The following is a 60410-nucleotide window of genomic DNA, read 5'->3' as shown; positions in this document are numbered from 1 at the left end:
TGGAGGGTCAGTGGTCTTAACCAGTCTTAACTGGTTCTATCTTGAACTGGACACAGACAACTCCAAATCTCAAAAAAACAACTTGGGCAAACATTGTTTAGGCTATGTGATGCTCAGAGGACATGCAAGTTTTTTTGTAAAAACGAAGTGAGCTTGATCAGTGAAGGCAGGTTACAGTTTATTATTTATTAATGGCTAACTGCTGATTACCTTGGTTTCAGCATCTTGTGAATGAATATCCAGTCTCCATCAACCTTAACCTAATGATTTTGGCATCCACTGATGATCTTTGCCTGTGTAGGGGAGCAAATAGTTTTCCTTGACCCTCTTAGGGTCCCTGGCTGGGTTTGAAAAATCAACCTGACAAAGACAGATTAACAGGAGAAAAGCATACACATTTATTTAAGTTTTACATGACATGAGACTTCATAAAGAAATGAAAACCCAAAGACATGGCATACTTGCTTTTACGTAAGGTTGAACAAAAGAGACAATTGTGGAAAAGTGTCTAAACTATGGGGGGAGGCTAAAGAAGGTAAGAATTAGTTTTAACAAGTTCTGCTTTTTTTTTTTTTTTTTTTTGGTGGGATCTTAGTTTCCCAACCAGGGATTGAACCTGGGCCCATGGCAGTGAAAGTGCTGAGTCCTAACCACTGGACCACCAGGGAATTCCCAACAAGTTCTGTTTGTATAGAATTCTCTTGGTCGCCGACTTCTTGTCCTCCTGGTTCAGGGAGGGCACCTTTCAAATGGGAATTTTCACTCAAGTTTGCAAAATGATGATTTTCCAATTTGATTATTCTTTCTACACTTATTTGCTGACATTCTTCTGTAAAACAAGTAATAAGTCATCTCTTCGACTCGTACTTTGTCTAAACTGAATTACTTTTTCCTACTGCAAACGTAGGAGAAATGATTCATTCTTTTCCTGTATTTACAGTATTGTGTGTGTAAGGGGTTGGTGTAAAATTGTCCTCCAGTGGTGGCAAATGAATTCCCCCTCCTTTTTGTATACATGGGTCCAGGAAATTTCCCTGTGGTACCCTTGACCTTATCAAGTGCCTTGCTGAGACTCAGATGTGCAGACACTGGCCTTCCCCTGACCTCTCCTTTTAGAATCTTGGCCAAGGAACATGTGAGTTGCTCTCTACCAGGCTCCCACCTCCAATGGCAAGGGCACTTCAACAGCTTCAGGGATTCCAAAATACAAAAACCAAGCTTAGTGAAGGTTAAACAACACACCTCCCTTAAATTGGTTGATAGGAACATCACAAAGTTAGCTGGACTTAAGATACTGAAGCATAAAGCTGATTATGCATCTTCACTCTTCCCTCCAACCTCATCCTCTCTTGATGCACGTTGGCATTCCCTCTGGACATCACCTTTGTGGTTGTATTTTTTTTAATATATATATATTGGCTGTGTTGAGCCTTAGTTGTGGCACGTGGGATTTTTCGTTACAGTGTACGGGCTCTCTAGTTGTGGTGCATGGGCACTCTAGTTGTGGTGCGTGGGCACTCTAGTTGTGGAGCGTGGGCTTAGTTGCCCTGCAGCATGTGGGATCTTAGTTCCCCGATCAGGGATCAAACCCATGTCCCCTGCATTGGAAGGCGGATTCTTAACCACTGGACCACAGGGAAGTCCCTTTGTGGTTGTATTTTTGCCAAGTTACCCAGAGGTCTCCATTTATCTTTTCCCTTCTATTTATTTATTTGTTCCTTTTATTTCCTTCTATTTCATTTTATTTTATTTTTAATTTTCCTTCTAATTATTATACACAAAAGTGTACATAATAATTATGTACAATTTAAAGAAGACTAATAAACAACATGTACTCACCACTGACCTTAAGACCAGGTACTGCTAAATGTGTGGCTGGCAGATTTGGAGGCCACAGGAAATGTGACTTCTGGTGTTAATCCCACGGGAGTATGAACTTTTTGTTAGGAATTTTCCAGATACTTTTATTTATTTTCCTTTTCTTTTTCCCCCCTCTATCCAAAGCAAAGATGGAGGCCAGTTCCCACACTGAAGATGTGGCCTTTTGATACTTTATTTACAAAGAGTAGTCAGCCTGTGAGCTGTAGTTTGCCAATTTGACTTTTTTTAAATTGCACTAAAACATGATTTATCTTGATTCCTGAGTTTTTTGGTGTTCTCTTAAATTTTGCACCCAAGGCAGTACTGCTTTCCCACCCTGGGGCGGGGGTGGGACCAATGCTCTTTTTTAACTTTGTCAACTAAAAAAAAAAAAATAGTGCAGGAGGCTGCAAATAAGAAAAGAGTTTATCTGGAGTCTTAAGAATTGCAGTTAGGGAGACACAGATTCGGGTAACCCCGAAAATGTGTTCCAAGGAAAAGAAAGAGTCAGAGGCTTATAAAGACACAAAGCCACAAGGTTGTTAAAGTTGAGTGAGAATTATGATTGACTAAGTCAGAAAATATTTGTCCACAGGGAATCACAGGTTGTTTTAGGGTAGGGGTCTGATAAGTAGACTGTCACGAGTTACTTTATATGTATTTTAAGTTTCTAGCAGATGTTCTGGATGACTTCATAAGGTCAAAAGGTCAGATTCCATCCAGGCTGAGATGTGTATAAGTCACATTTCCTTAATGGCCTCCCAGCTCCATTTTAGAGAGCTCTCTTAGCAATACCAACTCCATTTGATTTTCCTTTCACAATTTCCAGAACTTCTCAGGACCTTGGCTTTACATCCTGACTGCAAATCTGTGATCCACTGTAATTCTGATTTGGTCACTCAGCATTGATTGATGTCCTCAGGGCAAATACCAGCTCCAGGGCTCATTTGTTTTTCTGGGTTCTTGCTGTCCATTATTTTTGGTTTTTGAAGATTTCCCTTACTTTCTCACCAACGAATCCCTACACTAAAAATGTGTTTGTTTGTTTGTTTTTTTGGCCGAGCCATGCACCTTGTGCTATTTCACTTCCTGGACCAGGGATTGAACCTGGGCTCTCGGCAGTGAAAGTGCAGAGTCCTAACCACTGGAGCACCAGGGAATTCCCTAAAAATGTGTTTTAAAAAATATTCTATCCAGGGCCTCCCTGGTGGCGCAGTGGTTGAGAGTCCGCCTGCCGATGCAGGGGATACGGGTTCGTGCCCCGGTCTGGGAGGATCCCATATGCCGCGGAGCGGCTGGGCCCGTGAGCCATGGCTGCTGAGCCTGCGCATCCGGAGCCTGTGCTCCGCAACGGGAGAGGCCACAACAGTGAGAGGCCCGCATACCACAAAAAAAAAAAAAAAAAAAAAAAAAAAAAAAAAATATTCTATCCAGAATATTAGGAAAGGGAAGACCTACCCTTTCCTTGTAGTAAATTTAAGTCCGTTTTGTGTGTGTGTGTGTGTGTGTGTTTTTGTTTTTTGTCAAAAAGAAATGCAAGCCTTTGTCTTAGATCTTCTTTCCTAATCCTTTTTTTTGGGCAAAAATGATGGACCTCGTCCTGCTCCTTCCTGATAATGACTTCTGGTTGTGAGGACTGAATTAGTGAGAAACTGTACCTGGTGCCTGGTCCCTGGTCTTTGCTGCTCAATATTACTTGTTAGGCTCCTTCTATTGTTCAAGGGCAGCCTGATAAACAGTGAGAGCCCAGAGTCTTTGCAATGCTGAGCCAAGGGGCTGGGGGGAGGGGGGAGAGGCTTCGAAGGAGGCAGAAGGGCCTGTGTTAGGGGGTTAGGGCTCCATGCTAGAATTTGGCTGCTGATCCAGGTGGCACTCACCAGGCTGTAGTTTTCAAAGTCCACTTTGTCCTATTTGTACAAATAAGCACATACCTTCCCCTTTCAGTCTCCTGCCACTCCTTCTAATTCCCCCTTTATATTAAAAGAAAAAAGGCCAACCAACCAACAATTCTTCAACCCTTTCTGCACCCCTGACTTGTGTTCTAACCCTGGTTTTCAAACTTGAATGTGCATTAGAATCCCCTGGAGGGTTTGCTAACACACTGAGTGCTGGGGCCCACCCCAGAGCTTCTGATTCTGCAGGTCTGGTGGGGAGAGGGGTGGTCAGTATAGGGGGAAGGTCAAGCGTTTCTAACATGTTCCCAGGGAGTGGCTGCCACCTACCTGGAACCACACTTAGAAACACTGGCCCAGCTCCTTACCCATCCTGGACTTGCCTTTCCTCCTGTATTAAGCATCCACCATGTGCTAGGTGTTGTGGCGGGGTTTAAGATGCCCACGTAAAGAGGCAGGTTTGGTCCCTGCCATCTTTTATGGTTATTGGTGTTTTTTTTTTTGTTTTTTTTTTTGTGGTACACGGGCCTCTTACTGTTGTGGCCTCTCCCGTTGCGGGAGCACAGGCTCCGGACGCGCAGGCTCAGCGGCCATGGCTCACGGGCCCAGCCGCTCCACGGCACGTGGGATCTTCCCGGTCCGGGGCACGAACCCACGTCTCCTGCATCAGCAGGCGGACTCTCAACCACTGCGCCATCAGGGAAGCCCTATTGGTGTTTTTTAAACACAAATTCTTCCTGTTGAAACAGTTTCTCTTTTGAGATCTTTTCTTCAGTGTTTTGAAATCTAGTCTTCCTAAGTCTAGGCTAAAACGTCTAAGAGATAGTTTCTCAAAGTGCAGCCCAAAGACCCCAGTGTTAGACTCTCCTGTGGTTCCTTTTAAAAATGCAAGGCCCGGACTTCCCTGGTGGCGCAGTGATTAAGAATCTGCCTGCCAACGCAGGGGACACGGGTTCGAGCCCTAGTCCGGGAAGATCCCACATACCGTGGAGCAACTAAGCCCATGTGCCACAACTACCAAGCCTGGGCTCTAGAGCCCGTGAGCCACAACTGCTGAAGCCTGCACACCTAGAGCCTGTGCTCCGCAGCAAGAGAAGCCACTGCAATGAGAGGGCCATGGGCCGCAACCAAAGAGTAGCCCCCGCTCGCTGCAACTAGAGAAAGCCTGCGTGTAGCCACAAAGACCCAACGCAGCCATAAATAAATAAATAAATAAATACATAAATAAATACATAAATAAATAAATGTATTTAAAAAAAAGATTGAGCTACAGCCATGGTGAAGATGGTCACGTGAACGTTTCTTAATTCCTGGCATGGAAATCACTTTCCAGTCCTCGCACTCTTGAGCCCCACAGCCTCCCTTCACAGGGGTGACAGTGATTTGATAAGACCCCTACCCCAAAGCACACTGAATCTTCTTCACCCCCAGGAGCACTTTCAGAAGTAACCAGTCCTCCCAACCCACTAGGCAGATCTCATAGTTCTCTAAAATTAATCTATGCAGAGCCTGGCCTGCCATCTCAGCTACTGAAGACCGTGAGCCTCCCAGGCCTGTTTCCCCAGGCCTCTCATCCCTGGAATCCATAGCAACTGGCTAGTGTGCAAGCCCCTCCAGAATGATACCTCTACCTGCCTGTTGCTTGTGCCCGAACCCTTGGAGTCTGCTTAAGTCCTGTTTGCATATTCTATATCCAATTTGTCAGCAAATCATGCTGGCGATACCTTAACACCAAAATTTGGCCGCACCTCACAACTCTACTGCTCTTTGACTCTGGTGGGATCCACCATCGGCTCACTTAGCTCCTCTGCGTGATGCAACAGCCTCCAACAAAGCTTCTGGATATAATTTGGTTTGTGAGGAAATCCTAGAGCCAAGAAATAAAAACTGTTTTGGACATTGTTTGCAGGAATAGAACTTTATAGAATGCCTTTGGAAAACAGTTTAGCAGTACCTGCTACAAATGAGGCACGCTCTCTTCAACCCAGTGTTTCCACTTCTGGTGATGCACCCTAAACAGTCACATACAGATACAAGGATTAATATACACATCCTGGATGGCACTGTTGGTTGAGGGGGAGAAAAAAAGGAACCCAAGTGTTCTCCAATAGGGAAATGGGGGTATATTCATAAAATACACCATGTGCTACATGCAGCAGTAGGATGACTAACATACCAGTGTGGATTAATCTCACAATGTGAAGAAAAAAAGTGGATCACAGAAAAATAGTATGTAATGCTTAAAACATTTACCACTAAACAATATATTGTTTAAAGTTCCTACCGTATAGCACAGTATATTCAATATCCTGTGATAAACTGGATAGAAAAGAATATGAAAAGGAATATATATATATATATATATATGTATAACAATCACTTTGCTGTAGAGCAGACATTAACACAACATTGTAAATCAACCATACTTCAATAAAATAAATTTTAAAAATATATATATTGTTTGGAGTTAAGTATCATAGTAAAAAGAAAAAGAAATGCATAGCACCAGGGCTTCCATGGTGGCGCAGTGGTTGAGAATCCACCTGACAATGCAGGGGACACGGGTTCCATTCCTGGTCCGGGAAGATCCCACATGCCGCGGAGCAACGAAGCCCATGCGCCACAACTACTGAGCCTGTGCTCTAGAGCCCGTGAGCCACAACTACTGAAGCCCACGTGCCTACACCCCATGCTCCACAATGAGAGAAGCCACCACAATGAGAAGCCTGCGCACTGCAATGAAGACCCAACACAGCCAAAAATAAATAAATAAAATAAATAAATTTATATATATATAAAAAGAAGGCTTCCCTGATGGCGCAGCGGTTGACAGTCCACCTGCCGATGCAGGGGACACGGGTTCGTGCCCCGGTCCGGGAAGATCCCACATTCCGTGGAGCTGCTGGGCCCGTGAGCCATGGCCGCTGAGCCTGTGCTCCACAATGGGAGTGACCACAACAGTGAGATGCCCGCGTACCACAAAAAAAAAAAAAAAAAAAAAGTAAAAAAAGAAATGCATAGGATTGCTAAATGCTAAATTCAAGATGGGGTGGGCAGGGACAGTGATATAGTCAAGGAGGTGTATAGTCAAGCAGGCTGTATGGGAGCTTGTTGTGTAATTCATATTTTCGTATGTCAAACTACTTCTTAATAACTTAGAAAACAATGTTTGGGACCTGTGAATCCCAGAGGGCTGAGCACAGGCAAAAGCTTAAGTCAGCCCCAGGGACACCTCCAGAAACAGGGAGCTCCCTTGGAAGACAACCATTCTCAAGATGAGCCAGAACATCCCCAGGAGAACAAGTCAGGAGTCACAATAACAGGTGACTTTACAACTAAGAAACTCAGATGACAGCACGCTTGGAGACTGAAGATGTTCAAAGAGATAAAGCGGCTCATTCAATCCATTGTGCAGAAGAGGGCATTATAAAGTAGCAGATGGGTTTGAAAAGGAAACAAGTAGCAATTCTAGAATTGAAATGAACAGGTAAATTCATAAGAAGCACAACAAACAGGTTAAATAACAGACCAACTGGATAGAGAATTAGTGAATTGGAAGAAGAAATCATCCATAATGTGGAGCAGAGAAAACAGAGATGAATACGAAAAGGAGTTGATAGGAAGGATGAAGTGAGATGCTCCAACATTTGGTATCGTTTGCTTAGAGCTGCCTTCACCTTGCTGGTTTGTTAGAATGCTGCAGCCAGAACAGGCGCAGGCACCATGGTTAGCTCTGCGCAGTGGCATCTATGGGCATCTGGCTTTGAGAAGCTCAGGGCCAGCTATTACTTTGTTAATTGTAGTACTTTCTCGACCATTAACATCCTACTTGCCCAAGATAGTCTTTCAATTGTGTTATTTCCCAAAGAGTAAGGACAGAGAGATTATCCTAAGGGTTAAAGTACCTGCTGATGCTTAAAATGTTAAACTGTATTGCTCCCGGTCAGGTGAATCTCAGGTGGAAATGGGTCACATTCCAGGCTGGCTATTGCCTGTCATTAAACCATTAAATTCTAAACATAGTGAAGATAGAGATGTCAGCCAATAATCAAACCCAGTTATGTGCTGATGGGTAACAACATGGGAGAGGGAGCTGTCTTTAAAGGGCCTTGCATCAATGGCGGGCACCACCCTGGATTGGGAGCCTCCCGTTCCCCAGCACGCAGGGAGAGGCCTTGCTCCACAGTGGGTTGATTTCTTCTACAGGAGGCTGAGCAACCATTACAAAAGACTGCTTTTTAAACTTTTTATCGGGAAACTTTTCAAACAATAGGAAGAATATAAACACCCATATACCCACCACCTAATCCAACAATTGTCAACATTTTTCCCATATTTGAAAATATGGCAAATGGCAAAAATATATATTAAATTATATATGTGTGTATATACATATACACACATATAAATATAAAAAATATATATTTAGGGCTTCCCTGGTGGCGCAGTGGTTGAGAGTCCGCCTGCCGATGCAGGGGACATGGGTTTGTGCCCCGGTCCGGGAGGATCCCACATGCTGCGGAGCGGCTGGGCCCGTGAGCCATGGCTGCTGAGCCTGCACATCCGGAGCCTGTGCTCCACAACGGGAGAGGCCACAACAGTGAGAGGGCCGCGTACCGCAAAATAAATAAATAAATAAATAAATAAATAAAATATATATATATATTTAGCAGGCTCATTTCAATGTGAATTATAGAGATCATGACATTTTATGCTTAAATATTTCAGCATGCATATCCACAATCTAACGACATTTACCTGCATATATACAATACTATATTTTTTTTCCTGCGAGCTTGCAGGATCTTTTTTTTTTTTTAATATATAAATTTATTTATTTATTTTATTTTTGACTGCGTTGGGTCTTGTTGCTGCGCACAGGCTTTCTCTGGTTGCGGCGAACGGGGGCTACTCTTTGTTGCGGTGCTCGGGCTTCTCACTGTGGTGGCTTCTCTTGTTGCGGAGCACGGGCCCTAGGCTCGCAGGCTTCAGTAGTTGCAGCATGCTGGCTCAGTAGTTGTGGCTCGCAGACTCTAGAGCGCAGGCTCAGTAGTTGTGGCGCACAGGCTTAGTTGCTCTGTGGCATGTGGGATCTTCCTGGACCAGGGCTCGAACCCGTGTCCCCTGCACTGGCAGGCGGATTCTTAACCACTGTGCCACCAGGGAAGTCCTACAATACTATTATACCTGAGAAAATTAATAATTCCTAATATTACTTAATAGTTAAATCAATACTCAAATTTTTTCAACTGTTCCCAAAATATCTTTTATGGTAATTGTTCTTTTAAAGAGGCAGTATTCATTGATTCAAGGATCAAGCACTTTCTTTTACTGTTGTATCTTGTTAGTCTCTCTTTTTTAAAAATCTTTACTTATTTACTTTCTTTTTTTTGGTTGCGTTGGGTCTTTGTTGCGGCAGGTGGGGTCTCCGTTGCGGCACGCGGGCTCTTCGTTGTGGCGCATGGGCTTTTCTCTAGTTGTGGCGTGCGGGTTTTCTCTCTCTAGTTGTGGCGCGTGGGCTTAGTTGCCCCGTGGCATGTGGGATCCTAGTTCCCCGACCAGGTATCGAACCTGTGTCCCCTGCATTGGAAGGTGGATTCTTTACCACTGGACCACCAGGGAAGTCCTTTGTTAGTCTCTTGATTCTAGAACAGTCCCCTTCTTTCTGTGATAATGATCCTTTGAAGAGACTAGGCCAGTTGTCTTGTAGAATGTTCCACATGTTGGCTTCATCTAACTGTGTTCTGGTGTTTTTAACTTGTTCCTCAACTTTCTGCATTTTCTTTAACCTGGAAGTTATACTTAAAGGACTAATTAGATTTTTTTTTTTTTTTTTTTTTTGGCTGCACCATGCAGCCTGCAGGATCTTAGCTCCCCAACCAGGGATCAAACCACTGGGGCACCAGGGAATTCCCTTAAAGACCTAATTAGATTCTGATTACATGGTTTGGGCAAGAATACTTCATGAATGACACCATGTATGGCTGCTGTAACAAATTACCACAAACTTGGTGGTTTAAAGCAACACATATTTATTCCTTCACAACGCTGGAGGCCAGAAGTTCAAAACAGTTTCACTGGGCAAAAATCAAGGTGTCCACAGGGCCCTGCCCCCTCCAGAGACACTATGGGAGAATCTGTTCCTTGTCTCTTCCAGCGTCTGGTGGCTCCTGGCATAACTTGGCTCGTGGCCACATCACTCCAATCTCTGCCTCTGTGTCACGGTGCCTCCTCCTCTTCACTTGTGTGTATTGCATCCTCTTCTGCCTCCCTCTTATAACGATATATGCAATTTCATTTAGAGCCCTCCCAGATAATCCAGAATTATCTCCCCATCCCAAGACCCTTGATTTAATCAATCTGCAAAGACCCTCTTTAACCCCGTATAAGATAGCCTTCACAGGTTCCAGGTGTTAGAGCATGGATATCTTTTAGGGGATCATTTTTTCAGTCTACCACGTGCTATATACTACACAGGGCCTTGTGTCAGGGGGATTATAAAGTCTACTTGTTCCATTATTCTTTTTTATTTTTAATTTTTAACATCTTTATTGGAGTATAATTGCTTTACAATGGTGTGTTAGTTTCTGCTTTATAACAAAGTGAATCAGCTATACATATGCATATATTCCCATATCTCCGCCCTCTTGCATCTCCCTCCCACCCCCCCATCCCACCCTCCCTATCCCACCCGTTCCATTATTCTTTTTTTTTTTTTTTTTTTTGCAGTACGCGGGCCTCTCACTGCTGTGGCCTCTCCCGTTGTGGGGCACAGGCTCCGGACGCGCAGGCTCAGCGGCCATGGCTCACGGGCCCAGCCGCTCCGCGGCATGTGGGATCTTCCCGGACCGGGGCACGAACCCGTGTCCCCTGCATTGGCAGGCAGACTCTCAACCACTGCGCCACCAGGGAAGCCCCCTGTTCCATTATTCTTGACCTTAGTTTGATCACCCGGTTAAAGTAGTGACCCCCAGGATCTCTTCATTGTAGAGGTGCTTTTCGCCCTTGTGAGTGGCAAGATGGGTTAATCCTTTGGCACTGTTACCAAACCAGGTTTGTTTGCCTGACGCGCAGCAAGCCAAACGCTAGGTTTGCAGCAGAGAGTTTATCCACAAGGCAGCCAACTGAGGGGATGAGAGAACAAGTCTCAAATTTTCCTCCCAAAAAGGCAAGGGGCTTGGGGTATTCACAGGATAAAGCTGAGGTGTGGAGAAAGGTAATTAGAGATAAGAGAAAGGTGCTGAATCAACGTTCTGCACAGACACAACTAAGCTACAGGCTTCTTCTTGGGACCTATGTTCAGAAAATGGCTGTGTTAGTATGCGCTGAGGGTGAACTTTTTTTCCTTCTGATGTCAAAATGTCATGGAGCAGACACTCTGTGCCCAGACACTCTGCATGCCCAGATGGAGGGTCAGTGGTCTTAACCAGTCTTAACTGGTTCTATCTTGAACTGGACACAGACAACTCCAAATCTCAAAAAAACAACTTGGGCAAACATTGTTTAGGCTATGTGATGCTCAGAGGACATGCAAGTTTTTTTGTAAAAACGAAGTGAGCTTGATCAGTGAAGGCAGGTTACAGTTTATTATTTATTAATGGCTAACTGCTGATTACCTTGGTTTCAGCATCTTGTGAATGAATATCCAGTCTCCATCAACCTTAACCTAATGATTTTGGCATCCACTGATGATCTTTGCCTGTGTAGGGGAGCAAATAGTTTTCCTTGACCCTCTTAGGGTCCCTGGCTGGGTTTGAAAAATCAACCTGACAAAGACAGATTAACAGGAGAAAAGCATACACATTTATTTAAGTTTTACATGACATGAGACTTCATAAAGAAATGAAAACCCAAAGACATGGCATACTTGCTTTTACGTAAGGTTGAACAAAAGAGACAATTGTGGAAAAGTGTCTAAACTATGGGGGGAGGCTAAAGAAGGTAAGAATTAGTTTTAACAAGTTCTGCTTTTTTTTTTTTTTTTTTTTGGTGGGATCTTAGTTTCCCAACCAGGGATTGAACCTGGGCCCATGGCAGTGAAAGTGCTGAGTCCTAACCACTGGACCACCAGGGAATTCCCAACAAGTTCTGTTTGTATAGAATTCTCTTGGTCGCCGACTTCTTGTCCTCCTGGTTCAGGGAGGGCACCTTTCAAATGGGAATTTTCACTCAAGTTTGCAAAATGATGATTTTCCAATTTGATTATTCTTTCTACACTTATTTGCTGACATTCTTCTGTAAAACAAGTAATAAGTCATCTCTTCGACTCGTACTTTGTCTAAACTGAATTACTTTTTCCTACTGCAAACGTAGGAGAAATGATTCATTCTTTTCCTGTATTTACAGTATTGTGTGTGTAAGGGGTTGGTGTAAAATTGTCCTCCAGTGGTGGCAAATGAATTCCCCCTCCTTTTTGTATACATGGGTCCAGGAAATTTCCCTGTGGTACCCTTGACCTTATCAAGTGCCTTGCTGAGACTCAGATGTGCAGACACTGGCCTTCCCCTGACCTCTCCTTTTAGAATCTTGGCCAAGGAACATGTGAGTTGCTCTCTACCAGGCTCCCACCTCCAATGGCAAGGGCACTTCAACAGCTTCAGGGATTCCAAAATACAAAAACCAAGCTTAGTGAAGGTTAAACAACACACCTCCCTTAAATTGGTTGATAGGAACATCACAAAGTTAGCTGGACTTAAGATACTGAAGCATAAAGCTGATTATGCATCTTCACTCTTCCCTCCAACCTCATCCTCTCTTGATGCACGTTGGCATTCCCTCTGGACATCACCTTTGTGGTTGTATTTTTTTTAATATATATATATTGGCTGTGTTGAGCCTTAGTTGTGGCACGTGGGATTTTTCGTTACAGTGTACGGGCTCTCTAGTTGTGGTGCATGGGCACTCTAGTTGTGGTGCGTGGGCACTCTAGTTGTGGAGCGTGGGCTTAGTTGCCCTGCAGCATGTGGGATCTTAGTTCCCCGATCAGGGATCAAACCCATGTCCCCTGCATTGGAAGGCGGATTCTTAACCACTGGACCACAGGGAAGTCCCTTTGTGGTTGTATTTTTGCCAAGTTACCCAGAGGTCTCCATTTATCTTTTCCCTTCTATTTATTTATTTGTTCCTTTTATTTCCTTCTATTTCATTTTATTTTATTTTTAATTTTCCTTCTAATTATTATACACAAAAGTGTACATAATAATTATGTACAATTTAAAGAAGACTAATAAACAACATGTACTCACCACTGACCTTAAGACCAGGTACTGCTAAATGTGTGGCTGGCAGATTTGGAGGCCACAGGAAATGTGACTTCTGGTGTTAATCCCACGGGAGTATGAACTTTTTGTTAGGAATTTTCCAGATACTTTTATTTATTTTCCTTTTCTTTTTCCCCCCTCTATCCAAAGCAAAGATGGAGGCCAGTTCCCACACTGAAGATGTGGCCTTTTGATACTTTATTTACAAAGAGTAGTCAGCCTGTGAGCTGTAGTTTGCCAATTTGACTTTTTTTAAATTGCACTAAAACATGATTTATCTTGATTCCTGAGTTTTTTGGTGTTCTCTTAAATTTTGCACCCAAGGCAGTACTGCTTTCCCACCCTGGGGCGGGGGTGGGACCAATGCTCTTTTTTAACTTTGTCAACTAAAAAAAAAAAAATAGTGCAGGAGGCTGCAAATAAGAAAAGAGTTTATCTGGAGTCTTAAGAATTGCAGTTAGGGAGACACAGATTCGGGTAACCCCGAAAATGTGTTCCAAGGAAAAGAAAGAGTCAGAGGCTTATAAAGACACAAAGCCACAAGGTTGTTAAAGTTGAGTGAGAATTATGATTGACTAAGTCAGAAAATATTTGTCCACAGGGAATCACAGGTTGTTTTAGGGTAGGGGTCTGATAAGTAGACTGTCACGAGTTACTTTATATGTATTTTAAGTTTCTAGCAGATGTTCTGGATGACTTCATAAGGTCAAAAGGTCAGATTCCATCCAGGCTGAGATGTGTATAAGTCACATTTCCTTAATGGCCTCCCAGCTCCATTTTAGAGAGCTCTCTTAGCAATACCAACTCCATTTGATTTTCCTTTCACAATTTCCAGAACTTCTCAGGACCTTGGCTTTACATCCTGACTGCAAATCTGTGATCCACTGTAATTCTGATTTGGTCACTCAGCATTGATTGATGTCCTCAGGGCAAATACCAGCTCCAGGGCTCATTTGTTTTTCTGGGTTCTTGCTGTCCATTATTTTTGGTTTTTGAAGATTTCCCTTACTTTCTCACCAACGAATCCCTACACTAAAAATGTGTTTGTTTGTTTGTTTTTTTGGCCGAGCCATGCACCTTGTGCTATTTCACTTCCTGGACCAGGGATTGAACCTGGGCTCTCGGCAGTGAAAGTGCAGAGTCCTAACCACTGGAGCACCAGGGAATTCCCTAAAAATGTGTTTTAAAAAATATTCTATCCAGGGCCTCCCTGGTGGCGCAGTGGTTGAGAGTCCGCCTGCCGATGCAGGGGATACGGGTTCGTGCCCCGGTCTGGGAGGATCCCATATGCTGCGGAGCGGCTGGGCCCGTGAGCCATGGCTGCTGAGCCTGCGCATCCGGAGCCTGTGCTCCGCAACGGGAGAGGCCACAACAGTGAGAGGCCCGCATACCACAAAAAAAAAAAAAAAAAAAAAAAAAAAAAAAAATATTCTATCCAGAATATTAGGAAAGGGAAGACCTACCCTTTCCTTGTAGTAAATTTAAGTCCGTTTTGTGTGTGTGTGTGTGTGTGTGTTTTTGTTTTTTGTCAAAAAGAAATGCAAGCCTTTGTCTTAGATCTTCTTTCCTAATCCTTTTTTTTGGGCAAAAATGATGGACCTCGTCCTGCTCCTTCCTGATAATGACTTCTGGTTGTGAGGACTGAATTAGTGAGAAACTGTACCTGGTGCCTGGTCCCTGGTCTTTGCTGCTCAATATTACTTGTTAGGCTCCTTCTATTGTTCAAGGGCAGCCTGATAAACAGTGAGAGCCCAGAGTCTTTGCAATGCTGAGCCAAGGGGCTGGGGGGAGGGGGGAGAGGCTTCGAAGGAGGCAGAAGGGCCTGTGTTAGGGGGTTAGGGCTCCATGCTAGAATTTGGCTGCTGATCCAGGTGGCACTCACCAGGCTGTAGTTTTCAAAGTCCACTTTGTCCTATTTGTACAAATAAGCACATACCTTCCCCTTTCAGTCTCCTGCCACTCCTTCTAATTCCCCCTTTATATTAAAAGAAAAAAGGCCAACCAACCAACAATTCTTCAACCCTTTCTGCACCCCTGACTTGTGTTCTAACCCTGGTTTTCAAACTTGAATGTGCATTAGAATCCCCTGGAGGGTTTGCTAACACACTGAGTGCTGGGGCCCACCCCAGAGCTTCTGATTCTGCAGGTCTGGTGGGGAGAGGGGTGGTCAGTATAGGGGGAAGGTCAAGCGTTTCTAACATGTTCCCAGGGAGTGGCTGCCACCTACCTGGAACCACACTTAGAAACACTGGCCCAGCTCCTTACCCATCCTGGACTTGCCTTTCCTCCTGTATTAAGCATCCACCATGTGCTAGGTGTTGTGGCGGGGTTTAAGATGCCCACGTAAAGAGGCAGGTTTGGTCCCTGCCATCTTTTATGGTTATTGGTGTTTTTTTTTTTGTTTTTTTTTTTGTGGTACACGGGCCTCTTACTGTTGTGGCCTCTCCCGTTGCGGGAGCACAGGCTCCGGACGCGCAGGCTCAGCGGCCATGGCTCACGGGCCCAGCCGCTCCACGGCACGTGGGATCTTCCCGGTCCGGGGCACGAACCCACGTCTCCTGCATCAGCAGGCGGACTCTCAACCACTGCGCCATCAGGGAAGCCCTATTGGTGTTTTTTAAACACAAATTCTTCCTGTTGAAACAGTTTCTCTTTTGAGATCTTTTCTTCAGTGTTTTGAAATCTAGTCTTCCTAAGTCTAGGCTAAAACGTCTAAGAGATAGTTTCTCAAAGTGCAGCCCAAAGACCCCAGTGTTAGACTCTCCTGTGGTTCCTTTTAAAAATGCAAGGCCCGGACTTCCCTGGTGGCGCAGTGATTAAGAATCTGCCTGCCAACGCAGGGGACACGGGTTCGAGCCCTAGTCCGGGAAGATCCCACATACCGTGGAGCAACTAAGCCCATGTGCCACAACTACCAAGCCTGGGCTCTAGAGCCTGTGAGCCACAACTGCTGAGCCTGTGAGCCACAACTACCGAAGCTCGCACGCCTAGAGCCCCTACTCCGCAACAAGAGAAGCCACCACAATGAGAACCCCACGCACTGCAATGAAGAGTAGCCCCTGCTCGCTGCAACTAGAGAAAGCCCGTGTGCAGCAATGAAGACCCAACACAGCCAAAAATAAATAAATAATAAATAAATAAATTTATTAAAAAACAAAAAAGCAAGGTCCTGCAAAGGAGGCAAGAATATACAATGGAGAAAAGACAGTCTCTTCAGCAAGTGGTGTTTGGAAAGCTGACAGCCGCATGTAAATCAATGAAGTTAGAACACACCCTCACAACATACAGAAAAATAAACTCAAAATGGCTTAAAGACTTAAATATAAGACATGACACCATAAAACTCCTACAAGAAAACATAGGCAAAACATTCTCTGACATGAATCATACCCATGTTTTCTTAGGTCAGTCTCCCAAGGCAATAGAAATAAAAGCAAAAATAAACAAATGGGACCTAGTCAAACTACAAGCTTTTGTACAGCAAAGGAAACCATAAACAAAATGAAAAGACAACCTACAAACTGGGAGAAAATATTTGCAAATGATGTGACCGAGAAAAGCTTAATTTCCAAAATATACAAACAGCTCATGTATCTCAATAACAACAAAATAAACAAAACAAAAACAACCCAATCGAAAAATGGGCTGAAAACCTACATAGATACTTTTCCAGAGAAGATGTACAGATGGCCAACAGGGACATAAAAAGATGCTCGACATCACCAATTATTAGAGGAATTATATGTGGAATCTAAAATATGACACAAATGAACTTATCCACAAAAGAGAAAAAGACTCCCAGACACAGAGAACAGACTGGCAGTTGCCAACGGGGAGTGGAGGCGGAGAAGGGATGGATTGGGAGTTTGGGATTAGCAGATGCAAATTATTACATATAGGATGGATAAACAACAAGGTCCTACTGTATAGCACAAGGAACTATATTCAGTATCCCGGGATAAACCATAATGGAAAGGAATATGAAAAAGAATATACAAACGTATAACTGAATCACTTTGCTGTACAGCAGAAATTAACAACATTGCAAATCAACTACACTTCAATAAAATACATTAAAATAAAAAAAATCAAGGTCCTGGACTGATTCTAGAGACACCGAACCTACAGGCAGGTTTGGGGTAGGGCCAGGACTCTGGTTTATAATGACTCCACTCCGCCCCCTCCAGGGGAGGAGATCCTTCCTTGAGGAGCCTCTCTCTTAGCTGAGGGTTCTTGGCTATGAAGAAGGAACATGATCACTTCCTTACAAGCCCCCTGCCATGTCTACTTCACGAGGCAGTAGCTCATGTGGCAGACATTCATGGTACCATTTCCTCTCTCTCCTCCATTATTTCTGATAAAGAAAGTTGTTAGCGAGACTTTCTCAGATGTGCATTTTTAGTGGCAGTGGATAGCAGATGTCCCAGTTGCTGCAGATGCCACCCCCCCACCGCGCTTCCTGCGTCATATCTATTCCTCCACCTGTGTTAGAAGAGCAGAGCCCGCCCTCCCCGGCCATGCTGCCTGTGTTCGTCTCCGCATATTTCTTCCCTCAGATGTCCCCCTGCAGGCCCATAGATTCTGCCTCTGTATGTGTGTCCTGTGTGGGAACAAGGTGGTTTACTGGCCAAGGTAAAATATTACATCAGGTTACTCTGAGACCTGGTAAGTTAAGGGGAGAAATGAAGCATTTATCCTGACTTTCCCATACAAATCATGCTTCAGGGTAACCCAACAGCCTTGATGAGGGACAGTTCCCTTTTACTAAAGAATTCCAGCTAATAAATGAGGACAAAATAATAGAATTCAAAAACCAACATTTCACAACCCCTCATGAAATAATTGATTCAGGCAAAACTCATCTGTGGATGAAACTGTCAGTTGGAAGGTTGATGGGGAAACCTTACAAAGGAGGGGTCAGGCTCTGGCCATCTGAACCCATCACTCAGTTCAGCTTTACTCAGAGAGGGACAAGCGGGCAGCACTTGCTTCCTGAGGGAGCACAATAGGAAACACAGAGCACCTGGGAAGGAATCTTGTCCCCCACCCCCACCCCGCCTCCCTCACCCAGTGGAATCTGAATCTAATTAAACCTTCAGGTTTGATAACTGGAAATACAAGGGATGGAGGAAAAAAGTTAAATGACACTCTGAGGAAGAAACAGATGAATCCAGAGAGTGGAACGTTCTACAGGACAAATGAACATATTTCTGTGTAGACGGTATCAAAAAGAAAAAAAAAAAGAGAGAGAGAGAAAGAAGAGAGGATAGGAGGTGTAACTACTGTAGACTGAGATTTAAGAAACATCAAAACGCAATGTGCAGGGACTTCCCTGGTGGCGCAGTGGATAAGACTCTGTGCTCCCAATGCAGGGGGCCTGGGTTCGATCCCTGGTCAGGGAACTAGATCCCACATGCATGCCGCAACTAAGAGTTTGCATGCTACAACTAAGGAGCCCAGGTGCTGCAACGAAGATCCCACACCAACAACGAAGATCCTGCATGCCGGAACTGGAACTAAGACCCGGCGCAGCCAAATAAATAAATAAGCAAACAAATAAATAAATAAATATTTTTTTAAAAAAGAAAAGAACGTCTTGAACATTCCTACCGTCTCATCCAGGCATTGCATTTTCTTTCCATATGGAGAAAAGCTGTGGCTGTCCCACTCAGCTGTTTTCACAGCATCTCCTTTAGGATGAGATGTTGTTTTCTCACATAATTGCCACAGTGCTTATTTCTCTGCCAGGCTGGCCTGGGAGAGGCTTCTCATCTGCATTTTACACACCTGCTCCCTGTTTCATGGAGGACAGTATCTCACCCCACCTTAGAAATACAAAACAGCCAGTTTTTAATTATCTTATGAGGCTCCTCCTCCTCCTCATTACACTTGTTAAGAGCAAGCTGTATTTCTGTGATAAGAAGGAATGTGAAAAAGAAAGGATTTGATTTGCCAAAGTCACAGATTTTAACAGGCAATAAGCACACCAGCTTCCTCCCCAAAACACACTCCCAGTCCCACACGTGTGCACGAGGAAAACAGACGTGAAGATGTGCACTGACAGAACCACAGAGACTGCAAATATTCATTCTCCTTCATTAAGAACGTTAAGTTATAAACATTTTGATTCATACATAGTCAAAGTGGGTGGTGCACCTCGTTCCTTACCTTGAAACCAAACATCCTGCCCCTCTGGAACTTTCACCAACCCTCTCCAAAGCCAGTATCTTACTCCAAAGAGGTAAGCCTTCCCCAATTCCCTGAGTTCACATTTATTTAATGCTACAGGCCCACCTAGCCCTGTCCAAGAAAAGGACCAATCATTGCCCTGAGAGGGCAGAAAGGGCAGGGGGCAGACCCAGCAATGTGGAAGAGAAGTGCTCCCACGTGTGGGCGGCTCTTCCTATGTGGGAGAAGCCAGGTTTTTAGTCCTAAGGAATGATTTCCCTGTCAAAGAGAAGTTGATTTTGCAAAACGCTAGACTCTAAAGGAAGGTGGGACCGTCTTCTAGGCTCCTCCAGTAGACCCTCTACAGACCCATGGTCCTGAGGCTGAGTCCAGGGCCTTCTACCCCCGTGGCAGGTGTACAGCTCAGAGTGTCCCATAGACGCTGACTTTGGCCAGGGAGATGCTCTCTATGTACTCTTTCCGGCCTTTCTCATACAGGACATAGAGTTGCGGGGCCTCGTCCTCCCCGCCCACACTGCCCTCCAGGGTTGCCAGTGAGGAGTAGCCACTGGGCCCCGGCCACAGCTGGACCGTCTCCTTCTGCCATGAGGTGCCATTGCTGAAGCTCCAGCGCAGGGTCAGGTTCACTCCTGGGAACAGCACCAGAGTCAGGGGAAGGAAGGTCTCCCCCTAGAGAAGGCCTCCTTCTCTAGGTCACGGGGGCTCCTCGCCGACCCCACCTGGCAGATACTCACGGAACTCTGGATGGGCTGGGTTGGAGAAGAAGACAATGCCGGAGTTGGTGGCTACAGCCCCTGCGGCTACCACAGGGTCCACAAGCTCAGGGTCAAAGGTCACATCACGGGGCCTCAGAGTATCACAGGCATCGTAGCTGCGGAGGATGATTCGGCAGTGGCAGTGGTAGTTGTTCTGGTTCCGGGCATTGATGACCACTGAGCCATCGGGGAGCTCAAAGGGCTGAGCGGAGAGAAGAGGGCTTCAGGAAGACGCAGGGTGGGGGCGGGGCAAAGGGCCCTGTCCCTGAGGGAGCAAGACTGGGTGGCACGGAGCTGGGGAGCCAGGCCCGGGGTCCATGAGTGAAATGGTGCTCTGGAGGACAGAGCAGGTTGAGCGGGTGGGGGACAGCCCATGGACTCCTGACCTGGCACTCGTCGGGGCTGAAATCATTTTCCCGCTTGGGCTGGCCATAGGGGATGCCGCTGATCCCACTCCCATAGCGCCAGGAGGCGCCATGGTCATCGCTGAGAAGGCAGAAGACCCCGTCCCGCTCCAGCGTCCCGTGGCCGCACACAATGAGCCTGCCCTTCCGAGGCTCCCGCTGTTTCTGTGGGAAAAGGATAGGGGTGCCACAGACGGAGACACTGAGGGGGCTCAGAGGCAGGGGAGGGGAACCCACCACCTCCTAAGTGTGAGGACACACCTTGTCCTCTTCCGTTCTGTCCTTGCTTGCTGAGGGTTCCACAAGCATTACAAACACCCACTGTCTGAATTAAGAAGCTCTTTGGCACGATAAGCTCCTTCGGGACATCCAGGGTGTACTCTGGACAGGCTGTGCACAGGACAAGGGGGCCCAGCCACAGGGGGAGATGGGAGCTTAAACCCAACCTGTGTTCACAGGCCAAGCTGTGGACCATGGCACAGGCTTGTGTCTGCCCAAAGGAGGGCTTTTTTCTAATCTGCACAGAACTTTCTAATGTTTTTTCTAATCTGCACATGGACTAGTGCAGCCCTGTTGACAACCCCCAGATGGGAAGCCAATGGCAAAATTCCACCTTCCCTTGGTAGGGTGTTCCTCCCAGGATGTCCCTTTCTTCCAAGGAATGCCACCTAAGACAGAAAAATCTGACTTCACAGGATCTTCTCTTTGCAAAGGAGTCCATAACGGGGCAGACTCTCTACGAGGCACCCCCCTCCACCCATCTCAGGACAGAGACCTGAATGCCAGAGCCCGGTCCGGGGGCAAACATCTCAGTGCCTATGTCCAAGGAGAGGTTCCGAGGCGAACTCCAGGAAACGCCGTCATCCTTGCTGCACACCAGCATGGTGGAGGCCACCTGGCAGCCAGCCTTGTGAGCACAGAGGGAGTAGAAAAGGAAGACCACTCCTGTTGTTGTATCGCTCACCACTGCCCCCAAGTTCAGCCCATCTGGGCTCTCCCCATCGTCCACAATGAAAGCTGTTGGAGACCATGTGCTGCCTAAAGAAAAAAGGGAAGAAACCCAGGGTGAGCACTCTGGAGGTTCCCTTTGCACCACTCGCTGCAATTTTCACCTCCTGCTAGGGACCCAAGGCCTTATGATGGCCCCACGAGACCTGCCGCTCCTTACCTCTCAGACCTTATCTATTCTACCCTTGCTCACTACATCCAGCCGCACAAACTCCTTCTCATTCCTCAAATACTCCCCTCCTTGTGTGTGTGGGGGAACTCTGTCTAAGCTTGTTACACCTGCCTGGCTCTTCTTCCAGGCTCACTTACCTCCTCTGAGTCTGCTCAAATGTCATCTACTTAAAATTACAGTCAAATTCTGGCACTCTCCATACCTCTTGCCATGTTTCATTTTTCTCCACTGCACTTATCAGCTCCCAGTACAAAAAATACATTTACTTATTTATTATGTTTATTGTCTGTCTCCCCCCACCCCAGTAGAATATAAGCCCTGTGAAGGTAAGGATTTTTGCTTTGTTTTGTTCATAACTGTATTCACAGAACCTAGAACAATGTCAGGTATATAGTAAGTGCTCAGTAAATGTCTGAATGAATGTTCAACTCCTTGGTGAGCCCAATTTCCAGATCACTGCCCTGGACACCTTCCCACCTTAGGTTCCCTCTACTCTTCAGGGATCCAGCAGCCTCAGGGCCCTAAGGCAGGTCAAGCTCCCCACCCATCCAGCCTCTTGTGACCCAGGCATCTTTATACCCTGGTCCGTGGACCTCCGCAGAGCAATGAACTTAGCTCCTTTATCCGATGCTGACATTTTCCTGGCCTCAGCAAAGGCAAGGAGAGTGCCCCGAGGAGTGGTGGTGATGAGCGGGATGCGGAAGGTGTCCACGGAGCCGATCTGCTTCCCGCTCACCCACAGCAGCTGCTCCATGGTTACAAGCGGATGAACCTACGAAGCGAGGAGGAAGGGTCAACAGAACAAACGTGACTTGGGGTTTTAGGGTGAATGAAGAGCGGCTCGGAGTCAGGTTTCCCTGGGAGAGGCAGGGTGATGGGGATCCCGAGTGGGAGAAGGGGTCCCAGAACAAGGAAGGGGAACCCTGAGGAGAGTTCGGAGCGAAACTGGGGGCTCGGAGAGGGGGAGGGACTACGAGGGGACAAGAAGCCCTCAGGGACAGGGAGACCTCAAAAGGGTAAGGAGCTCGAAAGAGGAGACTCAGAGGGAAAGAGGACAAGGGCCCCGAGAGGGAAACGGACTGGGAAAGGAGGGAACGGGGTCGGAGAGTCCCTCGGAGGAGAGGGGGCTCAGCAGCCTAGGTCCCGGAGTACAGCTGGGCACAGACCGCCTGCGTGAGTCGGGGATGGGGCTATGCGAGGGGTGACTCACCAGACTGAAGTCGTCCTTTGCCCTGGCCCCGACTCCTGCTGAAGACAACAGCAGCAGGAAGATCGCGGCAAACACCTGAACCCTACAGACTCCCCATGATCCCAGCATTCGCGGTCTCCCGGGTCTGCCCAGGGGCACCGTGCCGGACCGCTCCGCAGTCATCTCTCCCTCGCGGCAGCAGCGACCCTGGCCCCCCCAGGACTAGACGCGGGCTGGATTCGTCAACTGACCCCGGCCCTTTAAACGCTCAGATGTCACCCTCAAACCCGCCCCAATCCCAGCCGGCCCGCCACGCTTCCGCGACTCTCTATGGCCCTCGCACGACTCCCCACGTGACCCTTCGGCGCCTCAGAGCTACCTCTTTCCAATTGGCCCTCTTTGAAGCCCCAGAGCGCGTGACCCCGGCCGGAAGCGTATTGGCTGGGGTGAAGAAGGGGGCGTGCATTACTCCTCAGGAGCCTTTTGATTGGCCGAGGCACCTGGGTCACGTCATAGGGGCGGTATCTATTTTAAAGAGCCAGGCGAGGTTAAAAAGGGCAGCATGTAGGAGGAAATAAAAGTCCCAGAGTTTTTGAGAAAACAAAATATCAGTCTTTTAATAAAATCTTTTTACTACAAAATCGAGATCTGGAAGGCGGGTTGAGGCTGGGAGGCTGTACAGGCGGGGTGCAGTCCTGGATCAGAGCTGCGCCTCTCACTTCTTCCTCTTGTCTCCTGGGGGCACCTCGTTCTTCTTGCCCAGAATCTTCAGAAGGGCCTTGGACATGTAGTAGGGCCGGTCCACGGAACCGTCGTTCCGCTCCAAGTCTTCCACTGAGGCACGACATAGACTCATAAGAGCGCACCGCTGGGAGCCAACCCCACTCCCTGGGAAAATCAGGGACTAAGAGACAGCTCCCTGGTTTCCAGGCTGCGCCACCACGGGCTGATTTTGGGGGGCAGTTTTTGCAACCTACTGGGTAGGTTATGTAATAGTTTCCTCGTCTGTAAAGGGGGGGGTGTCAAAAATATTTCATAGCGTGATAAGGATTAACGGAAAAAATACATGTCAATTGCTTAGCGCAGAGCCCGGTACACACGAAACCCTGAATGAATGCATACAGTAGGGTGAGAAAATCCCCACTCACTACAGCCACCTGCTGGGAAGTCTCCTGTGGCTAACTTCTTTCCTAGATTTTCTAGGGGAAGATACCAGAGGCCTCTCCCCTGGAATGCTCCTTCTTGGGAGAGCCCAGGAGCCTGGGCGCTCACTCCCTCCTTTCTTCCCAAACACCTGCCCTGAGGATGTTAGTAGAGGCTCTGGCTCCTGTAACTCACAAGGTCGCTGTTTCTAGAAGCACCAAGTCTCCAAAAAAGCCTGAATGATCTGGTACCTTTAAGTTGAGGAGAGGAGGTGGAGGTGTGACTCACAGAAACAGAGGAAGAGAGTGTCCACACACATGCCGAAAACGCTGAAGAAGCCGCTGGCGATGACATAGGCCCCCAGGATGGAGGTCTGCAAGATGCAAGGTTTCCCTTAGGGTTCCTTTGGAGAGTTGGAGGGTGAAGCGGGCGTCGGGGATGGGTTGGGGTGGAGGGTGGGGCTGGGAAGGTATGGGGGTGGGGGGTTGGGGGGGTGTCACTCACCATGATGGGCAGCCAGTAGTAGTTGAGTTGGGGACTCTCAATGTCTTTACCCAGTCCCTGGATGCGACCGGTGAAAAAAAAGAAGGACAGGACCCCTGTGAGAGAGATCTGGAGGTCAGCATCACTCCTCTGAGGTCACCTCTTAAACTGCCCAGCACCCCTGTCCTCTGTAACTCCCTGCCCTGGTCCTTACCGACACCTCCAACCACCAGCAGCTTCCCAAAGAACAGTAGCAGGTCTGTGACTTTGTCCAGGACGACCACCCTGTACAAGGAGTTGGGGTAGGTTGGGGGTAAGAGGCCTGGCAGGGCTGGGAGTAGAACTGGCTATATAACTTGCCATGACAGATGCAAAACAAACACTGTTCACGTTTCAAGATGGAGGCAGCAGAGATTAAACCAAGCTCAAGGCCCTTCTGAGCACAGCATGCTTATGGGTGGGAGGTCATGGAGGTGGGGGGTGACAGCCTGACCTGACAATATTCCTCATGAGCAGCATGAAGGCGTTTTTGGCCGAGACGCAGAAATTCTTCCCATAGATGGCAATCTGGGGGAGGTGGAAAGTTCAGAGTTACCTGTGGTGAGCTTACCTAGGCCAGGGTAGGAAGCCCACATCCAGGGCCCCCAGAGCAAGGGGTTGCTCATGGAGTGGGCTCACCATGATGTATGCATTGCGGTTCAGGAACTTGATAAACTTTTCCAAACACCAGAGGCAGCACTTGAAGCAGCACATGATACAGCGGGCCACAGGGTTCTGGGTTCCTGGGGGTAAAGAGGGCTCATGTTTGGTCACTGGCCCCTGATAGCACACCGCCCCCACTCCAGCCCCCAAGGATCCAGCTGATCAGCCTAGCCTTGCCCAGCCCCCAACCTCGACTCACCTCTCAGTTTGTGGTCAATGTATTCCAGGATGACCCTGGCTATCTGCACCAGGGTCAAGATGAGGGCTCCGAAGGCTAGTGACCCAGTGTGGTAACTGCACAGGGGTTAGTGAGGTAGTCAGAGGCAGGTAGTCAGAGGACTCCCGGGTTCATAATTCCCAGCCCCCTGCCCCAGGCTTACCGGAGTGTGCGGATGAAGGCAGAGCTCAGGGGAAAGGTAGGGATGTCCCGGGGCTTGTGGAAGGCCCAGTAGAAGGAGGCAAAGGCCCCAGCCAGGACACACTGGCCCAGGGCTAGTACCCAGTTGATGGTCCAGAACAGCCCCAGGACCCCGTAGATTTGCAAGTTGAAGAGAGAACGTTGTACTAGGCCTGTGGACAAGTAGCCCTGGAAGACGCACATCAGCCCTGGGCAGGAGGAGTTCACCGGCTGGTCCTGGGGAGGCAGGCAGAGGAGGCTCATTCCCAACCAGCTCCTGCCCTCCCAGAGCAGAGAGCAGCCTCCTGAGAATTGGGGAAGCCCATTCCTTCCAGGAGATCCATCTCTGGGTTCAGACAGGGTTCAACTTGCCTACTGTGTGAGTGTAATTAGTTTCCTTCAGTCTCCAGTCTCTGGATGGCACAAGAGCGCCCAGGCTGTGTGGACTAAGCCTTAATGGTATGAAGGCAGTGTGACCAATGCCTAGCTCTCCTTTGCACTTGAACAGCTTGTCCCCTCCCAGAAGAGCCTCTGCAACTTCAACCAAAGCACTTTCTAGCAAAATTGAACAGACTGGGTATCAGATGATGCTAAGGAGCCATTAATTTTGTTCAGTGTGATAATGGTGTAGTTTTTCTTTCCCATGTTAGGGTTATGATTTTTAAAAGTCCTTAACTGTTGAGATCCATCCTAATATATTTAAAGGTGAAATGGCACAATGTTCAGAATTTGCCTTTAAAAACTCGAGAGCTTCCCTGGTGGTGCAGTGGTTGAGAGTCCGCCTGCCGATGCAGGGGACACGGGTTCGTGCCCTGGTCCGGGAAGATCCCACATGCCACGGAGCGGCTGGGCCTGTGAGCCATGGCCGCTGAGCCTGCGCTTCCGGAGCCTGTGCTCCGCAACGGGAGAGGCCACAACAGTGAGAGGCCCGCGTACCGCAAAAAAAAAAAAAGAAAAGGGCAGAACGGGGCTTCCCTGGTGGTGCAGTGGTTAAGAATCCACCTGGCAATGCACGGGACATGGGTTCAAACCCTGGTCCGGGAAGATCCCACATGCCGCGGAGCAACTAAGTCCGTGCGCCACAACTACCGAGCCTGCGCTCAAAAGCCCGTGCGCCACAACTACTGAGCCTGCACTCAAAAGCCCGTGAGCCACAACTACTGAAGCCCGCGCCTAGAGCCTGTGCTCTGCAACAAGAGAAGCCGCCGCAATGAGAAGCCCGTGTACCGCAACGAAGAGTAACCCCCACTCGCTGCAACTAGAGAAAGCCTGCACACAACAACAAAGACCCAACTCACCCATAAATAAATAAATAAATAAATTTATATTTTTTTAAAAAAAGGGCAGAAGAACTGAATAGACATTTTTCCAAAGAGGAAATGCAGACGACCAACAGGCACATGGAAAGATGCTCAACATCGCTAATCATCAGGGAAATGCAAATCAAAACCACAATGAGATATCACCTCACACCTGTCAGAATGGCCATCATCAAAAGGAACACAACAAATGTTGGCAAGGATGTGAGGAAGAGGCAACACTTGTACACTGCTGATGGGAAAGTAAATTGGCGCAGTCACTGTGGAAAGCAGTGTGAGAAGTGTCTCAAAAAGCTAAAAATAGAACTACCATACGACCCAGCAATTCCACTTCTGGCTGTACACCTGGAAAAAAAGACCCAAAAACCACTAACTGGAAGAGACACATGCACGCAATGTTCATAGCAGCATTATTTCCAATTGCTACGGTATGGAAGCAATCTAAGTGTCCATCAACAGATAAATGGATAAAGAATATGTGGTACAAAAATACAATGGAATACTACTCAGCCATAAAACGGAATGAAATGTTGCCATTTACAGCAACATGGATGGACTTGGAGGGCTTCCTGGACTTGGGTGGCTATTTCCTTTCCCATGTTAGGGAAGTTTTAACTATAATCTCTTCAAATATTTTCTTGGGTCCTTTCTCTCTCTCTTCTCCTTCTGGGACCCCTATAATGCGAATGTTGTTGCATTTAATGTTGTCCCAGAGGTCTCTTAGGCTGTCTTCATTTCTTTTCATTCTTTTTCCTTTGTTCTGTGGCAGTGAATTCCACCATTCTGTCTGCCAGGTCACTTATCTGTTCCTTCTGCCTTAGTTATTCTGCTATTGATTCCTTCTAGTGTATTTTTCATTTCAGTTTTTGTATTGTTCATCTCTGTTTGTTTGTTCTTTAATTCTTCTAGGTGTTTTTCTTTCTTTCTTTTTTTTTTTTAGGTGTTTGTTCTTTAATTCTTCTAGGTCTTTGTTAAACATTCTTCACTATCATTATTCTGAATTCTTTTTCTGGAAGGTTGCCTATCTCCACTTCATTTAGTTGTTTTTCTGGGGTTTTATCTTGTTCCTTCATCTGGTATAAAGTCCTCTGCCTTTTCATTTTGTCTATCTTTCTGTGAATGTGGTTTTCCTTCCACAGGCTGCAGAATTATAGTTCTTGCTTCTGCTGTCTGCCCTCTGGTGGATGAGGCCATCTAAGAGGCTTGTGCAAGCTTCCTAAGGGAGGGACTGGTCTGTTTGAAATTTTATAACAAGAATTTATAACCACCTTCCACTTTGTATGTAATTGTGGGTTTGTGTCAGTCCCCACCACTAGGTCATAAGCAAGTTGAAAGCAAAAGTACTTCATTTGGGGCTTTGTATAGCCAGTGCCTGGCACATAATGGGTCCTCCTTAAGTGTAAACGACCTCCCTCTCCTTTTTTAGAGTGGGGCTAATGCTTGTGGGCACAGCCCATGGTCCCAGTTCTGATGTGGTGGCCACATGAAAGCTTTGACAGTAAATACCCAGCAGTGCAGCCTCACTCCCTGGGAACTTCAGAGGGGAGAGTTTGGGGTAGCAGCTACTCTCCCAGGCCCCCAGGGAGCCCACCTGCCTATTGCCTAGAACAGTGTGTTCTGAGGAAGCCTAACTAAAGATAACTTAAACAAAACCGATCTACAGTTATCAGCTCTTATCAGGTGCCAGCCATTATACTTTCATGTGCCCAATGTCCTTTAATTTTCTCAGCAACGTTGAGGCACAGATATTAAGATTATCTCCATTTTACAGGTGAGCGGACTGAGACTGAAAGGGTGAAGTGGTTAATGGTCCTCTAGGCAGAGAAATATCCTGGGGAGGGATGGAGAAGTTCTGAGATCCACCTGCCCCAGGGCCTGGCCCTGCCCTTGGGCACAGCATGCCTCCTCTTGCAGCACAATGGGTGGCTCAGCGGGAGATCTGGAGTCTGCAGACAGACTCCCTTTCTGGCTCTGCTAGGGGCCTGCTGTGTGACCCGTGAGTGAGCCCCTTGCCGTCTCTGGTCCTCAGTCTCCTCTGCACAATGAGGGATTTGAACCAGTTGTTCTCTAAGGTCCCCTCAGCCCTACTGGTGCCCCTCCACGTCCACCCCAAATCCTCACCATGGGGTTGCATGATGTATTCATTGGCACATTCTCACAGCCGGACAAGCTGACGTTGGGCGCCCAGAACACGTACTGGGGTTGCCCCGATGTGGCCAGGTACCCAGAGGGGAGTCAAGGAAAGCATGGTGACGTGGGGGCCTCCACAGTTCCCCTCCTCAGCAACCCCTTCCCAGGTGCTTGAGCAGGTTGTTCACTGCACAGAGGGGCTGAAATTCAGACTGTGCTTGCTCTTTCAAGGCAGGGCTGTGTCTGCTGGGAGGAAGGGGTGCCTTCTTCCAATCACACTAAGGCACACTGTCTACAAAAGTATTGCCCTGCCCCCCACCCCCAAGGGCTCCAGGAGGGCCCAGTCATGTGGGCAAAGGATACAGAGCGGTCATGACCCAGTAGGCAATGCAGACGAGCAGCAGGACAAAGGTGAACAACGGGTAGAACATGGCAGACATCATCTGCCCTACAGCCCTGCAGGGAGATGAGAGCAGTACACCAGTGAGCCTAGCCCCCCAAGTCCCCACCCATCCTCTCACAGTGCTGACCCTGGCACAGGCCACACCTCTGCCCTCTCCAGGGTCTGCTCCTTCCCCCTAAGGCTGGGCACATAGTAGGAGCTCCCTAAAAGAACTGAACTGAATAAATCAGGCTCAAGGGAACTTTAGAGGAAACTAGAGCGACAAAGAAGCCACCAGGGGCGGCTTCAGGGAGAGTAAGGGCTTGTTTCACGTTTTAGGCACTTGACAAGACACTAATTAATTTAATCGTTATGACAACCCTACAAGGTAGGAACTATTGTTACCCCCATTTTACAGACGGGTAAACTGAGGCACAGAAAGGCTGAGCCACACAGCAATGTTAATCACTGTGCTGTGCTGCCTTTCTCCTCCAGTGCTCTGCCACCTTTCCAGCACTCCCATCCTGGGCACCCCCCCTGCCCTCCGCCCCTTCTCCTTCCCACATGGGCCCTGACCTGCTGGCTTCCTCCAGGAGGGCGATGGCGATGCAAATCCGCTGCCGCAGGAAGATGAGCATCAGTAGCAGGATGCCTTCAAGCACAGCCAGCACGATCACTGAGGGTGGACAGGGGGCAGAGTGGCCTGGGTCATGGCCAGGGCAGCCCTTGGGTGGCTGGTGGTTCATGGGTGGGCAGGGCACTCACGGGCTGCTAGCCAGGTCTCCTGAACGCTGCTGTAGGCGCTGAGGTTGGTGGTGAAGCCCAGCTGGGAGATGGAGGCACCCTTGTCCCGCAGTACGCGGTATTCCTCCCAGGAGTGGTAGATGCCGTATGCCAGCACGCCCAGCACCCCTATGATCAGCACAAACACCAGGGGCCTGGCCACCAGGCGCAGAAGCAGGATAAACAGCAGGCTCAGGACCAGAGCCACACCTAGGGCACTGAGGGCAGGGAAACATAGGTGAGGGTCACCCCACATCCCCCATATCTTTCCCCTTTCAGAGGTCCCCAAATACCTTTCCTCAAACCCCCAATGTCCCCAGATCAGCACCCCCACCCCACGCTTTCTTTTATAAATCCTGTTGGACTTGGGATCCATTCTGAGCTCTGGCTCCTCCTCCCCTGCCCAAAGGCTCTGTTTCAGACGGTGGGCTAAGGGATAGAGGGTCAGAGTGGGGAGAAGCAAAGGACAAGAGAGCAGGGGAATGTGGTGACTCACATAAGAATCCAATACCAGGACTGGGCAAAGTCTTCAAAGATCTTGACACTGATGTCACGGGCGTTGAGGCTGTCGAGAAGACCACTGGTGGGGAAAGACAGAGTCAGATGGGGCTGTGAGTGGGAAGGGGGAGCGGGACCGAGATGTAGGGGCAAGGGAATGCCCACCTGACGCCCTGGGCGATGGACGTGCTGGAGATCCCTGGGAGCTCAGGCACAGTACTATTGGACCATGGAAAACAACGCCCCAGAGCTGGAGGGAGAGAACCGGGCGACTGGGTGGGAGGGCCCAGAGTTTGTCTTGAAAGTCTCTGGCCCCCACCCCAGCCCGTCGTGCCCTTAGGGACAGAGTTGAGAAGGGCTCTGCCCCACTCAGAGGGCTGCTCTTGATTCCACAGCCGAAAGGGAGCTCCTGCCCCAGGAGCCCATGCTTCCTTCACTGTCTCTTAATGCTCCTTCCTCCCCACCCTGCCACTGCCTGGGTTCAGACCCTCCTGCCCTCTGGCCTGCCTCTTACAGCACCTCCACGCCCACCCCTGCCACCCTTCAATCCAGCCCCTGCCAGAGTGCCCGGGAGACACGGCACAGCCCGGACCTTGGCATTCCAGGGCTCTAGGTCACTCTGCTGCCCAGACACCTCCAGATGCCTTGCCCTGGAGAGTGCCCAGGCTCACGGCCAGGCTTTAAGTCCCCATCATCTGAGCCCAGCCACTTTCCCCTCCCCTCTGTACCTTTGTGCTTCCTCCTCCAGAAATCCCATCCATGATGCCCTGTTCAGCTCCATCTCCATCTCACCCCCTCCAGGAAGCCTTCTGGCCCCACCCCTATCTCCTGTGGCACCTATTATGTGCCTACAGAGCCATTTATCTTGACCCTCACAACAGCTTTGCCAGGCAGGCTTGCTTTGCATTTACATTCTAAAGATGAGAAAACAAGGCTCAGAGAGGTTGAGTCATTTTCCTAAGACCACACAGCTGGAAAGTGCTGGAATTTAAATCCAGATCTATCTGACCTTGGAGCACTCATTGGAGATACTTCCTATTGTACCTATTGAGAGCTGGATATCTTTTCTCATGCTATAGTTAATTTTTTTTCTATTAAAAATAACATTTAATATTGGGAAAAAGAGCAACAACAAAAAAAGTCAACTATAAAAAAAAAAGCCAACTGTGATCCCACCACCCAGCCGCAGTCACTTTAACATTTGGGTGAACATCCTTCCAGTCTGTTTCCTGTGCCTGCACATAAATGCATGTGTGTACATTCACCCACGTATGTTCTCATGGCAATCTCATGCAGTCGCTTCGTGAACAGCTCTGATCTCACCACCTAGGATGTAGTCCAAAAGGGGAGCAGTTTTCATCTTCGCTTCACCTGTCCCCGGTACCTGGCACACAGCAGGTACATAATAAGCACTGGTGATCTGACTGTAGGATGATCACGCGGCAGAGAAAAAAAACGAAGACCTGGTGCTCATTCCGATTTTGTCACAGACAAGCTGTGTGACTTGGCTCTCTCTGAGCCTGGTTCCCTTGTTTGAGGGAAAAAAATCTAGGACTGGATGATGTCTGAGGAAGGAATGTGGCTTCTCACCTGGAGTGGAAGGGAGGAGGAAACTGGGGCAGAGCTCCTGTCTCAGGCTTTGGAGCACTTGCTGGAGGGTGGGGGGAGGACAGACAGACACAGAGCAAGATGAAGGAGTGAGTCCCCTTTCTACCACCACGATCATCTACCCAGCTCCCCCTCCCACCCTCCCTCATCATGGACCCTCCTTAGCAATGACATTGGGAACAGCGCTCACCATGTCCCCAGGCACCCCTGGCAGACAAAAGTTCCTATTTGCTGCGTAGAAGACCTGCCCGACCGACTGTGAGAGCTGGTGCGTTTCCACAGTCCATGGGACCTCTGGGCAGGAGGACACACACACCTGGGGGCAGAGAGCGTGCTGAGCGGCTGGTATCCAGACCCTGGGGGAGATCTGGGGACAGAGGTAGGTTCCAGACTCTGACCTGGGGTGTGGGGCATGCCAGGCCATTCTGGGTGATTGTGATGATGTTGGTGGTTAGGACGCAGCTGAAGATGTTGAAGTACAGGAGATACGGTTTATCTCTGTAGGAGAGAAGGAAGTGTATGCATCAGGGCTTGGTCAAGCCTCGGGGAAAGAGAGGGACCGCCAGGGCTGTGCCTCAAGAGTGCAATGGGGGGCTTCCCTGGTGGCGCAGTGGTTGAGAGTCCGTCTGCCAATGTGGGGGACGCGGGTTCGTGCCCTGGTCTGGGAGGATCCCACATGCCGCGGAGCGGCTGGGCCCGTGAGCCATGGCCGCTGAGCCTGCGCGTCCGGAGCCTGTGCTCCGCGACGGGAGAGGCCACAACAGTGAGAGGCCCTCGTACCACAAAAAAAAAAAAAAAAAAAAAAAAAGAGTGCAATGGGCCCAGTTCCTGGCCTCTGGAAGCTCAGCTCAGCTGGGGAGGTATGGGAGACACCTGAAAGATTGCCCAGAGGAATTCAGCATCGTCACTGCTAACAAAATGGTTAAGAGCTTGAACTCTGGAGCCAGCTTTATGACCTTGAATAAGTCATCTAACCACTCACTGCCTCAGTTCCATCACATGTAAAATTATAGTACCTACCTCACAAGGTTTAAATGAGTTTGTGTGTGTAAAGTACACTGCCTGCCTGGAATGCCATATAAATGTTAGTGGTTTTATTATTTATTGAAGGCTTCCTGCATGCTGGGACTGATAGCCTTGCTTCTGGAATCATCCTTATGTTTCAGAAGAAGAAATCAAAGTTCAGAGATGTTGAGTACCTTGCCGGAGGTCACAAACCAGAACTTACTTAGCCCAGCTGGGGATTCAAATGACCATCTCTGAACCCTAAAACCCATGCATTTAACCATGACTCTTTGCTGCCTCCTGATTCTAGGGGGACTCAGAAGCCACTGGCCAGCAGTGGAGGCTGTTCTACGTGGCCTGGAGTGGTGAGATTCAGGGAGGCTGAGGTGGAGTGGTCGCCTACCCATCCCCCATCTCACCTCCCTCCTGCCCCCTCTTCTTGCCTTCATACTCACTTGTTTTCCCCGATCCCGCAATAGGCCCCAGTAGAGTTCCTGGGGTAGAGGACTTGCTGGGGGTCTCCATACACCCAGGCTGGAGACAGAGACACACAGATGAATCACCGGAGTGCGGCAGGGACTTAAGAGGGAAAGGCTGTGGGTGTGGTCCCTCCTTGGGACAATAATGTCCCCCAGCCACTGCCCAGCTCTGCACTGCCAGAAACTCACCCACAAGCCCCACGGCGATGTAACCCAGAATGAAGAGGAAGAAGAGGACACAGCAGATGATATCTGTGCAGCTCCTTGGAGAGAAATGGGGGAAACCTTTGGAGAGGGGATGCTGGGGAGTGGGGGTAGCGTGGTCTGGAGGAGTCGTGCTTTGGAGAGTTGGGGGATGCTGGAAAGTAGGCATAGGTAGCTTTCATTTTATTCTCTTTAAGAAAACCTTTTTCTGGGTGGGTAAACTTTCTTCTGAAGTTTAAAACAGGAAAGGGCCCAGTTCAGAAGTGCTCAGCTGGATGAATTTTCCCAAAGGACACATGCCTGTGAAGCCAGCTCCCAGGCCAAGACACAGAACATCACCAGCTGCCGGGAAGCCCCCTTGTGCCCCCTCCACACACAACAGTCTCCCCAGGGCCACCACTCTCCTGGGGCAGGAGGTTTTTTCCTCACAAGTTTCTTACCAATATTTCAGCAAATACGAAGCAAAACCCAGACACCGCCCCCCTCCGCCCCACCCTGACCCCAGCAGCGCAGTGCCCAGAACTCACCTGTTCTTGATGGGGCCTCGAAAGGAGGGGTCATATTTGGCTGGTTTCCCTGAAGGGCATGGGGAGGAGTGTGGAGGGTGAGGCATGGAGAGGGGTCTCTCCCCCCATTTCCAGTCCCTCCAAACCCTCCCCCACAGCAGGAGCTACCCTGCACCAGGGTCCTACCTGGCCCCCAGGAGTTTGGGGGTAGATAGACAGGGGCAGGGCTGGCAGGAGGGGAAATTAGAGAACAGGAAAGGTAGTATCAGGGCTTGGTCAGCAGCTTCACTGATCACTGTGAACTCCAACCAGGCGGCCTTGGAGGGAGGGGAAAGGGCAGCTTTTTATGGGTCATTTACGGGTCACACCTCAAGGCCCTCAGCCAAAGTCATGAATTCCCGCAGGGACTGGGGATGGGGGGTGCCCTGTAGACCTCCACCCGGAAGGGAGCTTAGTCCCCAGGCTACTGCCAGTCTCTGGGAGAGCAGTCAGGGTGACACGTGAGCCGGGCAGTTTGTGGCCCGTCCTGTTCCTGGTCCTCCCTGAGTACACACAGGGCGGAGGTGAGGCCAGGCAGCCAGGGTCCCGTATGGGCACCGAGGAGGGAGGACAGCGGGCTGAGCAAGAGTGTGGGAAGGGGTGCGGTCCATTCTCCCAGGTGCTCTGGACTCTTGTCCCTCCGTGGTTCTCAGACGCGATGTCGATGATTGACCCAAAGCTGTTCCAGGAAGTCTGTGGGGTGTCCCCACTGCTCCCTCCCCTAACTCCCTTCGGACCAAGCCTCGCCTCTGGAAGGTCCCTCCCTTGGGGTTCCTTCCTTTCCAGACCAGAATTTCAGACCCCCGAAACCCCAAGGCACCTCTGCAGGCAGGGCCCTAGCCCTCACTGCTCACAGGGATCCCAGAGGCTGGTCCCAGGTCCCCCTCCCAGCAGGCGCCTCCACCCCGCCCCCTGCCCTTGTCCTCAGGACCCCTTGGGGCAGCCTCCCAGCCTTTGCCCCTCACAGAGATGCTGGAGACAGGCTGCCTACTCCTTCTCCTCAGGCCTTACCCTTCACAGGAGCCCCAGAAGTCTGCTGCCCCTATTCCTAGTGTACTCTGAGATAGACTCCCTCCTAGCAGAGAACCCAGAGGCTGGTCCCCAGCGCTCTCTCTCCACCAAGATCTGCAGCCCCTACTCCTCTCAGGGACCCCCAGCAGAACCCACTCCCCCGCCACTCCTCACAGACCCCGGCAGGGAGATCCCCAGCGCCTTTTCCCCTCAGAGACCCAGCGTCCAGGCTGAAACTCCGCCTCCTTCTCAGGGACCCCAAGCTGTTCCTCCTGACAGCGGCCCAGAGCCCAGCTCACTCCTCCCAGCCCGTGAGCCCCTTCCTCTGCTCAGGACCCTGACCCTGCCTCCTTCAGGCTCTGCTTCCAGGGCCCTGTCCTGAGGGGCCCAGAGTCGAGGCATGGCATCACCCCCTCGTCGCAGGGACTCCAGCCCCCCTCCTCATGCAGACCCCAGCTTCACACCCCAAAGGCTCCTCAGCAATGGCTCCCAGCCCCTGCACCCCATCCTCCTCCGAGGACCCTGTTTCCTTCCATCAGCTGTTCCCTGGGCCCTCCCCTCGGGGACCACGACTCCCCTCAGCTCCTCTCCCTGGTGCCGGCCCAGCCCCCGTTCCCCCGAGCAGGCCATCCCTCCCTCGCCGGGTCCTGGGCCCCCACCCCAGCCTCACCCTCAGCCTCACCGTAGACCTCGTTCTGGTCCTGTTTTCCCCCCATGTCTCAGTCTCCAGAGTGATTGGAGCCTGGGAGACCTGGCAGCTCACCTGCCACCAGCCCCGCCCTCCCGCCCTCACGTCACAGCCCCACCCCTGCCTGTGGTCCCAGACACACTCTAGTTCCTCCTTCTAGACTCTGAGCTGGAGGGCTGGAAGCTGGAAGGCAAGCCTGGTACGTGGGTCAGGTCAGGGCTGCTTGCTCGGGCCTCGTGGACCATGGCCTGAAGGACTCCCACGCTCTAAGAAAACCCTTCAGAATTTTGCAAACTACTTCAAGCGTAGTACAGTCACGCCTACGCCCTCCTGCCAAAGATTAAGTGTGGAGATGAGATTTGCCCTTGACTAGACCCTGCCCCACCGCAATCCCCTCACAACCCTCCCCCTCCCCCTCCCCTGGAGGGTAATCCACACCAGCCACACCTGTCCAGCCTGCTTCTCATCCTCCTTCTGCCCCTTGGACCCACATTCCCTCTGGCTGTGTGCGCTTTTCCGCCAACAATCACCCAGTTTATTATAAACCCAACATTTATTGAGAACAAAGGAAACTGGTTAGCACAGAGGCCCAATTTCAATTCATTAGACTTCAGCTGAGGGTGGGGAACAGGGGTGTGGCCAGCCCTGAAGTCACCCTCCCAGGGAGGAACCAGCTCTGGGAGACAGGGGCTGTCAGACCTCCAGGGCCTGGCTGGGATCTAACTGAGGAATGTGCGAAGGGGTGGGGGAGAGGAGACGGTAGCACCCCCAGGTGTGGGCAGCAAGTGGCGGAGGTGGCTGTCCAGGGCTTGGGGTGGGGGTCGTGGTCCTCTCTCAGGGGTTGACGGGAGGCAGGGAGCCGAGCTCAGGCAGCAGCTCGGGGTGGGGATCCAGGCGGGCCAGGCGGCTCTGTTCCAGGGCAATGGCCTCAGCTGAGTGCTTGCACTTCTCAGAGCCACACTGGCAGGTGAAATATTTGCTTTTGATGTCCCAGAAGCGGTCACCATAGTCAAACCTGTCAGGGAAGCACAAGAGGTCTGTGGGACTCAGACCCACTCCAAAGCACCCACCCCCATCTTTGGATGGGCTCTAAGCCCTCCTCTGTTCTAATGCACCTGCAGCACCAGCACTGCCTGGTAGCTTGTTAGAAGTGAAGATTCTTCAGGCCCCATCCCAAACCTACTGACTCAGAATCTGTGAGGCTCAGGACTCTGTTTACAGAGACATCGGACAAGCTCTGCTCTAATCCATGCCTGGAAACCAGGCACTCGCCAGCCGCCTGCTGTTGGTCCTGGGCTTGCTGCATCTCCCACACCCTGGCCGAGCCGCAGGACGCCTCACCCCAGTTCCTCCCCGGTCCGGATGTCTCGGGAGCTGAAGAAGGCAATGCGTGGAAATCGCAGGTCTTGGTGCAGCATAAAGACCCGGACGGGGATGATGTTGGGGTCACACAAGTGGTTGATGAAGCGGCTGATGTTGCCGTAGTAACGGGCGTCGATGCAGTACACCTCTCCATCCTGATGGGAGGGCGTCATTCATCACATCTACTACCACCCTGCTGGCTGGGCCAACCTCCCCACCCCCCTGACTACCCAGCCCCTCCTCCTCAGGTTTCCATCTGCTGACTGAGAGGAGGGCGGCAGAGGGGTCTCCTGCCCACCTTGTTGTCTAAGTCGAAGAGATAAGAATCATCCTCTCTCACATCAGCCTCAGCATCAGAGATCAGCTCGCCGACATACCTGTTGGGCAGGGAGTGGTGGTTCTGGAGGTGAGCAGGGGTCACTGGGAGCAGGCTCCAGGCCCTGTCTCTCCTCACAGCCCCAGGATTCCTCTTCCACTGTTTGTCAGCTGTCTGTGAATCTCACAGATCAACACAGCTGGGGCTGGGGTGGGCGACCCAAGGCACAGTGGGCCCCCAAGGATAGCGGACATCATCTGGGAGGGAGGGGGTGGGTGGCCCCCAACCAGAAGGGGGGTCAGGAGGAGGAACCTGAGGACACAGGCACGTGAGGGTACACACAGGACACACTCCCGCCAGCTGGGGTCCCACCAGACAACTAGGTCAACAGGCAGGACCGACAGAGTGGGGCCAGGGATGAGCTGGAGAAGCAGTGGTGGGGAAGTTAGAGGGAGGGGCTCGAGCCGCACCAGAGGATGACTCGGGTGAGCACGGCAGCGCCCAGCCTCTGGGGTGAAGGGATCGGTATCTGTGGGCAGTCGGCCTGGGTGGGGAAATCTGTTCAGGCGTAGACACGGGGGTTTGTGGACTAGGGATCACCCAGCAGGTGGGGGCAACGCTGGGCTGAGGACAGGAGAGGGGTGAGGACAGCGGGGAGGGGACGGAGCCACAGGAGCTATGAAGAACTGGGGGTGAGCACGCCCACGTTTGGAAAGCAGAGGGAGAGGAGCTGGTGAAGAGGAAGAATGGATGGGTCGCAGGTGAGGACGGTGTCATGGGAGCCAGAGCTAAGGGGGGCGGCAGATGCCAGGAGAATGAGGACTGAGACACACGGGTCAGGGAGTGGGACTGCTGAGAGGCAGCATCAGCAGAGGGGTGAGGGTAAAGGCAGATCTGGACACGGATGAGCAGTGAGTGGATGATGGGGAAACTGAGGCCCAGGAGGAAGGGGTCGCTTGTCTCAGTCAAATCGAGAGATGACATGATGGAGGAAAAATGAATGGTCCCTTAAATAGGCAATTGGGGCTGGATGAGTTTTTTTCTTTTTTTTTCTTAAGGCTAAAGGAGACCTAGATTACGTTTGAAGGCCATGGAGTAAAAGCCAGGGGACAGGAAGAGGTAATGGATACTGGGAAGAGAAAGAATTGATGGATGGAGAGGCCTGAGGCCCCTGATGAGGTGGACAGAAAGGTAGCTGTTATCACCTCCATTTTGCAGACAAGAAAAATGAGGCTCAAAGAGGTTGTGAACTTGGCCAAGGACACCCAGCTCTGTCTGTCTGTAAAACTGGGACTTTCCGCAGTGGGGAAGGGCAGGGAAGAGGGAGTGTGAGGCTTGGAAATACACCGAAGGGGAGGGAAAGACGCAGGCACTGCAGTCTGGCCGGAGCGCAGGCTTGGGGATGGGGGTCAGAGGAGGCTGGCCAGGGTGGGGGCAGCAGGAAGAGCTGGGACCCATCACGGAGGAGGGCAGAGAGGGAGGCCTGGGAGTCAGCCGTGGCCCTGCATCCAGCCCCCACGCCCCCAGGAGCCAAAGTACCCCCTCCCCACCACTCACTCGCAAATGAAAGTCCCCTGGGGAATGGTCTGCAGGGCTCGGACCCCCCAGCCCATCTTGGCTGTTCGGTAGAGCTGCAGTCGCACCCTGGGGGTGGGAGAGAGGGTGATATTCAGTGGTGTGACCTGGAAGCGCCCCGAGGGAGAGAAGGGAAAAGGGGGAGTGCGGGGAGCTGAGGGGCTGGGCCTCACTTGATGCCACTCTGCACTACCCGGTTCTTGCAGTTTCTCCAGCAGGAGCACGCCTGGTTACACTCAAAAATCAGCGGGGGCTCGATCTTGTTAAATTCCTGGAGCAGCCGCCCGTCCTGGGGTTGAGGGAGGGGAGGACAGTGGTTTCTGTGTGGTGCCCACCTCAGCTGCCCAGGACTCCCAAGACTTCACAGAAAAATCCACTGCTGACCCCAGCCCAGACACAGGGAGGACAGGCTGGGGGAGGCCACATATGCTCTTAGTTTATCCAACAGGAAACACACAACCATTGCCCTGGGTTTGCATATACCTGGGCCAGGCCCCTCTCTGTCCTGGCAACAGCCTAGGAATCCCAGGTCTCGCCCTGCCCTCTTCGCTGCTTCCCCCACAGGGTAGAAGGTGAGGGACAGGGTCCCAGGGAGTTGGTGTCAGAGGCCAGCTCCCCCAAAGGAGTGGATGAGTGTGTGTGCGGCCAGGGCGAGGGCACGTACCTTGTCATACCAGCAGCGAATGCTGAGCTGGCCACACAGGCAGTTGGAGCTGGAGCAGTCATCCACGCATGTGCAGTGCTGGGGTGGGAGGTAGGGTCAGCTCACCCCCCAGAATCGGCCTTGGCCCCTCAGATTCCAGTGCTCCCTGCCCCACAACTGCTGTCCTTTCTCTAGGGTCCACATTGTAGGACAGGGATGGTGATGGTCCCCGGATGAGGGGGAACCAAGATGCTGCTGATGGGGGTGTCTCTAGGGCCACCATGAGCCCATGTGATACCTTCACGTGTCCTAGAAAAAGGACCCCCTCCCTAGGTGGACGCAAGCCCACACCGGAGCTCCCTTTCAGCCCCACCACCTTGGCCAGGTGCCCTTGTTGGCCCACAGTGTGCCCAGCTGTACCTGGTGGCTCTGGGTATCCCTTTGGGAGGAGGGCCCAGGGCCCTGCACTCACCTGTAGGTGGGTGATGTTGCGGTCGATGTTCATGGTGGACGTCTCGCAGTTCTCCGAGATGTACTTGTAATCCTCGGGGCAGGGCTCCCCGTCCACACCGTTGACACAGGGAATGGGCACGTTCTCATAGCCCCGAGCCACGTCCCTGGCAGGAGGGGAGATGGAGCTGGGTGGCTAAAGCATGGGGTGAGGACTCCCCTAGGTGGGGAGAGGGCTGGGTGAGGGAAGAGGGTGGTTCTGGGGGTTCACTGGGGCGTGGGGAGTAAGGTTCCCAGATAAAAGGCAGGACACTCAGTGAAATCTGAATTTTAGAGTATCAAGAAACAATTTTTTAGTACAGGTATGTCCCAAATACTGCATGGGACACTCCTAACGTTAAAAAAGTATGCACTGTTCACCCGAAATTCTAATTCGGCTGGATGTTGTCTATTTTTATTTGGTGTATCTAGTTGACGTGTGCGTGTGGCGGGCGGACGGGGGACAGAGGTGGTTTTGGGGACTCAGAGGATTCTAGGGGCCGGGGGAGGGGGCGGAGGTCGCTCTGGGTAAGGAGAGAGCCCAGGCTCACCGGCAGATGATCTTCTCAGTGCGGATGGCCCGATTGCCCACCCCGAGCCGCAGCTTGCGGTTGAGCTGGAGTGCGAACCACACGTCAGAGCGCTCAGGGGTCAGGTCCCACGCCGTGTCCCCTTCCTTGTTCCGCAGCTCAGGGTTTGCCCCGCGGGACAGGAACAACCTGGGAGGGGACGGGAAGCCTGTGGGGTCCGGGGCTGTGCGAGGGGGCAGAGGAGTGTCCAGGTGGGGGCGGGGCGGGGGCTCACAGCACGCAGTCGTGGTAGCTCTCCCGGGCTGCAATGTGTAGGGGCGTGTCCCCGTGGTAGTTGACAGCGTGGAGGTCGCAGCGGGCGTTCAGGAGAACCTCTGCGATGGCGGCGCTGCCGGTGAAGGAGGCCCAGTGCAGGCAGATGTTCTCCTCCTGGGGAGGTGGCAGGGGGAGAGGTCTGAACCCAGCCGGCACCTTGCTCAGGGGCGGGGGGCTGAACCCACTTCCCGCATCCCGACCAAACTCTCACGTTGTCTGTGAGGGTGACGTCGGCGCCCCGTGTCAGCAGCATGCGGATCACCTCGATGTGCTTGTGCTCTGCGGCCCAGATGATGGGCGTCCACCCCCCGCTGTCCTGTGGGTGGGGAGGGAAGGAGGAGGGTGGAGAGGCAGCTCCAGCCCTGCTCACCCAAACAGATGCTCCACCACTCACAGGCTGTGGAACCCTGGGCAAGTCATTTAACGGCTCTGGGTCTCTGTTTCCTCGTTTACAAAATGGGACTAGTGAGTGTCTATTGCTCAAGGCCGCGAAGTGATTTTTCTCTCTTTAAAAAGTTATGTATTTCCTTGGGACTACCCTGGTGGCGCAGGGGTTAAGAATCCGCCTGCCAATGCAGGGGACACAGGTTTGAGCCCTGGTCCGGGAAGATCTCACATGCCGCGGAGCAACTAAGCCCGTGCGCCACAACTACTGAGCCTGTGCTCTAGAGCCCGAGAGCCACAACTACTGCAGCCTGCGCGCCTAGAGCCCGCACACCACAACAAAGGGTAGCCCCTGCTCGCCGCAACTAGAGAAGGCCCGCATGCAGCAACGAACACCCAACACAGCCAATAAATAAATACATAAATAAATAAGTGAATTTTCAAAAAAGAAAAAATTAAAAGAAAAAAGAAAAAATACATATTTCCTCGATCTGCCTGCCCACTCAAAGGTCCTAGAAGCAGGAACCCAACAACAATGACCACCCCTAGGTACACAGACTGTAGTCTTGAAAAAATATTTCCCATTTAAAGGAACCAGAGTTTCATAGAGAAATGGTAGATCCTGAGTCTGGGGCAGGATAGGTGCTGAAAAGGATGCTCTCAAAGTCCACTGGGTCATTTCAAAAGCCACAGGAGCCTATGGCAAGGGGCTTCTTCTGGACAAAGGACAGAACAATTCAAAGATCAAGAAGAGCACCTCAATGATCACTGCAGCACTATTTACAACAGCCAGGACAAGGAAGTAACCTAAGTGTCCATCAACAGAGAAATAGACAAAGAAGATGTGGCACATATATACAATGGAATATTACTCAGCCATAAAAAGGAACAAAATTGGGTCATTTGTAGAGACATGGATGGACCTAGAGAGTGTCGGAAATCAGAAAGAGAAAAACAAATATCGTATATTAACGCATATATGTGGAATCTACAAAAATGGTGCAGATGATCTTATTTGCAAAGCAGAAATAGAGACACAGACGTAGAGAACAAACGTGTGGATACCAAGGGGAGGGTGGGAGGAACTGGGAGACTGGGATACGCTATTGATACTATGTATAAAATAGACAACTAATGAGGACATACTGCATAGCACAGGGAACCTAACACACTGTGGTGACCTAAATGGGAAGGAAATCCAAAAAAGACGGGATGTATGTGTATGTACAGCTGATTCATTTTGCTGTACAGTAGAAACTAACACAACATTGTACAGCAACTATACTCCAATAAAAATTAATTAAATAAAAAACCCCAAAGGTCAAGAAGAATGACACAGACTAAAACACCTCCAATCCGTGAAACACTGAGTTAGTAAGGAATCTCACTGGACAGTGCCAGACATTAAGGCTGCAACTCATTTTGAAAACTGATAAAGAGAAAAAAGAAAGAAACAGAAGAGAATGAAGAGAAATACAAACGAAGGGGGAAAAAGAGATGGGGACAGACTGGAACAGTGTGAAATGCAGGGAAAGGGTCAGAGTTCAGACGAGGGAGAAAGGGGACCTAAAGCCTGAGGCTGAGGCAAGGACCCCAGGGGGCTGGGCCGGAAGCCCGGCCGCTGACCTGGGCGTTGACGTCCACCTGTCCCGTGCTGAGCAGCAGGCTGACCATCTCCAGATTCCCAATTTTGGCTGCGTGGTGGAGGCAGGTGGAGCCGTCTTCCTCCTGAGGGCGATGCAGGCAGATGAGCCGGCTGGCTGGCACCTCAAGCCCGGGCCCTGAGCCCCGGCCCTGGCCTGCCCGGCTGCGCACCTTGCTGTAGACGCAGCCCCCGCGCTGCACCATGTAGCGAGCCACCTCCAGGTGGTTGTTCACCACGGCCTCCATCAGCGGCGTCCGCTGCTGCTTGTCCACAGCATTGATGTTCGCCCCAGCCTGCAAGGAGGGGGCACGCGGGCTGGCACCAGGGAGGGGCTGGGCAGGGGAGGGGGTCCCAGGGCTGGGCCCGCGCTGACCTGCAGCAGTACGTGGCAGATCTCCACAGAGCCCTTCTGGGCAGCCGCGTGCAGGGGCGTGCGCTTGCTCTGCTGGTCGCTCTGGAAGTTGGGGTCCAGGTTGTCCACTGCGGGGAGGGCCCGCCACACCGGGAGAGGGAGGGACAGGTGGTAAGCAAGCTAGGGGGTGGGTGGCACCTCCTCCAGGAAGGCTTCTCAGGGCCCCAACCTGAGTCAGGGGCCCCTCCTGGGCCTTCTTTGTGCTCACCTCCACTGCAGCACAGCACTGATCAGAGTAAGAAGTTAAGAGCACCAGCTCTGCCTGAGTTCAAATGGCCCCTGCCCCTTAGTACTGCTGTGCACTGGGCAAGGTAGTTAACCTCTCTGGGCCTCCGCTGGGAAGATTTAAGTGAGTGAACGTGCATAAGCACTCAGAACAGTCCCCAGTCCCCATCATCACGGGTTATTCCCCCACCACACTAAGTCCTTCAGGGCAAGCACGACGTTCTTCATTGCTGCCCTCCTGGCCCCGAGTCCAGTGACTGGTACATAATCGGTGCTCAGGCAGGGTTTGCTGAACGAAGGAGTGGAATACTCACACAGCATCAGGATCACCTTCTGCAGCTCCCCTTGCTTCACGGACAGGTACAGCTGCCGGGGGTGGAAACGGAGTTTCTTCCGCCTGCCATGGTGAGGGAGGGAGAGGGGGTTGACTCGCCAGATTCAAGCATCGGTTCCCACACCTGCAGCTCCACACTTCCAGCCCCAGTCCTAGCTGCTGTGCCCGAGGTCAACCCCTACTCACCTCTCTGACTCCTGGATAACCAGGGCCTTTTCCAGGGCCTCCCGGCCTGGGCCAGGTGGCAGCCCCACAGCCGAGAGGCAGCCCCCATTGGGCAGGGTTAGGGAGGGCCCCGAGCTGTCGATGGTGTCAGCCAGGGGTTCGCAGGGTGGACGCCGGGGCTCCCCCTGTCCTCGCATCCGGGCGCTGTGGGAGAAGGTGTGAATGTTCAGGGGAGACGGGGACTGGGGCAGGGAGCAGACAGAAAGGAAGGGCAAAGCCAGTACCTGGGCTGGGAAGTGTCCGCTCTCCCAGGGGCATCCTGGGCCAGGGGCGGGGGGGCAGGGGCTGCAGTGCCAGCCGGTGGGGTCACCCCATCCCCCCGGGGGATGGTCACCTCCTGGGCCTCAGATGCATCCTCCCCACAGTGGGGACAGAAGACCATCCCGTTCAGCTGGGACACACAGGCCTTGTGGAAGCGGTGGGCCACTCGGAAGTCGGGGTGACACTCCAGGAAGGTGCCCTGGGGGCAGAAAAACAATGTGGCCAGGCTCTGGGAGCCCCTACCCCCATGGGGCATGCTGCCTGTCTGCCCCACTGGTCACTCACCGCCGTGCAGAAGTAGCCACAGCCTGGGCAGCAGTGGTGTTTGACCATGCGGGCGCGGTGGGTCTCACAGAGCACCATCAGTGCCACGCGGCTGGACGGTCTCATGGTCTCCCGCTTGAGGATTGCAGCGTTGCAGCCTGATAGCTGTGCGCAGTGAGGATGGGTGACAAGAGGTGAGGCTGGGCTCTGGGGCTGGATGCCCTGGCAACTCACCTACCAGCCCAGAGGCCCACCTCTCCATCCACACTCTCCGTGGCCATGCACTTGTGCCCTGCTCTCTCGCTGATCCGGTCTATCTTGGGTGCCTCCATGCGGCAGCTGCAGAGGGGCAACTCCTCAAACCCACGCTCTGTCTCCAGCGAAGATGTGTCATTGGACACCCCTTGGATGGAGGAAAGAGGGAGCTGAGGGAGGCCCAGCCTCTCACCCACCGGGACCCCTCCTGGGGCCTCTCACCCCCGCCCTGACTTTCCCTCCGTGCTCCAGAACCCCCAAAGTCTGGCCACGGACACCCCAGCTCCAGCGGGGTTCCCCTCCTCCCCATTCCCTCCGGCCCCAAGGGCGCCCCTAGTGGCTCCCTATCCCGGCAATTGGCAATTACCAGCGTGGTTGGGAGAGAGGGTCCCCTCGCTGGGCAGCTCCAGGGACCCCAGAGGGACCTCCATGTACTCACTGGGGCCTGAGGAGCCCACACCATTCACTCCTGACACAGAGACAGAGAGAGTGAGAGTGCGAGCTCACAGGTGCCTGGATGCGGGGGTACATGCGGGTGTGCATGCTGAGCGTGTGTGTGCATGCATGCTCTCTGGGGACCGGGAGGGGCTGGAGGAGGGGCCCCCAAAACAGAGGAGCCTTCTCACCTCGTGGCTCCTTGGCCCTCGGAGGCTCCCGCTTCCGCCGTTTCCGTGATGGCTTCACCCACGGGCTGTCCTTCCGCCACTTCTTTTTGGCTTTGCGCCGGCCGCTGGAACCACTCTGGGGAGGAGGAAGAACGTTAAAGAGCCCGGCCCGCAGCCCATAACCCCCTCCTTTGAGGACTCAGACCTCCGTCCCCGAAGCCCCCACTCCTCCGGGGACGCCAGCCTCCAGTTCTACCCTGTCAGACTGATTGCCTGACTCTTCATCTTCTTCTTCTTCTTCCTCCTCCTCCTCTTCCTCCTCCTCCTCTTCCTCCTCCTCTTCCTCTTCCTCACTCAGTTGTTCAGCCAGAGCTTCGACCTCAGACTGGAAGAGAGGCAAAGCGGGGCTGAAGAAACAGTGACCCCCAGGCCACAGCTCTCTGCTGGGGGGAACTTGGGAGGGAGGCAGAGCAGGACACATCCGACCCCCGGGACTCAGAGAATGAGGCGGGATCAAGAGAACAACAGTTCTCCACGGATGGCTCCCTGGTGATGACGTGTGAACAGGAAAGGAAGGAAAGGGTTGGATACAGAGAGGAGGTGTAGCATATTATACTGTAATAAAAAATAAGGTGCTAGGGTTTCCCTGGTGGCGCAGTGCTTGAGAGTCCTCCTGCCGACGCAGGGGACGCGGGTTCGTGCCCCGGTCTGGGAAGATCCCACATGCCGCGGAGCGGCTGGGCCCGTGAGCCATGGCCGCTGAGCCTGCGCGTCCGGAGCCTGTGCTCCACAACGGGAGAGGCCACAGCAGTGAGAGGCCCGTGTACCGCAAAAAAAAAAAAAAAAAAGGTGCTATGGTGACATGCAACAACATGATGAATCTTGGCAACATAATAGTAAACAGGAAAAGGAAGGAATACATTCTAGATAACAAACGTATAGTAGGAGACTCTTGATGAAATTCATAAAGAGGCAAGACTGAAAACACTAAATGAAAAACGAGTTAGAGGGGCTTCCCTGGTGGCGCAGTGGTTAAGAATCCGCCTGCCAATGCAGGGGACATGGGTTCGAGCCCTGGTCCGGGAAGATCTCACATGCTGCGGAGCAACTAAGCCCGTGCACCACAGCTACTGAGCCTGTGCTCTAGAGGCCGCGAGCCACAACTACTGAAGCCCGTGCACCTAGAGCCCATGCTCTTCAAGAAGAGAAGCCTCTGCGACGAGAAGCCCGCGCACACAACAAAGGGTAGCCCCCGCTCACTGCAACTAGAGAAAGCCCACGTGCAGCAACGAAGACCCAACACAGCCAAAGATTAAAAAAAAAAGAAAACAAGAAACGCTATAATGAAGTCAGGCTGACATCTCCTGAATCCACTGATCTTAACTTCACTAATAAAAGACCAAATGTTCCACGCCTGATGTGATACAACATTGGGCAGAGAGTTATGTGTTAATCCCCACCCAATCAGCCAACTCCTAAATGTGAAGAATTCTGTAGGATAACTGACTTGGTTTCTTCAATAAATAAATGGCACTTTTTTTTTTTTTTTTAAATAGGGAACCTATACATCAAGAGAGACCTAAGACAAATAATCAAATCAATGTGTGGACCTCACTGAAACCTGACAGACGAAAACTCATTTATGAAACAACCGAGAAGATGTGAAGACTGACTGGTGGCAAGGTGATGGTGTTAAAGAATCATCTGTAGGGACCTCCCTGGTGGTCCAGTGGAAGGGCTCCCCGCTTCCACGGCAGGGTGCATGGGTTTGATCCCTGGCTGGGGAACTATGATTCCCACATACCACACGGCGGAAAAAAAAAATTATTTGTAAATTTTTTAAAAACAGAAAGAGGTCTTATGTTTAGAGATACTTGTGGAAATATTTCTAGATAAAATGATATAGTATCTGCGATTTGCTCTGAAATAATCCAGTAAGTGTGGGTGTTGGGGAGGAAGAGATGAGTCAAGATCAGCTGTGTATCGATAATCCTTGGAGTTGGGTGATGGCTACCTGGGGGCTCACTATTCTATTCTTTTGTGTATATTTGAAAGTTTCCATGATAAAACGAATGAAAAGCAAAACAGGCAAGACTAAGCATTATGCTGCATGGACAAACATATATGTGAAATAAAACCAAACAAGCAGCAAAGGAATAAACAAGCAAACAAACAACAAATAAACCATAAAATGGGATGTTAAACCCGAAGTCCAGGATGGTGATTATCACTGTGGAGAGGGGCAGGGGGATGGTATGGGGTAAGGCACACACTGGAAATAAGTTATAGACAGTATGGGGCAGTGAGTTAGTGGGTGTTCAGAGAAGGAAAGAAAGAAGAAAGTGGGGCAGGAAAGACTGGAGAGCGAGCCCTGGGCGTGGGGGAGCACTGGCCGGGAGGGCGGCTGGCTCCCTCTCACCTTGCTGTCAGAGTCCACCCGCTCATCCACAGAGTAGGAATCGTAGTAGAGGCTGAAGTCATCCCCCACCACCGTTTCCCACTCCTCCAGGGACCCGGGCTCCCCCTTCTCCAGGGTCACTTCTCTCGAACCCCGTGCAGAACCCAACTCCTCTGACTAGAAAAAGATTTAAAGAAAAAAATTGAAGCTGCTGGCCCTCCCTCACCAACACCCCATTTCCCTTGAGGGCGAGTTGGAGCCCCAGCTCCTAGGATCCCTCAGAGCAGCCCCCCAGGTGGAGAGGCCCAGGCCCTGTTCCCTGCCTCTCCTGGCTCACCAGGCCACCTCCTGAGTTCAGCTTCCTCCTTTTGGCCACATCTGGAAGGAGAGAAAGGAGTGAGGCCCGTACTCTAAACCCTTAGCACAGGCCATAGCAAGCCGCAGGTAGGTGGGGGGTGGGACTGACCTGAGGTCACCTTCCCCAGCGAGTGCACATCATCACTCATGCGGAAATGCTGCACTTCAGGGGGCCGCTTCTCAGGGACTGGGGGCTGGGGGCAGAGAGGGAGCACACTTAGGGTCAGGGAGCATCTATGGTTCTGCCTGGATTAGCTTAGAGCCAAGCCCCAGGTCGGGGTGGGGTTGTGAGCCACACCCTCAAAAATGCCATCTGAAGTTCCCTGCCAATAATAAGAACTGTGTCAAGCACATCCCACATCTAACACTGATGCCAAGAGCCCTAAAAACACTGTCATAAAGCTTCTGAGATTCTGGGGCTCTTGTCATTTCCCTCCTCAGACATTTCTGTGGCCCTCAGCTCTTTCCCTGTACAGCAGGGGCAGTTTCAAAGAAGGGAGAAGTTCCCTTGGGGCCTGCTTTGAGGTAGAAAGGAAAAGTGATTGAAGTTTCTCTAGTCATTATCATGAGAGTAATTAAGACATTAACTACATAATTAACTCTTCAACATTAGTGTCTTCTACTCCCCTCTGCCTAAGAATGTAAACCCCAGCAAGATAGAAACCTGTCTGTTCCAGATTAAACCCCAGTAGAGAAACTAACACACAGTAGCGCCTTGGTATGTATGTGAAGCAGTGACTGGATAAGAAAAGACCTGAAGGTAAATTGTAAAAAAGCAGCCCACAAGAGGTTTATGGTTAATTACCCTGTCTCTCCCACCCCAACAAACCTCCCCCTAAGCCCCACCTGTCCATTTCCTGGTTTGGACATGGTTTTCCTGGCTCGATGGACCTTGGGCTGCCCCTCCGGGCTGGCTGTGGCCGGAGGGGGTTCAGGCCCTGCTGCTGTTGCCCCCTGGGCCCCCGGCATACTCAGCAACCTCATAGCCAAACTCTGGACTGATGGGGGTGATTTTCCGGCCCCTGTCATTGACATCTTGGCTCGGCTGGGACAAGCGCCCCCCTTACTGGGGGAAGATGGGAATGACTTCGTGGCATGGCCTGAAAAACACAGGCAAGCAGGCAGGAGACAAGATAAGAGGGAAGGCAAAGTCAGAGAATACCCCACCTCACCCCCAGGCTCCCTGGCCTCTCACCCATCAGGATGCGGCCCCCATGGAGGTCCCCATCTCCCTCGAGATTCTCGGGTTCATCCCCAATGAGTGGTGTGGCCCCTACAGGGGTGTCAGCCCCCTCATCGCCGACGGTGACCGTGACAGAGGCTGGGGATGAGGGGCCAGCAGTCTCCAGGGAGTCGGGGTTGGCCTTGGGCAGGATCTCCTCACTACGAGGGGTGTCCCCTAAAGAGCCATGAACTGTAATGGAAGAGAAAAAGTTCAGGGCTAAGGGCTCAAGAGATCCTGTGTTGGGGGAGGTGAAGGTCCAACTGGGCCTGTTTCTGCTGCACTCACCTCTCTCGGTGGCTCCTCTGGGCTCCTTCTCCAGCACCAGCGCCCCCATCTCAGCGGGGGCCTCCCCCTGGGAGGGGACACAAGGGATAGGAGAGCTGGTCAGTCCCGTAGGAAGTTGAGGGGCCCAGGACGCCTGGGCCCTGGAAAGAGACAGGAGGCTCCGGGGCCTACCTCTTCCTCTATGGGGCGCCCCCCTTCCGCGGCCACGGCTGCCCGGAGGGGCCGCACGACCCCTCCCCCGGGCCCGCATCAGCCCCCTCCCTCTCGGTAGACCCCGCATCTCAGGGACCGAGAAGAGAGGAGGGGGAGGGGGCGGGGCCTCCGCACCCCGGCCCCGCCCCCTCCTCCCGGCTGCACGCGCCTCTCCCCCTTTGTCCCCCAGGCCGCGGGGACCCCGGGCACCAACCCCTCCAGCACCCGCTGCCCCCCAGCCCGGTGGACGGCCCCTCGTGCCCCTCGCGCGTGTTCCTGGAGCGCCGGCGCCCGCTGCCCACTCGGGGGCAGCCGGCGGCTGCACGCGCGCCTCGGTGCCCACTCCCCCCACCTCCCACCCCCTGGTCCCCTCATCCGCCCCCGGTGCTGGCCCTCCGGATTGCTGCAAGTCTCGCCCGGGCCCCCCGGCCCCGATGCACCCCCGGAGCATTGCACGGGCGCGCGCTTCCCCCGGGCGCGCGCGCGGGCATGCACCCGCCTCTCCCCCTCCCCTTCCGCACCTCGGCGGCCGCCGCCGCTGCAGCTCCCGCCGCCGCCGCCATCGCCGCTTACGCGGGGGGCCGAGCCGGCGCGCGGCCGCCCCGGGTCACGTGGGCGAGGAGGGAGGGCTTAGGAGGAGCCTTAAAGGAGCCACTACGCACTTTCTGGCCATTTTCCCCCCGAGAGCGGCCTCAGAGATGGCAGTTCCTGTTCTAAGCTGGGGGCTGCAGGGGGAGAATTCCTGCCATTCCTGGCCTCAGCTCAGCTGGGAACCGAAGGCGAGGCACGCCTGGGTCCAGGTGTGGCTTCTCCATCTGCCACCTGGCTTTAGGTAACTAGCGGAGCGACTGAGCCTCCCGGCTCTCGGCAGTGGCTGTATTTCCAGTCCTGCCCATGTGTGCTTCTCCCGCTTCTGGTTGCTTTCTAGCTTCTGGGTCACTAGATAGAAGACTCGGCCTCAATTTTGGCCTCGGTTCTCTAACGAGCAAGAAGGGGGCGATGGGGACGCGCGGAGGACACCTTTACTCTTGGCTGGTTCTAGCATGCAGTTTCAAGTGTCCCCTGGAGCAGCGATCCCTTTTGAAAACCTGGGGCTAAATGTTTCTTCCATTTATGCCAGACATGTCACGCCACCACATGCACTAGAGATCCAGGTAAGCCCCCAGAGGCCCGAGTCATTACTGTCTGGTAACACTCTAATAAGTAAACTTTTTTGCCAAACACTTCACAAGCATAGCAGGCACTCCGTTGGTCATAGCCCAGCCGACAGTGGAAGTATGAGTGATATTACACCAGGACACACAACTTTGAGAGCAGTATTTAGAGTACCATCTCTTTAGGTATTACATCTGGTCAAAGTCTGGAAAATATCTGCATTTCACATGCGATATTTGACACAGGCGAGTGGATAGGGTATAGGGCACCTGAGGCCAATTCAAGGCCTTCTGGGAACTGTAGTTCTCTTCGGTTAAGAACTATTCCAGAGCTTTCTGGGAATTGTAGTCTTCTCCGCATCTTAACCCAGTGGTTTTTATCTTTCTTCAGGACAGGAACCCGTTCCCCAGACCAAAAACGGCCAAACACAGGCTCCAGCTTACAATTTTGGTGGGCACAATGATCACACCTACACCCCATCCCTAGCCCTGATACCAAACTCCTCAACTAGAGTAGGTCATTTGTTAACACCTCCGCCAAACAATCATGGAACACTTGTGCCGTGAGGTATCTGCCAGGAGTTGAGGATGCAGAACTGGGAGGGTCTCTGGCCAGAGGAGCCCACTTGTCACACTCCCCTTCCCCTCTCACGGCTCCTTCAGGCATGAGACCTGCATGAGTTGTGTCCTCTGGGTACTTAGAAAATGGCATCAGAGGGTGAGGTGGTCTAGGGTGGGATAGTCATTTACACGCAGTTGCCAGATAGAGTATAAAGAAAAAAAAGTTGTTGTTGTTTTTTTTATTTTGTGGAAAACAAAAGCAGAAAAACTAAAACCCCAAACTCCAGAAAAAATCCTAAAAAATACGTTTTGTTTTCTTAAAAAATACTGTATAAGTCTCTACTCCTCTCCCTCCCCCACAACCGCCCTCCTTGCCGCCTCTCATCTCACTGCCCTACCCCCCACCCCCACCACTATTCGTAGCTCCTGCTATTGTACCCCCCTTCCCAGTATCTACCCAGGATGCTCACCCCCATATTCTCTTACCTGCCATCTTCCTTTGTTCTCCCTAGAATTTTGGTGAGCCTTGTACCCATCCCATTTCCCCAGCATGCAAGAACGGTCTCCCCCTTCCTTCTTTTCCGGAATTCAATAATCCTTTCCCCCTACCACTCCCTCTCCCAAGGATCTAGTCCAAGCAGGAGCAGGTAAGCTGCCTCCTGCCAAATTCCCTCCCAATTCCCACCCACCCACCCCCTACCTCAAGAAATGCCAGAACCTCTTCCTGGGCAGCCGTAGCCAGGAATAAAATATTTTCCAGTCTTTTTCCCTCCTCATCCCATAGGACGTTTTCCCTCCCTCCACATATCCATGCACCTCCAAGAGAAGAAAATCTTTCTTTGGGACCCCCTATTCCCTTGGCCTTCTCAAAGAACTCTCTCCCTGTCCATCCTTTTCTTCTGAAGAGGCAGGGTCTTCTCTCTAAGGAATCTCCGGCCCCTCCCTCAGGATGTGTGTGTCTGCTCAGGCTCCCCACCGCACCTGCCTGCCCCTGCCCCCCACACCCCCCTATTCTCCTGGACCAAGGAGCCCTCTTCCCCTGCAGCCCAGGAACCCAGCCCCTGCCACGCTAGCGCTAGCGGATGAGGACGTTGATCTCAGCCACGCTGGCCTCCAGCACGTTCTCGGCCGTGGTCTTGCCGTGCTGCTCCTTGAGGTGGCGCCTAATGGCAGGCTTGTGAGCAAAGCGCACATCGCAGTAGGAACAGCGATAGGGCCTCGCTCCCGAGTGGAGGTTGAGGTGGTCGTGCAGCGTGGACTTCTGTGTGAAGCACTTGCCGCAGATGCCACACGAGTGCGACTTGACGCCGCGGTGAACGTTCATGTGGCGGTTGAGGTTGCTGCTGTGGTTGAACTGCTTGCCGCAGCGCGGGCACATGAAGATGAAGTGCTGCGCCCGCATGTGGAAGACCAGCTTCTCCACGCCCTGGAACACTTCCGGGCACTTGGTGCACTTGATGTTCTTTAGGGGATTGCCACTGGAAAAGCCTCCGGGCAGGGGTCCCCGACTGCCCCCCGCCCCCAGGCTGCCCCCCGCCCCCCGGGCAGCCATGGCCACCGCTGCTGCCTCCACCAGGCCTGAGGTGGCCCCCACACTGGCCCGGCCTCCTGGGATCAACAGCAGGCCCTCCCCTTCTGCGTCCTCGGACAGGCTGTAGCAGGCTTTCACCACGCCCTGCGGTGGAGCCACAGTGCTGGGGGGCACGCTGCTCTGGGCCAGCTCCCCAAGGTGGCTGCCCACCGAGCCTCCGATGCCCAGACCTCCTCCCAGGCCTCCGGGAGGTTTGAGCCGGTGTGCCACCTCCAAGGCCGATTCCACCTTGACGATGCAGATGTCAGACACGTCCTCGTCCTCATCCTCATCCTCTTCCTCGGCCTTCAGCTCTAGGTCCTCATCCAGCGGGAACTCCAGCTTCACAGGCCGCAGGAGTGGAGGGGGGAGAGGGGGTGGAGGTGGGGGTTTGGGGGCTGGCTTCGGGGTCCTGGCGGGAGGGAGGAGGGATTTGGTGGCACTGACACTGCTTACAAGGCTGGCATCGCTGACCCCATCCTCTTTGAGGCCTATCTTGGGCTCGATGAACTGGCTGAGGGCATTCCGGCATTTCTCCACCACGTGCTCCATCTGCAGGTAGGAGGCGGCCGTCAGGTAGTTAACAATGTCCCTGACAGCGAATTCCAGGGCGCCCGTATAGCAAGAAAGGAGCAGGTCAGCCACTATGCGTGCACTGTGCATCAGGGAGACCTGCAACTCAGAGCTGGGATTCAGCAGGAACTGGTCCCGCAGGAACGGCGAGCAGGCGGCCAAGATGACCTTGTGGCCGCGGAACTTGAGGCTGTCGGCCACAATGGTCACGTCGCAGAACCGCTCCTCTGCGCGGAGCTGGTTCATGTTCCGCAGCGTAGCGGCCTCGTGGCCGGGCAGCTGGAAGCGCAGGACTTCCACCCCAGAGGCCATTGTGGCGGGGGTGGGCCACCCTGGTTGGGAAGGAAACCGGTCAGAGACAAAGGTCTCCGGCTTTCCTAGGCCAAGGCTCCAGGCCTCGCACCCCCATTCTTGCCTGGCCCTCCCAGCATCAGATCATCCAGTTTTCAAGCCTCTTCCTCAGTTTCCCCAGCCCCCGGGGAGGCGCTGTCCCTCCGAAAGGAGGGAGGCGTGGTTCCCGGGGGCGGGGCAGCGGCGTCCACACCCCCCAGCCCGACAGCCCGCGAAGATGGGGCAAGCCCGCGCGCCCACGGGGGAAGGCCGGCGGAAGCGGGAGCAAAGGCCTGGGTTCTAGGGTGGCCCCGGTTGCAGCCTCTTCTCACCCCGCCCCCTTTACCCGCTGCCTCATTCCTCCACCCCCCCTTGCACGTTTGCACGCGCCTTTCACGTCTTCCCCTCCTGCCTGCACGCATCGTGCACGGCCCCCCCCCCAACGTTCAGAACTCCGTGGCACGCCCCCCCCGCCCCACGACCCTGAGTGCACGCGCCTCTCACCTGGCCGGGTTCCGCGCGCTGTTTTTTTCCCCCCCTACTTCCCCCACCCCCCCCGGGGCCGACTGCGCCCCCACACACGGGCAGGGCCTGGGCAGCGCGCAGGCGCGGGGGTGCACGGGGCGCGCGCGCGGGGCCGGCTCCGCGTGGGCGTAAGGGGGGAGGGGCGGGGGCGGCTCGTGGCGTGTGTTCCAGGCCCCGCGCGCGGCGGCGTCGGCGAGAACTCGGGGAGGAGGAAGAGGGGAGGGAATTAAAGGAGCAGGATTCCCCCTTTCCCGACCCCCCTTTCTTCGCCAGCCCCCCCCGACACGGTTAAAGGGCCGGACGGCCTGGCCTCTCCTTTGGCCGGTATTATTTGTCCGCCAGAGCGGAAATACGTTCCGCACCCCCCTCTTTCTGGCTCCCCCTCCTCTGTGCCTCCGGGCCCCGCGGCCCGTCTGCGCGTGCGTGCCAAATACCGCGCGGAGGCCCGCTCACTCGGGCCCGCCTCCCGCTCCCGGCTGCCCGCGGCGCAGCCTGCTCCTCTGCCCCCAGTGCGCGCCGCCGCCCCCGGCGCTCCCCGCCTGCCTAGCTCCCCGCGGGCGGCGCTGCCACCTGCTCGCGGGGGTGGTGCTGCTCTGGCCCAGCTGTGCGGAGCGGGGCCGGAGTTGCAGCCACCGCCCCTCCCGGGGTCCCAGCCCACCCCGTGGCTATCGAGATGGTTGCTGTTGCTCACGCCTGCATCCCCTGTTGATTACGTTCACAGTTCCTCCAGCCACACTTCCAGATTTTTCCAACTCTTCTGAAGCTAGTAACCACCTCAGCACTCCCGGCCTAAAAGATATTTTAACTTTCTGCAAGGCCCACCAATCCAGTGTCCTCAACTTCCTCTCCTCTGTCTCAAAATTTTATGAAATCACACCTATCCTCCTCTTCCCCCCATTCTCAGAATTGATCCCAATTTCTTGCCAAGGCAAACGCCCTCGTAAGGTCGATGACCTTGACTATTTCACCCCTACTATATAAATAGACCTAGTACTAATTCTTCTAATTATGTGAATATTTATATTAGTATGATATTTATATTAGCGTCCTTCCCATCCCTGACCCCTCCACCAGACTGACAAGGTCAGAGCTCCACTGCCCTAAACAAAACTTTCCCTCAACTCTGCACCTTTGCCGTCTCTTTCTCTGTCATTCCCAAACTGAGCTGCAGTCTCCACGGCTTCATCACCAGCCTTGAAGACTGGCTCCCTTCCCTCCCTCTTCCTTGCACCTCTCATACCTACCCTCACTTCCCCACCCAACCAAGTCCAGGTGAAGAAGCCCCTGTTCCCTGCCAACTGGATTTGTTTGTTACATTCTCCAGGAGACTAGAGCATTTTCCTTACATACCAACTTTGGTGGAATGTGTTCAGTATCTGGTTTCCCCATTGGATCGTAAACTTCTTGATTGCATGAATTATGTCCTGGGTTATGTTTTGCAAATAAAAGTCATACAATAAAAGACTGTTGAAGTCATTCCTCTTCAGTTCAGCCAGCATCCACCCATAAAAAGTTTGTTCCTGACTTAAACTGAATCCTGAACTAACTCAGGGGATGCCCTTTGGTAGGGGAGTGGGGGCAGTGTTTAGATGGTGCCTCTACTCTTTGGCTTTCCCTTTTAAATTCTCTGACTTTTTTTGCCTTCACCTCGTTCTCTCTATTCTAAAATGCCCTCTTTGTAAAAATATCTTTGTTGTCAGGCATTTGTGTTGGACACAACACCTAGGCTCAAAGCCATATTCCACTACTTATGAAAAGAGGGCCCTTGGGCAAGTTACTTAATTCTCTGAATCACAGAGTCTTTATCTTTGAATTGGAGGGGCCCTGATTCCTCACAGGGCTAATGTGAAGTTTAACTGAGCCTGGCATATAGTAGATGCTGAATCAATGAGAGCTCCCTTCTCCTTTGCCTAATTGGGGGACAGACTGAAATTTCAAAAGAACTTTAACTAAAAATCTGCTCCCCTATCTTATCTCTTCTTTCCCTCATTGCCAAACTTCTCAGAAGAATTGTTCACCCTCCAGTGACAGCAGAAATTTAAAAAGTTGTCAAGGTAAGAATTTAAGTTTGTAAAGTTTTGTATCCTGTCCTCTTCTTGCTACTTTTCCTTTCTGGGAGTATGAATGGGACAGGAGTCCTTATCTCAGTTTAGAGTTTAAGACAGGTGGTCCTAGGTGGCAGGTAGAGTTGACGGCTGGTAAATCCTTCAAATACCCAGCCCACCCAGTTGCCATTTTATATGGAAACAAGCTGTAGTGCACAAGGCTGTCTTTTCCTGTACAGTCTGGTGGGGAGATGTTGTAGGGCTGTTTTCCCACATACCCCATGCAGGGATGTCTAGATCCTTGACCTTTGGCCCCCAACTTCTGCCAAGGTAAAAGGAGAGGCCCTCCCGTCCTTGGGTGGCAGTACCAAACGCCTTGGCATAGTGTCAAGAACAGATACATTCAGGATTCTTAGTGGGATTGAGAAATAAAATCTGAGTAAGGATTCAAGAAAAAACTAGGGGGACTTCCATGATGGCGCAGTGGTTAAGAATCCGCCTGCCAATGCAGGGGGCATGGGTTCAAGCCCTGGTCCGGGAAGATCCCACATGCCATGGAGCAACTAAGCCCGTGCGCCACAACTGCTGAGCCCACGCTCCACAACTACTGAAGCCCACACGCTCTAGGGCCTGTGTGCTGCAACTACTGAGCCCACGCGCCTAGAGCCCGTGCTCTGCAACAAGAGAGCCACCGCAATGAGAAGCCCGCACGCCGCAATGAAGAGTAGTCCCTGCTCACCGCAACTAGAGAAAGCCCGCGTGCAGCAGCGAAGACCCAATGCAGCCAAAAAAAAAAAAAAAAAAAAGCTAGGGAACAGAAGATCTAGGTTCTAGTCCAGGTTTGAAGTCCTCAAGGCCCCAGAGCTTTCAGTATTCTCTTCAATGAAATGGAGAGTTTGTCCTCTGAAGTCTCTTCCAGCCCTGTCAGTCCACAAAATTTCAATCTGAAAAGAGGTGTATGTATTTTTGTGTGTATGTTTGGGAGAAGAGGTCAAGGACTAGCGAACTCAGGGCTTAGAGCACCACTCTTGGTTACTGATGGAGGTCAGCAGTGGCCTAGTAGGAAACGTCTAAGCAGTAGGAAAGCTTAGACATTTCCCTGTGGCATTCAAGGTATTTTTGGCAGTGGGTTTACTTTTACAATTGTACTTCGCCCAGACTGAAATAACTATATTCCTTGAGCAACCAAGAGAAAGGAGGAGGGAAGTCAGCCTGGGTTTTTTAATCCATAGGCTGATAAGACTTTCCTGTGTTACAACAAAAGCTCCAACTTTTTCCCCTTTCTCCTTTGCCCCACACTCAGCTCTGCCCTCACTGTAGGAATCCTGGTGAAAATGGCAGCCTGTTCAGGCAATGGTGACAGGGGCTCACAGCTTGAGAAAAGAAACCCTATAAAAACAAAAGGCCCACACCAGTCCCCTCTATTTGTAAAATCACCTTTCCTAAACTCCCATCCATCTCCTGCAGCGTACTCCATTCCTCGACCTTTCCTCAATGCTGGCACCTTCTCCAATAACCTGTTCCCTCCACTCTTTGGAACCCTCTCACAGCCTCAGCCTCCTGATATACTCTTCCCTCTCCCTCCTGCTTTAGAGGGAATTTAGTTCTCCCTGCAGCTCATGATCTTCCCCCTCCTCCAAGTCACACTCCCACCTCCCCTCCTCCCTCCCTCCGCCACCCCGCCTTTGCTCAGCACTGGGTCTGGGGAAACGATGGCCATGGCGGATTCTCCTAGCTCCTTGTCAACCCCAGGAACAGGCCTCTTCCACTTCATGCCAAACACCCTTTCCTTCCAGCCTCAAGAGTCCTCCTCTGTTACTCCCTGCCTCTGCTTGTTGCCATGAGCAACTGGCTTCCAGGCCTGCCAGTGTCCATGCAAATGACCTAATCCACACCCCAATTAAAATTTCTTCTTGTTTATGTTTTCATAGAATCATTTGTATGGTTCAAAATTCAAAAAGTATAAAAGGGTACATTGTCAAAGGCCTTCCTCCCACCCCCACCCAGACTCCATCCCTATATTACTGGTTTCTTCAAAGCTTCTTGACCTCCTTCCAACAACTTTTATCTTGACTCCGTCTCATCCACTTTCTTCCAAGAATCATACTCTGGCGAATATCAGCACCTGGAATTACATCCTCTCTGAAATTTAAAATGCCAGCATACCATTCTCTGAGTAGCCCTCAGATTGCTCCCTCCTAGAGGGCAGCGAGTTTACCTGCTTCGCTTCCCCAGGGGAACCTCCAGTCACCTGGAAAAGGTCTTTCCTTTTCTTTCAGGCCCTCCTCCCTCTCTCCCTCCCTCCCTTCCTTCCCTGTCCAGCCAAGGTACCACTCACAGTGCATCGCTTCAGCTGGGCTCTGGGTGCCACTTTGTGCACCTGGAAGAGCCCCTCCCCCTCCCCCAGCTCCCTTCCAACCCTGTCCTCTCTCCTGAGTCCCCCACCCCACTCCGGATCCCCTTCTCTGCAGGCATCCTGCTCAGCAAGCGGCCCTGTCTCTTAACTGAGGCTCTTGCTTCTTCATCCTGGACCCTCTCCAGCTTCCTCCCCTCTTCCCAGCACAGCCAGCGTTCTGAGTTCCTCACTCAGCCTCTTCACTCTCTCTTCACACTCATCCTCTCTCCTAAAAATATTTATTGTGAACATATTATACACATAGAAGCATGTATAGAATGAACATGTATAGTTAAGGATGAATGTAACAGAACCCCTGGGTACCTGATCGCAGCTTAAGAAATAAATTCCCTTAGAGCTGAATCACTGTGCTGTACACCTGAAACCAACACTACATTGTAAATCAACTATACTCCAATATAAAATTAAACAAAAATCATAATTCACACACACACACACAAAATGAAATAAATTCCCAGGACCTCAGATGTCCCATGTGCTCCATGACTGCATCCTTCTCCCTCCTGGGAGAGTGAGCTCCACTCTGAATTCCTTAGGTTCACTTCCTTTGTTTACCTTCATAGTTCCACTATCTATGCATGTTGTAAGTATTCCTAAACAGTATACTGTTCAGTTTTGTCTGTTTGATCTTCACAGGGATAGAATCATAGGAATCATACTCCATGTGTTTTTCTGAGGCTGGCTTTTTTACTCAACATTATGATTTTGTTGACTGTGTTGTTGTAATTCATTCACTTTCTTTCTGTTGCATGCTTACACTGCAATTTATAAATCCCTTGTCCTGTCAATGGACATTCTTTTTGTTTAAACTGGTGGTTATCACCACAATGCTG

The 60410-nt window shown here is 51.8% G+C and overlaps 4 protein-coding genes across 10 annotated transcripts; all 4 read right to left on the bottom strand.

The window, feature by feature from the left end:
• Window positions 1-19603: 19603 nt before the first annotated feature.
• Window positions 19604-22912, bottom strand: NEU1 (neuraminidase 1; the record flags this gene model as incomplete). Its single annotated transcript, XM_079713662.1, has 6 exons — window positions 19604-19830; window positions 19936-20158; window positions 20343-20525; window positions 21136-21398; window positions 22120-22312; window positions 22751-22912. 6 exons carry the CDS (start codon window positions 22910-22912, stop codon window positions 19604-19606), a joined length of 1251 nt encoding a protein of 416 aa, XP_079569788.1.
• Window positions 22913-23444: 532 nt separating this feature from the next.
• Window positions 23445-36134, bottom strand: SLC44A4 (solute carrier family 44 member 4; the record flags this gene model as incomplete). The annotated part of the gene is made up of 21 exons (XM_079712830.1): window positions 23445-23563; window positions 24161-24245; window positions 24377-24471; window positions 24570-24640; window positions 24849-24922; window positions 25034-25137; window positions 25257-25351; window positions 25438-25691; window positions 28895-28997; window positions 29267-29359; window positions 29862-29961; window positions 30051-30286; window positions 30565-30648; window positions 30732-30816; window positions 32157-32217; window positions 32365-32490; window positions 32573-32672; window positions 33635-33713; window positions 33848-33921; window positions 34390-34438; window positions 36101-36134. The coding sequence occupies 21 exons, from the start codon at window positions 36132-36134 to the stop codon at window positions 23445-23447; spliced, it is 2121 nt and encodes a 706-aa protein (XP_079568956.1).
• A 512-nt stretch (window positions 36135-36646) lies between these two features.
• On the bottom strand, window positions 36647-50966 carry EHMT2 (euchromatic histone lysine methyltransferase 2; the record flags this gene model as incomplete). Of its 7 annotated transcripts, XM_079712953.1 has the most annotated exons (28): window positions 36647-37121; window positions 37448-37623; window positions 37767-37845; window positions 39342-39428; window positions 39533-39648; window positions 40024-40101; window positions 40475-40619; window positions 41043-41210; window positions 41296-41450; window positions 41548-41652; window positions 43347-43448; window positions 43536-43658; window positions 43739-43845; window positions 44317-44399; window positions 44523-44705; window positions 44786-45021; window positions 45108-45251; window positions 45341-45489; window positions 45709-45810; window positions 45968-46082; window positions 46203-46331; window positions 48366-48521; window positions 48682-48722; window positions 48811-48895; window positions 49548-49801; window positions 49897-50115; window positions 50212-50278; window positions 50925-50966. In XM_079712953.1, the coding sequence occupies 28 exons, from the start codon at window positions 50964-50966 to the stop codon at window positions 36941-36943; spliced, it is 3627 nt and encodes a 1208-aa protein (XP_079569079.1). In that variant the 3' UTR covers window positions 36647-36940. The 7 variants fall into 7 exon arrangements, with proteins under 7 accessions (XP_079569079.1, XP_079569081.1, XP_079569080.1 ...); XM_079712955.1 differs by lacking the exon at window positions 40024-40101; XM_079712954.1 differs by lacking the exon at window positions 45709-45810 and having other exon boundaries at window positions 41548-41691.
• Window positions 50967-53193: 2227 nt separating this feature from the next.
• On the bottom strand, window positions 53194-54579 carry ZBTB12 (zinc finger and BTB domain containing 12; the record flags this gene model as incomplete). The annotated part of the gene is made up of 1 exon (XM_079712527.1): window positions 53194-54579. The coding sequence occupies exon 1, from the start codon at window positions 54571-54573 to the stop codon at window positions 53194-53196; it is 1380 nt and encodes a 459-aa protein (XP_079568653.1). The 5' UTR covers window positions 54574-54579.
• Window positions 54580-60410: the final 5831 nt, after the last annotated feature.

This window comes from Hyperoodon ampullatus (assembly GCF_949752795.1).
Source record: "Hyperoodon ampullatus genome assembly, chromosome: 10".
Taxonomy (NCBI): Eukaryota; Metazoa; Chordata; class Mammalia; order Artiodactyla; family Ziphiidae; genus Hyperoodon; species Hyperoodon ampullatus.
Note: the sequence above shows the minus strand (reverse complement) of the source record. Positions and strands in the feature narration are given on the sequence as shown.